The following is a 72,089-nucleotide window of genomic DNA, read 5'->3' as shown; positions in this document are numbered from 1 at the left end:
TCTCATTCTTCTGGTTGTACATGATGTAGAGTTATACGGGTCATGTAATCGTATATGCACATAGTGTAATAATGTCTGATCATATACGCATGTAATCATATATGCACATAGTGTAATAATGTAATAATGTCTACTATCATCTTACCTTTATACCCCCTCCAATCCCTTCCCTCCCCTCTACCTAATCTAAAGTAACTCTATTCTTTTTCAGGCTCACCTCTTGTTGTGAATTAACATCTGCATATCAGATAAAACATTTGACCTTTGGTTCTTTGGGATTGGCTTATTTCGCTTATGATATTCTCTAGTTCCATCCATTCACCGGCAAATGCTATAATTTCATTCTTCTTTAATGCTGAGTAATATTCCATTGTGTATATATACCAAATTTCTTTATCCATTCATTTTGTTGAAGGGCACCTAGAATGGTTCCATAGTTTAACTATTGTGAGTTGAGCTGCTATAAACATTAATGTGGCTGGGTCACTGTAGTATTCTGATGTTAGGTCCTTTCGGTATAAACCAAGGAGTGGGATAATGGGTCAAATGGTGGTTCCAGCTGGGCATGGTGGTGCATGGCTGCAATCCCAGTGGCTTGGGAGGCTGAGGCAGGAGGATCTCGAGTTCAAAGGCAACTTAAACAAAAGTGAGGTGCTAAATAAGCAACTCAGTGAGACCCTGCCTCTAAATAAAATACAAAATAGGGCTGGGGATGTGGCTCAGTGACCGAGTGTCCCTGTACCCACTCCCCAAAATATGGTGGTTCCATTCCAAGTTTCCTGAGGAATCTTCATACTGCTTTCCAAAGTGGTTGTACCAATTTATATTTCCCATCATGCATCTCCGAGTGTACCTTTTCTCCCTCATCCTCACCGACATTTCTTGTTGCTTAAATTCTTGATAATTGCCATTCTGACTGGAGTGAGATAGAATCTCAGTGTAGTTTTGATTGCATTTCTCTTTGCTAAAGATGTTGAACATTTTTCATGTATTTGTTGATAAATTGTGTTTCTTCTGTGAAGTGTCTGTTCAGTTCCTTAACCCATTTATTGATTTGGGTTATTTGATTTTTTGGTGTTGTTTTTTGAATTCTTTATATATCCTGGAAATTAATGCTCTGAGGTGCATGTGGTAAAGATTTTCTCCTATTCTGTAGGCTCTCTGTTCACATTACTGATTGTTTCCTTTTCTATGAAGAAGCTTTTTAGTTTGAATCCATCCTATTTATTGATTTTAAATTTTACTTCTTGCACTTTAGGAGCCTTGTTGAGGAATTGAGCTTCTAAGGTGACATGTTGGAGATTTGGGCCTAGGTTTTTTTCTATTAGGCACAGGGTCTCTGATCTAATGCCTAGGTTCTTGAACCACTTTGAGTTGATTTTTGTGCAGGGTGAGAGGGGTTTAATGGTTCTGCTTGGGAAATATGGGGCTTCTCTAGTGGGTGGCTATAGCTCAAGGACTCCTTGATGGTTTTGCTAAACCTTCCTTGAACTACATAGCCATCTAGAAACTTCCACTCAACCTTCCTTTCTTCTCTTCTTCCTTGGGATCAAGCTTGCATGGTAGTCTGATGACCATCCCAAACTTCTTGGTCTCTTTCATTTTTTCTCCCAAGAGTTTGCTCATAAAATCCTTGCACATTTAGTTCTGCCTTGCTGTATACTTCTCAGAGAAGCAGATGAACATGGTCCCTTAATCCTGTTATTCTATCACATGCATATGTAACAAATGCTACAACATGCCTTTGAGTTTCTTCTTCCCAGTGATAAAAACAATTTAGGTTGCCTATCACCTGAGTCTTGCCTGGATCCTGCTTATTGATAAAATGATTTAATCTGTATGGAGGCTCCTCAAAAGACTAGGCACCACCACACAACTATACTACTCCTTAGTATTTATCCTGAAGAATTAAAGTCAGCATACTATAGTGATACAAGCATACCCATGTTTATAGCAGCATAATTCACAATAGTAAAACTATAAAATCAGCCTAGGTGTCCATCAGTAAATGAATGGGCAAAAAAATGTGGTTTGTATATACAATGGAGTTTTATTTAGCTATAAAGAAAAGGGAAATTAGGTCATTTGCAGGAAAGTGGATGGTGATAGAGACCATCATGTTAAGTCAAATTCAGAAGATCAAGGGTTGTATGTTTCTTTCATATGCAGAAGTTATAGGTGAAAAAGGAAAAGAAAGTAGGGGTGGATGAGATGAAAATCAAAGGGAAAGGAAAGGGACCAAGGGGAATGAGGTGGGGGGGGAAGTGCTGGGAGTGGTATTGGTCCAAATATATCGCTAATTGTGTACATATACAAATATGTAACTACAAATCCCATCAGTATGTACAAATATAATGTACCAATAAAAAATGTGTGTGTCGGGGGAGAATCTCAAACGGGGGGGGGGAATGACTTGATTTAAAATGTACAGTGCTGGTCACAAGGAGATTAAACTTCTTTTATAATTACATTTTTATCATCACTTCTCCCTTGGCAAGGCTGACTGTATTTGGGGCATGCGATTGTAGTAGAGTTTCCTGGGAGAAGAAGAAACATCTGGGAAAACAAAGTGAGAAATCACTGAGAGGAAAGGTAACAGAAATAAGAAAAAGAGAAAAGTAAAGGGTAAAAGGAAGGGTGAGAGGAAACAAAGAAGCCTAAAGTGGCATTTCTTAAAGGCCCTGGACCTTTCTAAACCTTGAAGTGGGCAGTCCCAGGGCAAATGCCATTGATTGGCAGATTTTGACTAATTGTGTCTACTTGCTTGTTACTTTTTTTTTTTTTGGCTTCCAGTAAGTGTTTCAGGGTTTGCCCATTGCCCAAGTACAATAGAGTTACCAAGACCAGGTCCAAGTTCCTCCAATTCTTAATGCTCCACTTGGAGCTAAGGGAGTCCCTGGGCCCTCCAGAGCAATGATCACTGTTTAGAACCTTGACCATGGACGCATAGTCACCTAGAGTTCCCTTCCAGACTGACTTTCCCTGCCTTCAAAACATGCACAGAAAAGGGATAGATGAACTAGTAGGAGAATCGCTGCCTCCTCCAGGGGTCAGGAAGGTCTTACATCCTCTTACTTGACCCCACTGCAGAATTTTTCATTGACTACTCACCCTCCAGGTGCCTGTCAAATATGAGTTATAAATTTACTGGATTTTTAACAGTCTGCTGAGGCAGACTATTTTAGCTTCCTTTTAGTCCTTTACTCCTACCTCAGGACTGTTCTGTGAACTCAAAACACTTTTATCAGTGTCAAGTCCTTGGGGCCAAGGATAAAGAAGACACACAGTTCCTGCTGTTGATGGCTTTAGATTTTTCTTGGAGAGACAGAATTTATCATTATTATGCATAACTTTATTAAAGGACATAATAAGTAACCATAATATGAAGAACCAAGAGAACTGAGACTAGGAATTCTAAGATTCACTGCTGGAATTGAAACAGGTTTGGGAAGAAAGAAGTACCTTGAAGGAACTGACACAGATAAAGTCAAACATCAGCTTCAAAGGAACCCCTCCCACTCACTACCTCTTGCTCTTGAAGAAGAGGGAATGCCCACTTGTGTTATTTGCCTGAAGGAGTCTGAAGGGTAGATTGAGTCCTCCTCCACTTTTTGCTTCATCCCTTATATTGCCCCCACTCTTAGATTTGCTTTTTTCCCCCCTCCATGGTTCTGGGATGCTCTACCACTGAGCTACATCCCCAACCTTTTTCATTTTTATTTTAAGACAGAGTCTAACTAAATTGCCGAGGCTGACCTCCAACTTAACGATCTTCTTGCCTCAACCTCCCAAGTTGCTGGAATTACTGGTGTGCACCACCACCACTGGTCAATTTTTTTGACCTTCATTTTTATTGTGGTAAAATACACATAACTTAAAATTTACAACCTTAACCATTTTTAAATGTACAGAATGATATTAAATATATTCATTATCTTGTACAACCATCACTCTTATCTATCTCCAGAACTCTTTTTGTCTTATAAAACTAAAACTCTTATGACCATTGAACAATAATTCCTTATTACCTTATCCCCACAGCTCCTGGAAACTACCACTATTTCTCCAAATTTGTTTACTTTGACCACCTTATGTAATGGAATTGCATAGTATTTGTATTTTTGTAAGTGGCTTATTTCACTTAACGCAATGTACTCAAGGTTCATCCATGTTGTTGCATATGTCAGAATTTCCTTCCCTTTTAAGGTTGAATAATATTCCATTGTATGGGTGTATCATAATTTACTTATCCATTTATCCCTCCATAAGTTCTTGGGTTGCTTCCACAGTTAAGCTACTGTGAACAATGCTACTATAAATATGGATATACAAATATCTTTTTGAGATCCTGGAAAGGGTTCCTTCCTGTTTAGGTTTTTGGAAAAATTTGAGAAAAAGTGGAGTTAGTTATTTACATATTCAGCAGAAATCATCTGGAAAGCCATCAGGTCAAGGGATTTTCTTTACTGGGAGATTTTTGATAACTGATTCAGTCTTCTTACTTGTTATTAGTCAATTCATATTTTCTATATCTTCATGATTTAGTGTTGGTAGGTTTCATGTTTCTAGGAATTTGTCCACTTCATCTAGTGAATTTATTGGCATACTATTATTCATAGTACTTTGTATTTCTGTAGAATTGGTAGTAATGTTCCCATTTTCGTTCCTTTTCTTTTTTTTTTTAGCAATTTTAGTGTTTTCTTTTTCTTAGTCTATCTAGCGAAGGGTTTGTTAATTTTGTTGATCTTTTCAAAAAGCCAACTTTTGATTTAATTGATTTTCTCTATCATTTTTCTGTTTTTATTCTATTCATCTCAGTTCTAGTCTTTATTATTTCTTTCCTTCTGCTAGCTTCAGACTTAGCTTGTTATTTTTTCTAGGTCTTAAGTTGTAAAGTTAGGTTGTTGATTTCAGATCTTTCTTGTTTTTTTTTCCCCCATGATGAAGTCTTTAATTTTTAATGATTATCAGTACACCAATTAATAACATGTACCCAATTCTTGATTCTATCATTTAGTAATTTTTATTAAGAGAAATAAACTAAAGTCCAAACAACTATACTAGTATTCATTGTCTAAGCCTTAGTCACAATGAATTACTTTAAAGTTGGCTTCTACTTCACACTCTTCACAAATAACTACTTACTACTTTGAGTTAAGCTTATTGTATGTTTATGTTCATGTCTTTCATCATATTTGTGAAGATTTTTTTAGCCATTATGTCTTTAAATGTTTTCTCTCTTTTACTTCTGAAACCCCCATAATAAATATATTGACTTTCCTGATGGTATCCCACAAGTTTCTCAGGATTTGTTAACTTTTCTTCTGTCATTTTTCTTTCTGTCCCTCAAATTTGATAATTTCCATTGTCCTATTTTTCAAGGTCACTGATTCTTTTGTCTGCTCAAATCTGCCTTTGAATTTTTCTTTTCAGTTATTATACTTTTGAGCTCAGAATTTCTCTCTGGATTCATTTTAGGTTTTCTATCTTTTATTGATTTTCCCTTTTTGTCCATATATTGATGACTTTCTCTGCATCTTCCTTTGGTTTTGCTGAATATATTTAAGATAGTTGTTTTACTATTCTCGTCCAGTAGGTCTTCCATCAGGTCATTTTCAGGAACAGTTTCTGTTGATATTTTTTCTCCTTCGAATGATCCATACTTTACTGTTTCTTTGTATAACTTATTTTTGTTGAAAATTGGACATTTGAATCTAATAATTTGAATCTAATAATAACTCTAGAAGTCAGATTATATCTCCCTTCTCCAGGCTTTGTTGTTTTTTTATTATTGTTTTTGTTTATTACTTTTTTTTTTTGGTACTGGGGATTGAACTCAGGGATACTTAACCACTGAGCCACATCCCCAACCCTTTTGGTATATATTTTTTAAAATTTAGAGACAGGATCACACTGAGTTGCTTGGAAAGGCAAAAAGGAAAAAAAAATAAGGGGAGGGTAGTATTGGTCCTTTAAATCATGTGGCAGTCACTTTAGCTGGAGGAAGGTGTGTGCTTGCAACAAAGGGAAGTCCAACCATGGCCATTTGTCATTTCATCCACACCTTTATGATCAGAAACATCAATTGGTGACCAGAACACATATCCCTAATATTTGGACAGTGACCTTTCTGCTCGCCGTATTTCCCACAAACTATGCAAATTGCTCCTGGACCATATGCATAGCTTCTCATGGTGGGGTTGATAGGCGAGGGCTGGGTAGCTGGAATTGACCAAAATTAACCACGAATTATGGTCCAAGCCTTCCCCTGAGTTGCAGGCTTTTAGTAGATTCCAGAATTCCAAAATGGTCATATCAGACAGATTTGGCCAATGGAATTGTCTTCTTAAGGAGACAGATTCCTACACTTTGCCTTCTCATAATTCTACTCTTAGTTCAATTTTACTAAAATTGTTAAATGGGTACTTTGCAACAGAATACTCCTGTCTATACAATATGAAGTTATCTTTCCCACATCTTAATCCCCTTTTTGAGAATCTGGACCCAATGCTCATATACAGCCCAAAAGTTCATACTATTCCATTTGTCTCAAGGCAGGGAGGTTAATCTTCTTTCTTTTTTCTCTAGTAAAATACCTACTGGAACATTTGATAACTGCAACTTCAATTGCTTTTTTGATTACTCTAACAATACCTAAGTCTGGGTAATTTATAATGAACAGAAATTTTTTAAAGTGTAGTTCCTAAGGTTGGGAAGTACATTATCAAGGTACTGGCACCTGGTGAGGGCCTTCTTGATGTGTCACCACATAGTAGAATGTAAGAGGGCAAGAGAAGACAAGAAGGGTTAAACTTGTGCTTTTATAATAGTGTCAATCTCACCCATGAGGCTGGAATCCTTATGGTCTAATCACCTCCCAAAGGACCCACATCCTAATACTGTTGCAATGGCAATGGAGTTTCAACATGAGTTTTGGAGGGGACAAGTGTTCAATAAAAATAACATAATAAGTACAGAACTAGCACCTACCACTGAGTGAATACTTATTCTAAAGGTGATAGTTCCAAACACCTTTATGTCTTAAATCATTTCAGTTTTACAAGGATCCGATGAAGTAGGTATTTTTAAAATTACCCATGTATTGATGCAGTTAAGTGAGGTAAATTAGTATATTATCATTGAGAGTGGTGGTGTGCAAACACAAAAATTAACTTTGAACTTCATAGTCTCATAAACTCTGTGGTTTTTATGGCACAAGAGAGAGTGTTTATTCTTCTAGAATATCCTTGAGGTAGGAAGACCGATTTTATCTCTATTTTATAGATGAGAAAATTCAGATAAAAGAATTGCCCAAAACTGAGTTTGAGACTAAATTTCTGATAAAGACTTGGTTCCAGATCCAGTATTCTTCTGACACCTATGAGATCCCTCTGGATGGAGTGTCTAAAGAAGCCTGAGTTATACTCCTACTCTATAGCACTCTAAAATATCTGTATTTAATTGAACACTTTGGGTTCTAGGACTGAAGATTTTCACTCTTATACCACCTTGCTTATACATGCAGAAGATGATATATGGTAATATGATCTTGCATTTATGGAGCCCATAGTAGACATCTTGCACCCTCTTTGCCTAGCATTCAACTCCCTCCCCCATTCTGGAGGAGCACCCATCACAGTAGTCCTGGTGGAAGTCAGAGGGGCCAGGTGTGCTGTCTCCCTGCTCTGACAGTCATGATGCTGGCTTGTGACATGCAGTTGGTCAATTGGACACTCCCACTGAGGACTTGAATTCTCACTCCCTTAGTGTATCTGTCACTCACTCTAGAGTCATTTGTGATGGCAGGGGGAGTGTCTTATGAGTAGTCAGTCTGTACCTGCTAAAAAGAGGTATTATGCTTTCTACTTTTTGATTCTCCAGAGCTCTCCTAATTCCTGTCCACTTTTCCTGCCACCATTACTTGATGGTTCTGTGAATCCAGGAGTCATTTAATATCCCTTTTGTACTTAAGGTCAAAAAGCTGGTTTCTTGCTTGCAACCAAGAATATCAATTGATATAGAGTGCTTTGTATCTGTGAAACACCTCCATGTGTATTGGTAATTCTGGTCTAAAAAACAACTTGATCTTCTATGACACAGATGAGGAAACTCTAACCTGTAGGCTGATAGCAATTTTAGTTATTTGATAAGCAGATTAGTTCTGAGGAAAATAGCGCTTTGGGAGGCACTGGAGCTGCCTTTTAAAAGGTAGGCATAAAATACAATCATTATCTTCGGTACAACTGCCCATTTTCTCCTTGTTCTTATACTCTTTATCCTGGTACAGAGCAGAAGCCCATCCCTAACTTCCATACAGCTGTCATTGTAGCTCATCAGAAGCTGTCACAGTCCATTGCTGTGACAAAATAACTGAGCTAATCAACTTATAAGGAGGAAACATTTATTTTGGTCTATGGTTTCTTGGTGCTGGCTTTGGGCCTGGGATGGCACAGTACATCATGGCAACAGCACATAGTAAAAGAGGCCTGTTTACCTCATGACAGCCAGGAAGCAAAGGAAGCAGCCAGTGGGGTGAAAGGAAGGAGCTGGGGGTTTCGTATCTCTTTCAAGGACACAGCTCCAATGACCTAACTTCTTTCCCCTAGGCCCTACCTCCTAATGGTGCCACAGACTGTTGATCAAGCCTTTAGTGTGTGGACCTTTGGGGCACATTTAAGATCCAAACTACAGAGCTAGGCATGGTGGCGTATGCCAGTAATCCCAGTGACTCCAGAGGCTGAGGCAGGAGGACTGCAAATTTGAGGCTAGCCTCAGCAACTTAGCAAGGCCTTAGTAACTTAGTGGGACCCTGTCTCAAAATAAAACATAAAAAGGACTGGAGATGTGGCTTAGTGGTTAAGGCCCCTTAGGTTTAATCCCTAGTACAAAAAAAAAAAAATTTCAAACTATGACACTGTGTTGCCTTGGCTGGGTTTCTGTCCCAGATAGGGAGGGTTTGCTGGGGTCAGGGTATAAGCCGCTTATTTAGCTACTCACTCATCCAAGGAAGCATTTGCTGCAGGGAAGGGATAAGAGTGAGGCTTGCTGAATGTGCAGCAGACAGGTACTATTTAAAGCTACATGCTGGTAGAATCAGCCTCTTTGTAGGATCAGCCTCTCTGCCTTGCTCTTTCTTGCATGACTCCCCTTTCTTGTGATACTGAGGCTTCCTTTCTTGGTTCCATTTTTTATTCCTGCCTGTTCCGGTTGCCAGCCCTTTCTACCCTGAACCTGAATGTCTTCCCAGAGCCCTGTTGGTTTGCTTTTCCTTCTCCTGTATGTTCTTGAATTAGAATGTGTTCCTCTTGCTGGGAAAACTGGAAATCCACATGTAGTAGAATAAAATAGAACTTCTATCTCTCACCCTGCACAAAACTCAACTCAAAATGGATAAAGGACCTAGGTATTAGACCAGAGATCCTACACCTAATAGGAGAAAAGTAAGCTCAATTCTCCATCACGTCAGTTTAAGAACTGACTTCCTCAATAAGACTACTAAAGTTCAAGAAGTAAAATCAAGAATCAATAAATGGGATAGTATCAAACTAAAAAGTTTCTTCACAGCAAAGGAAATAATCAAGAATGTGAACAGAGAACCTACAGAATGGGAGAAAATTTTTACCTCCTGTAACTCAGATAGAGCATTGATCTCGAGGATATACAAAGAACTCAAAAAACTTAACATAAAAAAAAAATCACCCAATTGATAAATGGGCAAAGGAACTAAACAGGCACTTCACAGAAGAAGAAATATGAATGGTCAAAAAATATATGTAAATGTTCAACATCACTAGCAATTAGAGAAATGCAAATTAAAATTATGAGATTCCATCTCACTGTAGTCAGAATGGCAATTATCAAAAATATAAGTAAGAATAAATATTGGTAAGGATATGAGGAAAAAGGTACAATCATACATTGCTCGTGGGACTACAAATTGGTGTAACCATTATGGAAAATGGTATGGAGATTGTGTAGAAAACTTGGAATGGAACCACCATTTGACCCAGTTATCCTACCCTTGTTTTATACCCAAAGGACTTAAAATCAGTGTACTACAGTGACATAGCTATGTCAATGTTTATAGCAGCTCAATTTACAACAGCTAAGCTATGGAACCAACCTAGGTGCACTTCAACAGATGAATGGATAAAGAAAATGTGGTACACATACACAATGGAATGTTACTCAGTCATAAAGATGAATGAAATTATGGCATTTATCATAAATGGATAGAACTGGAGAATATCATGCTAAATGAAATAAGCTGGTCCCCAAAACCCAAAGGCTCAATGTTCTCTCTGATATGTGGATGCTAACCCACACAAGGGAGGGTGGGGAGGGGGAGAATAGAAGTGCATTGGATTAGACAAAGGAAAATGAAGGGAAGGAGTCGGGGAATGGGAGTAGGAAAGACAGTAGAATAAATTGGATATAACTTTCCTATCCTTATGTATGAATACACGACCAGTGTAACTTCACATTATGTACAAGAAGAATGGGATTCTAATGAGAAGAATTTATACTCCATGTATGTATAATATGCCAAAGTATACTCTACTGTCATATATATCTAAAAAGAATAAATAAAAAAAAAGAATGTGTTCCTCTTAGTGCTTCCCTCCTGTCATGTCCACTTCCTACCCTTTAATGGTGCTTCTATTAGTTTCCCACCTCCCTAAGGGCACTTTCACTACTCTGCAAACTTCACGTGGATAGGAATCAAGTCTGACTTTTTCAAGGGTATGTCCAGATAGCAGGCACAGGGCTTGCTTGATCCAGAGCAAGAAAGGACTCAGAAAATATCCATCAAATGAAAGAATGACTACCTGGTGAGTACATTCTCAATTTTCTTCCTCACTGTCTAATGAGCAAGTTACAGCCTCTGTTCTCTTTTGAAGTATTGTCTTTTGTAGAAGAAGGAGGTGCCTTGGGTAAGATGATAGAATGAATAAATGTGAAACCCCTACGTAGTGGGATCTGCTCCGGACACATTCTTAACTCTGCATTTGATTCCACAGTCAGATCTGAAATTACCCAGCAAGCATACATTTCCTGTGATTCCTTTCTACCTGCATCCTGCTGATTCCACCCAGAACTTCGTAACTCGGATGGGGAGGATGGTGGAGCTGGGAGGTAGGATAAAGCATTTTAGAAATATAAGAAGGGGCATTTTCATTTGGCAACAAATTGGGACACAATATATTGACATTTAGAGGATGGGAAGCAAGGAGATCAACTGTTTGTGCTATGTAGACAATGCCATACAAAAATGAACTGTTCTAAGTCCTGCACAATTTTTGGTGCCCCATCCCTTGCCCCAACATTCAAGTATGCAAAAAATGCTTTTGTTTGTAAAAACAAATTCAGTTTTAGTTCAAGTAAGTACAAACACTAAGTATTTGTGTGTGGTTTTAATATATTGACATTTCCAGGAATGGATTTCCTGGAAAACTCCAGAGCTCCTTTACCAGAGTGGCTCAGCATTGCATAAAGTCATGTCACCCAAGTGATACTTCCTGCAGGTGGACTTGTGTTGCTAGTAAGAGTCTACAGTCTACATTTGTAGCTGTGGTTGGTCATGGTGATTTTACCATGGATGCAATCGGTCCTTCTGACTGAAGATAGAAAATTGTTGATTGAAATAAAATGTTTAAAAATTATTAAAATTCACAAAACTAAATAAGTGTACAAGAAACGTAAGTAAAATTTCAAGAGATTTAATTTGGCATCTCTGAAGTTATTAAAATTTAAAATTGCAGTAAGACTTTTGGGAAACTCTATCATAAAAAGTGTTCATTGGATTTGATATAGTGGAGAACCACTCATCTACACTTTGCTTTCACCTAGAAAGAAAAGCTCATTGAAAATGTCCAGTCGAGCCAGCGTGGTGGTACACACCTGCAATCCCAGCGACTCTAGAGGTCGAGGCAGGAGGATTCCAAGTTGGAGAGGAGCTTTGGCAAAAAAATAAAAAGTGTTGGGGATGTAGCTCAGTGGTAGATCGCTCGTGGGTTCAAACCACATGAAACAACAATCACAAAACCGAAACAACAACAACAAAATAGAACAAAGCAAAATGAAAATGTCTAGTCAAGAAAATGGAACGGAACAGGATGCAGTGGCCAGTGGCTGGAAGCCAGATGACCCCGGCCTGCACCCTCAGACCAAAAGTCGCTGAGCTGGAAAAGCTGTCTCTCTGGGTTGTGGTGAGAACCAGGTGAGAAATCAGCGCACACTGAATGATCCCACGCAAACTGCCAAGGTCTCTATCCACAGTGCCCCGCCTCCACCTTTGTCAGTCGCAACTGGGTTGGCACCCAGGAGGGTCAGGTGGCCTTGGTATTCTCCGCTGCCAAACGCAGATGGGACTGCACTCCTGGGCACTCTGGGGGACAGGGGCGAGTCTGCCCTTGGGGCCGCCCAGCGGGCAGCGCCCGGGTGGACTAGATCCCCTGGTGGCTCTGTCCTCGGTTCTTGCTCAAAGCCCAGTTTGGTCTGCCCCAGTCGCGGTGACCCGGCTGCGGCTCCAGGCGTGGTCCGGGAGAGACCTTTCTTTTCCTGGGGGGAGGCTCCCTCTCCCCGCCCCCGGGCGGCCGGGCGGGGCCCCAGCTCAGCCCCAGCTCAGCCCCAGCTCAGCCCCAGCTCAGCCCCAGCTCAGCCCCAGCAGGGAGCGGCAGTTTTTGCTGCGCCAACGCTGTGGCCCCAGGCTTCGAGGCTTCGCTCACCCTTGGGTAAGAGGCATCCGGTGGCCTTCGGATCTCCCGCCCTCAGCCAGGGGAGGGGTGCGGGAGGGGACAGAAGTCACTCCTGGAGCTGGTGTTGGCCTTACTTTGCCCCATCAGCTGGGAGTTCGCAGAGCCGGTGCCCCGCACTCCGAACGGCTTCTCTTCCACTCCCCATCCCCCGACACTCGCTGCGTTTGTCTGGAACTTAGCTCCTGGGACTCTGGTTTCTTTCCTGCAGTGTCGGAATCTCCGGGTCGCGGGAGAGGCTGACCTGCGAGGAGTAGTTTAAAACCGAGGTGTAGCTCTTAGCTGAACCCGCACCCCCACACTCCGAGGTATCGGTGTTCTTGGTGCGTGGGAATTTCTGGTGCCTTCCACTTGTTGACTCAGCACCATCCCGGGTCGGGAGTTGGTGCTCAGCCTCAGATGGTCACGGATCCATCGATGTCCGCTGGTCTGACGCATTTGTCCACTGACACTGCCAGTGGGACAGAGGGCGCTCAAGGGGCGGCTGCCTGCGACCCGCCGAGGAGGGAATTTAGGTCACGAGCCGAACAGGAAATTGATGGAAAGGGGGCAAAGGGTCTTCTGGTAGAATTGGGGCTCCTTCTTTTCCTCTTCATTTTCTTTTAATCAGCAAAATTCTAACCTTCTTTCTTAAAGGCACAATGAGCAGAAAGCCTCTGGATATGCCAATTGCTATAATGCTGGGTTCTGATCCATTTTGTGTCACTATTCCTTGGATAGTTCTGGGAAGAATAAGGATCTTTTCTCAGAACAATACTTTTAAAGATATAAAATAAAGTCAGAGTATTATAAAAGAAACCAGTTGCAATACCCTTGTCAAACTATTAAAAGAATTTATGATAAAATATATGCTTTAAAATTAATGCATTATTAAATAATAAGGTAAGTTTTGGGTCTAATAGTTTGTAAAGAATGTGAACAATATTCCAAAATACAGGCAACACCTGTAATAAAAGAAAATATCAAATTTCTGTTGGTGACAAAGTTATAGATACCGCTATTACTGCTGTGGCTTGCCTTGCATACATAATTGAAAAAAATGTTAAATTTCAATTAGGTATTAGTGAAAATGCAGGCGTATTTTTTTTTCTATTCAGTTAATGGGTCCCAGGTTGAGATCCCCTGATAGTAGAAAGGACATTACCCCAAAAGTTAGGTAACTTGGCTTCTGGCCTTGATGCCTCCATTAACCAGCATCTTGATCTTAGTTTTGAACTTCTTTGAGCCTTAGCTCCTTCACTGTACAAAAGAAATTATAACACTGAGCACTACCTGTCACAGAGGTGTGAACTAAGTCTATTTATTAGAATCTGTCTGTCTCCTTCCCAACTTTGACCATCACCATTGTATCTCCAAACCTGGTACTTGGAAGATACTCAATAAATATTAAATGGGTTGCTTGTGACTACAGCTAAAAAGAAAATTCATCAAGGAGACAGCTGGTGGTTGGGGAATTGACCCTGTTTAAACTGCAAGATTCTGCTTCTTTAATTTGTTGAATAAATATTTACATAAACACACCTGGAACTGGAGTGCTTGAAATGTCAACCAGAGCCCATGGGTCTTTGTGTGGATCTGTGTGGCTGTTGTTCTGCCAGAGAAAATGAAATTGAGTGTTGACTGAAACCAGGATTCTTTTGCAGAAGTTTCTTCTCCATCTTGATTGCATCTAGGCTTGTTAATCTGATGTGTTGTAATACAGGAAATGTCTTACAAGAAATGGAAACAGACCCATGAAGAGATGTTTCTGGACCTAATTAATTCTTCTTTCCTCTGTTCTTTTTCACCTTTCTCTGCTCAATACCCACCACAAAATTCCTCTCTGATTCTGGAGTGTTGGTAAATAGGAACAGGTTAGGTACCTTGCTAAAAGCTGTCTAGGCTAGGCCTAAAACCAATTAGTTGTTCTTTTTTTTTTTTTTTTTTTTTTTTTAATTTTGGTTGTGGTTGTACTAGAATTTGAACCCAGGGGCACTCTACCACAGAGCTACATCCCCAAACTTTTGTACTTTTAATTTTGAGACAGGGTCTGGCTAAGTTGCTGAGGCTGGCCTTCAACATGTGATCCTCCTGCCTCAGCTATCCCAGGCAGTGGGATTACAGGTATGTGATACCACAACTGGCCCAACTAGTTGCTTCTTAATTCCTAACCTTTAAAGTGTATATAACCCAATAAATATAGATGGTATTAAAACTACAGAAAAGTGGACCCAGCCACATCTCTGTGATTTACTCTGTGAAAGTACTAAATTAGAGTAGAGGGTGGGGAGAAAACTTTGTGAAGAATAGGAAATTTAGAACACATTGGGGCTAGGTATGCCTATAACTTTGTGAAGGGCAAATGACGATGTTATGAACTGAATTGTGTCCCTCCTCCAAATTTATATGTTGATAATCCTAACCCCTAGTATTTAAGAATGTGACTGTATTTGGAGATAGGGCCTATAGAGAGGTAAGTAGGCTAAATGAGGTCATTAGGGTGGGGTCCTAATCCAATATGAATGGTGTTCATATAAGAAGAAGAGACATCAGGAGCATGTGTGTACTAATATAAAGGGGACACAGGAATGTGGCAAGTCAAGAAGAGGGGCCTCAGGAGAAACTTGTCCTGTAGGTACCTTGATCTTGAACTTTTGGTCTTTAGAACTCTGAGAGTTTGAACCACTCAGTCTGGGGTATTTTGTTATGGATCCCTAGCAAATGAATACAAGTCACTGGTCACCCTCTCTTCTGAGTTATGACCCTGACTCCTCTGTCACTTGTTCTAGGCTGCCTTACCTACTAACTCAGAAGAGTCTAGTACAACTGACTCTCTGTAGTTGCAGGTTCCACATCCATGCATCAACCAAACAAACATAGGTTGAAAATATTCAGAAGAAAAATTGTGTGTGTAATAAATACGTACAGACTTCTCCCCTTGCCATTATTCCTTCAACAGTACAGTATAATAACCATCTATAAACTTATATTAGTTATTGTAAGTAAATACAGAGATGATTGAATATATGGAAAGTATTGTGTAGATTTTATGTAAATTCCATGCCATTTTCTATAAAGGACTTGAACATTAACTGATTTTTATATCAGTGGGTGTTTCCTGGAACCAGTCCCAGGACACAAAGGGATGACTTTACTCTCGACAGACACTTTGTATGGTCCCTTAGATCCTGTCTGGTATCATGAAAGCCTTATTCATCTTCATGATTCTGTTAGGAAAAGAACTTGGCATCTTCAGTGAATGACTCAAGCTAGCTGTTGTGCTCTGTACATAATAGGTGCTTTATAAATGCATGGTGGGTTCTGGGGTGATGGTGTTAATGACCATTCTTAACTACCAGAAGGAAACTCCCTCCTACTCATAATGAATTTCCAAGCCTAGTTCAGCCCTCAGGGAGCTTTCATTTGTCTATCTGGGAACCAGCAGCCCCAGCTCTATCTACATCAATGGAGAGGAAATACCTGTGTCATCATCCTGGGAGCAACCCCTGCCCTCTGGAAGGGAGGCCTCCAACATGGGGCCTGTGGTGGTTACATTCTATGATACTTTCTAGTTTCCTTGACTCTTTGTTCCAAGGTGGCTCCTGGTGTCTCCATAGGAAAACAATGTGTCTTAATAACCACTATGTGTAGAGTTTGGATTCCAAGTGTGCCCCAAGGAAGCACTATGATCTTGTTTGTGCTTCTGTGAGTGCCTTCTGATGCTTCAGATGCACAAGAGGCCATCTCATTTTCTGGCCATCTGTTTTGTATGATAATCATGGGACTTTCAAGGTCTAGGTGATCAAATCTAAGCTTGTTTTGAATCACAGAGCAAGAAGGGCCTTTAAAATCAAGTAGACACATCTACTTATTTTATACTCAAGGAAATGAACTCAATGTGGTTAAGTGATTGCTTATGTTCTCACAACCTCCCTTTCCTCACTTATAAAATGGTGATAATAGCTGGGCGTGGTGGCACACACCTATAATCCCAGCACCTTGGAAGGCTGAGGCAGGAGGATTGTAAGTTCAAGGCCAGCCTGGCCAATTTAGGGAGACCATTTCAAAAAATAAAAACATATAAAGGGCTAAGGATGTAGCTTAGCCCTGGGTTCATGCCTAGTACCACCACCACCAAAAAAAAAAAAAAAAAAAAAAAAAAAAAAAAAAGGTTGTTGTGAGAAATTATGTTAAGTGCACAGTAAGATGCCAGTCATGTAGCAAACCTTCCACAGATGATTTTTCCTGTTGTTTTGATTATGCCTGGGATCAAACACCTATCTATAGCAGCTTCCCAGTGAATCATAGTGGATCATGGGGCAGGTGTGGAACTTGGGCAAAGAGACTAGGAGGTATGGTTCCCATTCTGATTATGTTGCAGGCTTCATAACCCCTGACATTCTTTGCCATAAAAATTCACAGCTCTAATGAATATAAGGAGTTACTAGAACAAATATATTTGTTACTAGTATTTGAATGCCTGCCTATGAACCTCCATTTCCCTTTTCTCCTCCTTGAGAGGCACACCAAGTTTTAGAGAAGGAGGGAACTTTCAAAGCCACCCAGCTCAACTCTTTCTCCCATTGATAAAGGTAGCATGGCCCAGAATGGCGAAGGATGAGCCCAGCCCGGAACTACCCGGAGTGTAACCTGGGTCTCCTGACTCCTGACACACCCTCAGACAAAGCTGCACCACAAACAGAAAACCGTGTCATCTAGTTGGACATAGGAAAGGTGTGAGTTGTTAGGGAACCTGACACACCTGTTGCCTGTGTACATCTCACTCTGTCCAAACCAGTAAAGGATTGAACTTAGCGTCTCTCCAACTATGTTCAAACAACAAATGTATAATTTGTAATTAAAGAGTCTTTTCTCGTTGTGGTAAGACCTCACACACTGCATTCTAGGGAATGATATGCTTGAGGAGTTGTCCTGTTCCTGTTTACAATGACTCCACCCTTCAAAGCGTCCTTACGTGTGAGACTCTGAGCGGGAATTCTAATGCTCCTCAGGCTGATGAATAATTTTACTGTGATCATTTAACATATTCAGAAAACCAAGGCATAAGCTGATCCTTGCGGTGTGACTGGGAGCAAATTAATTTCACAACAGGCCTCTCTGGCAAGTCTGCACATGGGCACACATAGGCTTTTACAGAGCTTGCAAAGAAACCGGAAATACACTTGCCTAGAATCCAGCTGTGCATGACAGAGCTGAAAGGGACCCAAGGTGTACTTATTCACACACTAGAACATGAGAAGTCAAGCTCCCACAGCAAACAGAAAACAGGCTTTCTTTATTTAATTCAGTCAAAACCCTTAACTTTCAAATAAAATAATCCAATTCACTAACTTATTTTTTCCTCTTTGGGAGTCTTGAATTTGAGCTTTCCTTATGAAAATATAATTTTTGTTTTCTGCTTGGCAGTTGTATCTTGGTTGGGTGAAATTGTCAGTCCTCCCATTATGATGCTTTATCTGATTATTAAATGGCATAAGTATAGTCTAAGGAAACTGGCAGGAAATTTCTCAGCAGCAAAGGGAGTCACTGCTTCATTGCAAAGTCCTCATTAGTAATTCTTAATCAGTAATTCTTTGAAGAAAATTCTTAGTTTGTCCCTAAAGAGTTAGGAAACTAAAGAAGCCCAATGTAGCTCCAAGCCTTTAATCATCAGAGAGCTGTGTACAATTGTTTCTCTTTCCTGGGTGATTTAGTCCTGGTCAACCACTCTTCACAGCTTAATATTTAAACAAATGTTTGGATTGGTAACAGCTCCAGAGGAAGAGCTCCATAGTGGCATTGAAGGACTAAGTGAAGATTGCTTCATTTTCTTTATTTGCTAACAATATAGTAATCCAGTTCCTGAACGCACAGGCAAGAACAGCACTGTTGTACTCAAGGGGAGGTGAGCCAACAGGAAGGGTGCAACTTGCATAATACTTTCAAGATTTTCAGGGTGGGTCCTTTCCTTCTCTCTCACCATACTTTGGACCTTTACTGCACTTTGAGTAATCCAATATTACTGCCTCCTATACTCATTGTATCCACCTGAATAGGTAGGTGTAGTGTCATAGTTCACATTCTTTTTTCTTTTTTCTTTTTTGCAGTACTGGAGTTTGAACCCGAGGCCTCAAGCATGCTGGGCAAACGTTCTACCTCTGAGCTACATCTCCAGCCCTTTTTAAAATTTTTTTTTTTTTTAAATTTTGAGACAGGGTCTTGCTGAATTGCCCAGTCTGGCCTCAAACTTGAGATCCTCATTCCTCAGCCTCCCAAGTAGCTGGGATTACAGGTGTGTGTCACTGCACTGGGCTTCCTTCCTTCTTCCTTATTCCCAATAACTTACAAATTTTCTTCAACATTTGTCTCATATTTATTTTCATTTCTGTTCCCATTGCCTAGACCCAGTCTTCACTGGTGCCTGCATTTCTGAAACAGCCACTTAACAGATCTTCATATTCCTGATTGTTTCTTTTAAACAGACTCTTCTTTATTTTTGGGGTGTCAGGGATTGAACCCTGGGGCACTTAACCACTGAGCTCTATCCAGCCCTTTAAAATTTTTTTAAATTTTGAGACAGGGTCTCACTAAGTTGCTTAGGGTATTGCTAAGTTGCTGAGGCTGGCTTTAATTTGTAATTCTCCTGCCTCAGCCTCCCGAGTTGCTGGGATTACAGGCATGTACCATTACATCTGGAAGATCTACTTTTCTTACCACTGACTCCACAGTGCCTAGCATAATGCCCGGCATATGATAAACATGCAAAATGCTGAACTCAATCAAATCGTTCCAAGTCATTCCTCAGTTTTTCCAAGGGTATCTTTCTAAATGAATTTCATTAAGAAATTACAAGAATTTTCACTGCCATTAGAGGTACCACAGGCTCAAATCCACACCAGGGCTGAGCAGGAAACTTCCATGAGTCATTTAGGTTGTGTGGGGCTGGTGTGAATGGGAACCTTGGGCAGGGTAAAGATGGCTAGTGACTACTTAGCTCCAGCCAAGTGTTTCCATGTGCAAATGTGGGACTATTGTTGTCAAAGAGGCCAAAAATGTGAAAATTTGGGAATAATAGCTCCCAATTTTTTAATCCTAGCAGCTAATTCAAGATTTAAGAAAACACTGTGGGCCAAACAAAACACAACTTGGTGTGCAGGTTTGGCCTGGAGGTTGCTGCTCTGTGAGCCCTATGTGGGAATATGATTGTGTAGTAGTGAGCTCTCAAGTCTAACTTTTTTTAAAAAATTATTTTTTTTTTTATTTTTTACAGACTGCATTTTGATTCATTGTACACAAATGGAGTACATCATTTCATTTCTATGGTTGTACACGATGTGGATTCATACCTTTTGTGTAACCATACATGTGCATAGGGTAATGATGTCTGTCTCATTCCACCACTTGTCATACCCCCCTCCCTCTCATTTCCTTCTAGTAACATGTGTCTATCGAAACTTACTTCTCCCTCTTCCCAGTATGCACCTGCCCTAGGATGTCCTCCTCCTCCTCGTTCACAGGCAATTTCCATGCCAATGGATTCTGCTTCCTAAATCTTTAAACCAGTGTTGTAAAACGGCCTAAGGCAGGCCCTTGCCTTAATGCCCCTATCTCTGCTCACATAATTCTCTTCTCTTCAGCTGCCTGTTTAACTCCCAGAGGCCCTTCCCACTTCTTACCAATCATTTTCCAAGCCTTTTTTATCTGCTCCTTCATCTGCATTTCTAATGCTGGCACACACTTATCACTCATGTTCACCACTGCAATAGACTCTTAACTGATTTACAGAACTAGTTAACTGGTTTTGTTTCTCCTCCTAAATAATTTTGCTCTGAGATCAGATTTGTCTTCTCTAAGCTGCCTTCTGTTCTATCACTTCTAAGAATTTTGTCTTTTCCATGTGAAGTCTCAGTTCCCTTGCACATCCCTTTATAATCTGGTTAAGATATTTCTCTCTTGTCTAGTCATCTCAGTGTCACTCAAATCTGGTTGGCCTGCCATTGCTCAAACACATTCTGGCCCTTCCCACTGTATCAGTCAAGGTCTCTGGGAAACAGCTGGCACACTCGGTATTTAATGAAATAACTATTTACGAAGGTACGAGCAGGCTCAAGGGAAACCACCAAGAGTGGTGAAGCAGTTATATTGGTTTGGGACCTGAAGATATAAGTAGAGGGAGCAGCTAAAAGTTAGAGCTGCAGCTGAGGAGAAGTCTGCCCTAGGGGAGCCCAGGCCTTCAGCTGAAGAATATATTCATTGCCCAAGCTTGGGGGAGGCTTGGCAGGGAGAGGCCTAGGAAATAAGTATCTTGACCTCACTCCTTTTCTATCCTCTAATCTTCTACTGGTGTTTTCCATTGGATGAACGCAATGGGAAGCCAGAAGATGAGGGAGACCAGTCAATGCATACCTTTCAGATCTGCCTTCAGTGCTCAGAGAGCAGACAGAAGAGGGTGGAGAGAGATCTGGAAGGCAGGTACTCTCTCCTTGATTCTTTTAGTTATGCTATTCCCTTCTCTTGTTGTACCCTCCCATAGCATTTCCACTTACTGAATGCTTCCAGTCTTTTCCTTTCTGCTCAGATTTTACCAGCTTTGTCAAGCTTTCATTGATTACTCTTTTTCTCATCATGAGCATTTGGCTCATATTGATTACATGGCACTTTGCTTCTGGCACTGGGTAGTTAGATGTGTGCACATTTTCTCTAACTTGAGTGGGGATGTGTCCTAGTGCTTGGTGTTTTCCTCTGCACTTAGTATTTTTTGGAATGAAGTTCCACCTTTATTCAGTGTGTAGACAGCTGATATATAAAAGTATTGAATAAATTAACCCATCATTTAATTTATCCCTTTTAGCAAACATGACTGAGCTCCTTCATTGTATCAGGTGCTGTGCTAGGTACAGGGAATAAAATAGCAAATGTGTCTCATCAGGTCCTCACATCACCAGAGCTTGCATCCTAGTGGAAAGAAGTACATGTTGGTTCCCCTCCCTCTACAGTTATACCCTCCAGAAATGTCCTTTGCTATTTCCTCATTTTAACCATGACCCAAATCCCAGCCTGGTTCCAGCTTTTCTAGTTCCCCCCAGCTCACATTGATGCTGTCAGGCTTATTAGCTATTTGTTCCTCTTGGGTCTCTCAGTTATTTGTTGACATTTTGATGCATCTACTTCCCCACAGAAATGGAAACATCATCATGGTTTCAGACTCTAGTTCTAGACACTCTGGTCTCTTCTATTACCACAGACACTTGTGGGGTATTTGGGCCCTTTTTGTCATTCCTGGGGTGGTCTGGACTGTTGGTGGTATAGGCAGAAAACCTCTGTAGTCTACCAAGAGTGTAACAAGAGCTTTTTGGTCACCTCTTCAGGAGCGGTTGCCCAAAATTTATGAACTTTATTAAAACTTACTTTAATAAATATTATTACAATTACATTGATTATTATTTTCGAACACCTACATAATCTTTAGTGAAAAGAGTATTAGGCTTGGCTTCCATAAATATAGATTTATATTCCAGCTCTTAGATTTAGCTAGCGTGCCATTTAACTCTCTGAATCTCATTCTCGATATCTTTTAATGGGAATAGCAGTACCTAACTCATAAAATCATTGTGAAAATTAAGATGATGTATATTTCCTATTGCTGTTTTAACAAATTACCACAAATCTTGTGGCTCAACAAAACTTTTTTTCTGTGTGTGTTTGGTGTTGGCGATTGAACCCAGGGCCTTGTGCCTGCTAAGCAAGCTCTCCACCACTGAACTATAGCCCCAGCTCCAACAATACAAATTACTATCTTATAGTACTATATCAGAAGTTCAGCACAGGTCTCACTAGGCTAAAATCAAGGTGCTGGTAGAGTCATGTACCTTCTGGAAGTTCTGTAGAGTTCTAAAGTTCTAAAGAATCTGTTTCATTGCTTCTAGAAGCCTTTCCATCTTCTAGAAGCTGCCTGCATCTTTGGTTTACTATCCTCTTCCTCCGTCTTCAAAGCCAGAAAGTCATCTTTCTGACTGTCATCCCATGGTCACATCTTCCTCTGCCTTCAGCTGGAAAAGCTTCTCCATTTTTAAGGATCCAGGTGATTAGATTGGGCTCACTTGGGTAATTCAGGATACTCTCTGCGTCTTAAGGCCCTTAACCACATCTATAAAGTTGCTTTTGCCATGTGAAGTAACATATTTACAGGTTTTGGGGATTAGGATATATTTGGGGGGGGATAATTATTTGACCTATAATAGTATATATACTGGTTCCCAAAGAGTCATATCCACTCCACATGCAAAATTTATTCACTCCAGTCCAAGTTCTTCCAAAGACTCAATTCATTGCAGCATTCAAATTATAATGTAAATCTCATTAGCTCAAAAGTCTCAATTTTACCATCTAAGTAATCTGAACTATGTATGGGTGAGGTTCTGGACATGGTCTCTTCTGGGATATAATTCCTGTCCCTCTGTGGACCTGTGAAACTAAGGAAACAGTTTATCTGCTTCCAGAGTACAATGGTAGGTTAGGTATAGGATAAAAGTTATAGATGTTCTGGTTAAGAAGGGGAGAAAATGGGAGGAAAAAGAAGTCACCTGTCCCAAGAAGTTTCAAAATCTAGGTGGACAAGTTCTATAAGGTTTCAAGGCCTGGGAATGATTAATTCTCTGTGGTTTTAAACTCTGCCCCCAGGACACCAGTCCTTTTTCATGAAATGTAGTATGTGTTTGCAATAGAGTAGTCCTTGTTCATTTTTGTTTAGCATTTATTCCCTCAGTTTATCTCTTTTTTCTCACATTTTCTAAAAGCAGCAGGAAGAAATCAAGCTGCATCTTCAATACTTAGATCATAAATCTCCTCAGCTAAATGTTCAATGACATGTTTTATAAATTCTACTTTTTACAGAACTGCAATTCTGTTAATCTTTCTGCCACTTATAACAAGGGTCCCTTTGCTCCAGTGTCCAATAGCATTTTATTATTTTATTCTGTGCCTTCATCAAAAAGTAATGTCCATCCTTATTTCTACTAGTAGTCTGTTCATGTTGATTTAGGTATTCTCCAAGGTGAATTTTGATTTGTCTACCTCTTTCTCAATCTTCACTAACATAGTCATTAACATTCATATTTTTACAGTATATTCAAGAAATTTATACCTTTTCAAAGTTGTACTTCTCAATGTTCCCTGGTCTATGAGGGTGTGGGCTGGATGTAGGATGAGTGGGAAATGGAGAATAGCAAAAAGTTAAAAATATGTTAAATATTCTAGTCATTGATCTTTTCCTTTCTGATTTATACCTTTAATGTTATGCTAAGAAAATTTTTATCTTACTCAGAGATGACATAAATGTCTACTTAAATTTTCTTCTAGCATTTTTATGGCCTATTTTTAACACTCCAAAATTTAAATTAGACCCTCTAACATTAAAAAAAGAAAACCTTTCCCTTGACATTTGGCTTATGTTATCAGCAGCTGGCAAGCTCTACTACTCTTCCCTTAGAACCTAAAGCCAAGAGATTGGGAGTGAGACCAGGACTGGGGTGAGGAAATTTCTCTCCATCAGCATAGGTCCTTAGTAGGTGTTCAATGAATACTTTGGAAATATAATTGTGACCATATATATTTCATGTATTTTATTCCTTTTTTTTTGTACTGGGGAGTAGACCCAGGGGTGTTTAACCACTGAGCCACATCCCCTTTTTATTTTTTATTTTGAGTCAGGGTCTCATCAAGTTGTTTAGGGCCTCACTAAGTTGCTGAGGCTGGCTTTGAACCTGTGATCCTCTTGAGTACCTGAGATTACAGCATATTCCACTGAGCCTGGCTTATTCTTTCATAAAGATACTCTTATACACTGGCATAGCTAAATGTTATTTAATTTGTACACTTTAGTTCAGGAAATAAATTCTTTAAGTAAAAATATAGTTTGTGTTTCCTGATTTTCAGTTCTGAAATTTTAGCCACTGCTTAAGTTCAGTATGTGTAAAAAAAGATCAATTTGCCCATATATGTATATTTGCAGAAAACTCATTCCTTAAACACCCTTCTGAGCACTTCTGCTGATGCCACTTCTTTATCAAGGTTAAGTGGATAAGAGAGATGTGAAGATTTTCATTGTTGGGGAAGATAGTTCAAGTTTCCATAGGGCAGATCTTAGGGTGTGACAAAGTCAAGGAAGGCCAGGTGCCACATTCTTCCAGAGTGATTACTGAATTAAAAAAAATCAAAGTGTAGCTATGTTATTTATTTGCAAAAACTTGGCCCGATCACCCACAAAATTACAACATTCTTCAGTAGCATGCAATTAAATTGCTTTCTAAATGCCACCTGACAGTTCAGCAGATATGTAAAGAGAAGGAGCAGAGCAGAAATTTGTTAAACATGTAAAATCTTCCATCTGACTGAACAGTTGGCACATGCATTTTAATGTAGGTGTATTAAAATGCACCCTGGATTTGTTTTAATCGGGTATGGCAAGGTCCACAGATCAGGAGATGACTGTCATGAAAGAACAAATAGAAGGCCCAACACGCCATGTAGGGCCATATGGGGAAGCACCTGAATAGGTCAGGAGGTAGGAAAAGTGAAGGAAAAGTGTGGGCTTTTGTCATGGCTTTTGTGATACAGGGGGAAAAGGCTGACCAGGTTTGGAATTGGCTGGTTGGAATAATTAGTAAACTCTTAAGTACAGAGGCTCCCCCTAATTGTTTGATGTCTGGCCCTGGGTTGATTAGGGTTGAGGAGGTATAAGAGGTATAAGAGGCAGGTAAAGGAGGTAGATCCCAGTATGGGCTCTGGATTGACTGGTTTACATATCAAAGGTGTGCTGCAGGCAAGTGTTTACTGTCTCCAGGAGTTAGCTAGGCCTGGGAAGGACGCTCTCTCTGGAATTATTAGCAAGGTCCCAAAATATCAAACCATCATAAATGCAGAAAAATATAAACCATACATCTGATTGTTAATACCAGAACTCAAAATATCTCCAGGAAAAGCACGTACCAGCTGTCTTCCTGGTTTCAATGCAGTACCCTTGACAAGTGCCATGAGCAGTTCTGCACAAGCTATCTGCAAGTGCATCAGATTGAGGTGAAATCATGTGAAGGAACTATAGCCTTCGTAGGATAATGTTTGACATTTTCTTGGCACTTGAAGTAATAATAAACCAGTGACAGTAACAATTTCCTTCTTGAGATTTTTCTGGATTTAGATCTGCCCTTCTATAAATAAGGGGGTGTGATTATGTGTCAATTCCAGTGGGCCATAGAGTGCTCAGGCATTTGATTTAACAGTGTCTGGGTTAGTCTATGAGGGTGTTTCTAGATGACATGAACATTTTAATTCGTAGACTGGATAAAGCAGATTGTCCTTCCTATTGTGAGTGGGGCTTGTCCAATCCATTGAACAAAGTAGAAGAAAAAGGTTAACCCTCCCATGAATGAGAGAGAATCCTTCCTGCCAGAGTGTCTTGAGCGAGAATATTGCTCTCCTGCCTTGGGACTCAGTTGGAACATTGACTTCTCCTGCCCTGAGCTGGCCTTTGGACTGGAACTATACCACAGGCTTTCCTGGACTCTGGCTTGTTGATTGTAGATCTTGTTGGCCTCTATAATCACGTGAGCCAATTCCCAGAAGTGTCCTCCATATATTAGTTAAGGTGATAATGTTTATTTTGGTTCCTCCCCTCATTCCTTTCAACCTTCTTCAATAGAATCTTGGTTTTAATTTCCATTGACTATGTGACCTGTAGGATATAACTGGTTTCCTTCAGCCTCACTTTTCCAGGTGTAAATTGGGAATAATATCTACTGTGAATTGCTTGCTAGCTGCTGCTAATATCTACACTGCTGCTGCAAAGGGCATTCAGAAAAATATGCTTTGTATGAAAAAATCTCATCCTAGCTCTGGCCCTGCTGCTGATATCGTGTGTCTTCAAAGATCATCTTGTGCTCTGAGCTTCAGTTTCTAAGTGTTTATCAAGAACTTCATTGTTGGTCAGGGGTGGGCCCTGTGCAATTTAAATCTCTCTGCATATACATAGGAAGGGTGATTTTTAAGTTGGGTTGCTATTCTTTGTGTTGCTATTCTTTGTGTTGCTCTTATCTTAAAATCACTTGAAGTATATCCAGAACATTTCAGTGACTAAAGAGCAAAGTTAATGTCCACTCTGCTATTAGGTTTCTTGTTTTTTGCTTTTTCATCATTCATTTTAGTTTTTTTGTGAAAACTTTGAAATATATACAAAAATTGACTACCACAAGGAACACCCATTTATCTCCACCAGTTGGTTTCAAATTATTATTAACTCATGACCCATTTTGTTTCATCTTCACCTCTACCAATTTCCAAATACTGTAATATTTTTGAGCAAACTTCAAATTATTTTGACCATAAGAATCTCAGTATTTATTTCTAAAAGGTAAGTACTCTTAAAAATTGTATCAATAGCTGGGCATGGTTCTCCATTATTCAAGTATTAGAAACTTAATCCCCAATGCAACAGTGTTGAAAGGTAAGACCTTTAAGAGGTGATTAGGTCATGAATGGATTCATGTCATTATCATTACATTCATGTCATGTCATTAGAGGTGCATGCCTGTAACCCCAGTGGCTCAGGAGGCTGAGGCAGGAGGATGGCTAGTTCAAAGCCAGCCTCAGCAATTCAGTGAGGCCCTAAGTAACTCAGTGAGACTCTGTCTCAAAATAAAATATGAAAAGGGCTGAGGATGTGGCTCAGTGGTTGAGCGCCCCTGGGTTCAATCCCTGGTACCAAAAAAAAAAAAAAAAAAAAAAAAAAAATATATATATATATATATATATATATATATATATATATATATATCTCAATACTATTTTTGCATTTCACACCATCCTCTTAAAAAACTTAATTTTCTTCATTTTGATTTATTTAGTAAGCTAAAATTTTAGACCATTTATTCCCCTTTCACCTCATTCCTTGGGGTACAAATAAGCTATTTTAAGTTTGAATGAAAATGAAATTCTACCAGTGGGCATTTTTCTGAATTGTTGAAGAGTCAGTTAGAATTAAACTCTGTCAATTAGTGATGTAATTGTCTTAGTTTGTATTGTACTGCTATAGCAGAATACCTAAGACTGGGTAATTTATAGAGAACAGAGATTAGGTATAAGGTCCTATGTCCGATGAGGGTCTTCTTACTGCATGACAACATAGTAGGAAGCATCACATGGCAAGAAAGAGTAAAATAAGGTCAAATTCACTTTAATAACAAATCTACTTCATGATAATGACATGAATCCATTCATGACCTAATCACCTCTTAAAGGTCTTACCTTCAACACTGTTGCATTGGGGATTAAGTTTCTAATACTTGAATAATGGAGAACATATTTATATCATAATGGTGACCTTAAGCAAGTTCTCTCATCCTACTCTGTCTCAGTTTTTCATCTATACAATGGGGATACCATTTATAGAGTTGTGAGTCTCTGAGGTAGTATAAATACACCTAATAAATAATCAGTGTGAGCTACTATTATTATTATGAGAGTTTTGCCCCACTTTTTCCTATCAAATCCTGTTTAGTGGAAAAACTTTGAGAGATATGACTAATGACAGCCTTAGGACTGACTAAATTAAATGGGCTGGAAGGCCCATATGGGAAGGACTAGTCCTGGAAGAGCAGTTTTCCAGAGTCTCTCTATCTGGGCAACTGGGCAAGATAAAGCTCGCTTGTGCCTAGACACTGGAGCCCATAGGGATCAGGACCATTGGAACTCAACTAGCAGCTCAGTGCCCAGGTCTGTGAGATGACAGGGTGAGTGGCGAGAGCTGGAGGCTATTTGTCATCTGTTTTACTCTTTGGTTTTGGAAGTGATCTACAAAAGTGATCTGTTAAAGGTTGGCCTTGAACCAGGTATGGTGGTGTATGCCTGTAGTTTCAGCTACTCAGGAGACTACAAGCACTCAAGTGATGATCACTTGAGTCTATCAGTTTGAGACCAGCCCATGCAACACAGTGAGACCCTGTTCCCCACTAAAACAAACAAACAAACAAACACCCAATCCAAACCAAAACAACACAACACAACTAAAGAGTTGGCCCTGTGGTTACTGAAACTAGAGTGGGGCCTAGACACTTGAGATAAAACAGTAGACTTGAGATAAAACAGATCTATATTGAACCACACACTCTCCTCAAAAGCAAAATAGCAAAAGAATTGGCTACAAGATTTCTGATTGGTGGATCTTTCATTAAGAAAGATGCTCTGAATAACCCTTGCTTAGATGCCCAGCTCTGTTGGAATTCAGCCTGCTGTCCTGGCTGCTCACAACCCAGTGAATGGTGTGTCACATGACACAAGATTAGGGCGCTTTTGACACAGGCTGTCCACATTGTTTATTCAGGAAGGGCCTACTGTGCACTGTACAGACCAGACCCTGGAGCCGGGCAATAAGTGATATAAATGGGAAGGACCCAGGCGACTGCCTAACCTTTCCATCGTAGGAGTCTTCCTTCACTTATGATGTAGATATAGCAAAGTATTTACTTTGCTTCTTTAAGGGAGGCACTAAAATGATTTAGGATTAATTGAAAGATTTTTATCTAACTTAAAAGCATTACATTATTTAATTTTAAAATATATTGCATGCGCCACTTGTTAAATGAAAGTTAAATTTGGCTTATGTAATAATGTTTTAAAGTGTGTGTTTCACATTTTAAAAATATAGGGATAAAGTGACTGAAACTTTCTATTCTTTATCTTATTTATTTATTTATATTTATTTTTTAATCTTTTTATTTATTTATTTATTTTACCCAGGCTAGTTTGAACTAGTGGGCTGAAGTGATCCTCCTGCCTCAGCCTCTGGAGTAGTTGCGACTACAGGCATGCAGCACCATGACTGGTCTTATTTCTTAAACAAGAATATAGGTTCCTGGGATGACTGAGAAGTCATATTAAATTCATACTTCTTCCTTGTTTTTGTTGACAGAGGGTTTCTATTTCTTCTCTGCTGATTTCTGGGTCAGATTTGGCCTTCCTCTTTCTTTTGGTTAAGATCCTGTGGCTGTCACTTCCATAAATGTCTGTTTTTTGGGTTGTTGCTGTAGACTTGCTTTAGGTTAATGTCAGAAATTCTTGTTGGTTCCTGAGTGATGCTTTCTGACACTACTTCTAACAGAAAATGTCCGTTTTGTTTCCCTAACACCTACCATATCCCCAGTACCAACAGTTCAATTCAATTTTGACATTAACTCCAGGAGTTAGTATAGATCCCATATGTTCAAAACTTAGTCCCACAAGACTGCTCCCTGCTTCAGGCACTTTCCACAAATGAGGCCCCAGGCAACCACACTTGGGTCTGATCAACACAAATTCAGGGTTTCCTATGATCCCCCTCAGGTTGATAATTAGCTAAATAACTCCCAGAACACAGGAAAACACTTACGTTTCCTGGTTTATGATAAAGGGCACAACTCAGGAACGGCCAAAAGGGAGGAATACAAGGGGCACAGAGCTTCTCTACCCTCCCTGAGCACCCTACACTCTTAGTATCTTCGTGTGTTCACCAACCTGGAAGCTCACAGAATCTCATTCGTTGTTCAAGAGTTTTAGTAGAACTGAGACCGCAGTGCCCCTTCCTGCTGAGGGTCAAGGGCAGGCTCAAACTTCCAACCTTCTAATCACAACCACAGGTTTGATTTTTCTGACCACCATCCCCATCCTAAAGTTATCTAGGGGTTCTACCCTGAGTCACCTAAATAGCATAAAGTTTCAAGGGTTTTAGGAGTTTCATATTATGAACGGTGAATGACTACCAAATTTGTTTTTATTATACTACAGTTCCAAAATGGGATATTAAAATATGATTACAGGCATTTTTGCCCTGGATTATTCTTTGTCTTTGATGTTGTATCATGCTTTGTCTTCTCCACAAATTTTACTAGATTATGGAACCTGGGTTTTCTGATCTGGATTTTTAGATAATGTTATGTTGTCAGTTGAGATTTAGGGGTGTTTTGAAACTTGAGGTGTTTATTCTAAAGCATTTGTGGTTTTGAGGTTGTTTATAGCGAAAAAGTGAAATCTGACCGCAAAGACTAGGGCCCTCTGCTTGATGGCTGATAATAATGAAGCTGATAAAATAGGTACCAAGTACTTTGTGTTTATACTGAAAGAATAGGCTGAAAGAACAAGCCTTCTTGACTTAGTGAGGGAAATGTTTGTGTAAATTTCAAGAGAAGACTGAGGTCAAATAACCTCAGCTGGAGTAGCTGGAAACCAGAAACTCAGCCAGGCCTCCTCCTACACTGACTTTTATTATTATATATTGTTATTATTTGAACAAAACAGAACAACAACAACAACAACAAAAACAAAAACAAAAAACTCCTTCCATAGGGCTAAGTAATGTCAGGATCATGGAAAAATGTTTTCCTTTTTCTGAGAAGTGAGGAGTTTTGCTGTGGTTCTGTCATTCTGTGAGTGTGCAGAGAGAAAGGCAGTAATTGCTGACTGTGTATTTACCATAAAATACCTTCTTTGTTCCCTACCAAACAGCAATATCCTATTTGGTGATTCCCTCCATTCTTCAATCTAAAAGAAAAAAAAAAACTATTTGAATAATTTTCAAAAGTTACAATGTGGGGTTCATTAAAGAAAACTTGAAAAGTACACACCAAGAAGAGGATACAGGTCCTTTGTACTTATACGAAACCATTGCTAACATTTCAGCATCAGTATCATGAAAACTGGTTACTCTTTTCTGGAAAGTTGTGGATAATATCTTCCCCCCACTTAATAGCATCACACAAGCATTGCTTTGTTGTTGTTTGTGTTAGTCCACTTTCCGTCATTATGAAAATACCTGAGATAATCAATTTGAAGGAGGCAAGATTTATTTTGACTCATGCTTTCAGTTCATGGTTGTTGACCTTTTTTCTTTGAGCCTATAGTGAGCAGCACATTACAGTGGGAGCAGGTAGAGAAGGTCTGTTCCCCTCATGGCAGCCAGGAAACAAAGGGAGCATGGAAGGCTGTGGGGTTCCACCATCCCCTTCAATATCCCCAATAACCTAATCCTTCCCTTAGGCCCCACTTCCTATATGTTTTACCACCTCCCAACAGTGCCACAGGCTGGGGACCAAGCCTTCAACACATGGGCCTTTGGGAGACATTTAAGATCCAGACGGTAACATTGTTGATGTATAATTGTCCTGGAGATCACAGAAGCAGTATAGCGTGTTGGTTTAAAGTAGAGCCTCGGATACCAAAGTGCCTGGACTTGACCTTGAGAGAGTTACTTAAGTGCTGCCTGCCTCAGTTTTACATCTGTGAAATGAGATGATAATGGCAACACACTCCCAGGTAAAAAGCTATGTAAAGGACTTACATGTTACTTATTATCATTGAAATAAATCTTTCATTATCATAAATATACTTACAAAGTTGAAAGTCTTATAACATACAGAAAAGTGGGAGAAATAAAAATCACTCATTATTATAAAATTCAGAGAGAAACACTGTTAAGGTTTTGGAGTTTGTTTTTTTATACAGCATTTCCTTTTAGAGAGTTGAGATAATATTGTATTTCCATTTGTATCCTGAGCGTAAGTGTTTTATATACTCTGTAAACATAATTTTAAAAGATTACATGCATCATCTCATGTAATCATACTTTACTTGAACTTTCCCCAGTATTTTGACATTTAGATGACTCTTTGTTCCCATGTTAAATTGACATAATCAGAGATAACCTCAGTTAAAACAGTCAGAGACCAGAGTGGAGCCTGCAACAGTTAGAGACCAGAGTGGAGCCTGCAGTTGTTGTTTTAGTTCCAAGATGTATCCAGGACTAATCCACAAACCAGTTAACAGAAGGGTGACCATATTATGAATAAGTGTGTGAGAAATATTTTTATAACAGTTTTTTTTTAATTCATTAGTATTAGAGGTTATTTCCTTAGACTAGATCCCCAGGATCAGAAATGCGGGGTCAAAGGATGATAAATGTTATTTTCTGGAAGGTTGTATTGATGTTAGATATAGAGCAACAGTGTCTAATCCTGCCCCACTCTCTGTGGACCTCCAAAGCTCCTCCCTTCACACCTTCCTGCCCCAGCTCTGGGTCACTTCTCAGATCTGAAATATTGAGGAATAGTTGGCATCAGGGGTGCCAAAACTCTGAACTTGAGTTAATTCTAATTTAAATTAGCACCCTTGACTCCTCCTCACCTCTCCCTGCTACTGAACCCTTTCTTCTCCCTTTCATTACTCTTTCCCCTCTCAGCTTCCTCTAATCCCCTTGTGCAGCCTTCCTTTTCTCCAATCATGGAGGATATGATGGAATTAAGTTGTCCCCATTAAGAAGTTAGTGACCTTAGTAGCTAGAATCCTTGTTCCTCAGTGGAGTATTTGCATTTTAATAAAGGGTTCAAGGAGTAGTGTTGAACTCAAATGACTGAACATAATGGTGACATCTGGGCACTATAGTACCCAGAGAGGGTGATGTCTTGGGTTATACAAATTGTACAAGTCTGTGGTATCCTAGATGTAAGGCCAGTGCCATGGATGGGGTGAAGCGAAGGCCAGTCTCTGAGAAGCCTCAATTTCCTCTTTGCCAAAGCACTAACTTCAGAATAGAAATACGTTTTCCTAAAGGTAAAATGGGTCTCTCGGAGGAACTATTAAGGAGAAATTGTTTACTGAATTGGAAATAATAAAAGACTGGTCAGCAGCATGTGCAGACTCTTTACATAAAATATAACTTTATGATACCAGGCAGGGCTCCTTTTATGGCTTTTTTTTTTTATCATCTGGTTGAAATTGCTAAAGGCGTGGAGGGCTTTTGCTTATGCATCTGTAGCCAGTGATTTGATTAAATTGCATGTCCCTGGGAAAGCAGAGCCAGGAGGTCTCTGCATGGGACTGAGGCCCTGATTAGCATGCTCAGACCTCAAAGTGGCAGAAGGTGGGTTACTTGATGGACTATTTCTCTTTCAGCAAGGTCACAGGTACCTTTTAAGGCAGGGAGTGCTCTAGGTCGCTATTTGTGGACTTGCACATTTGTTTTAATGGGTTGAAAAGTCAAAGAGTGTGCGAGAGGAGAATGGACACAATCAGATAAACTCCAGGTTTTACAGATGGACTGGGATGGGTAGAGACAAGTTCTTAGAAGATATTAAATGGTAGGTTATACTTCATGCAAACACAGCCCTAGTTGGCCTGAAAGTAGGAGGAAGGGAAAGTAGCGAATTGTTAGTTTTTAATTGTGTGAGCTCTGAAGGCTTCAGAACCCCAGTTAGAGGGGAGAGTGGTCTTGAGAGGAGATGGGGGGTACCTGCAGAGGCTGGCCAGACATCAGCCTTCCCTTGCTCTGTACCAGAGTGGTCTTTCTTTGACTCTCACTGCCTCGTCTCTTCCCTTCTAGCCTGATCCAGCCTGGTGATGGCCCCACTGGTCACAGTGGTGTCCAGCCCCCGTGCCCGGCTCTTTGCCTGCTTCCTCAGGCTGGGCGCTCAGCAGACTGGCTCTCTCCAGCTGCATGTGGGGGCCAACTGTGCAGCCAAGAACCACTATGAGGTGCTGGTCCTTGGTGGGGGCAGTGGTGGGATCACCATGGCCTCCCGCATGAAGAGGAAAGTGGGTGCAGAGAATGTGGCCATCGTTGAGCCCAGCGAGGTAAGTCTCTCCTTTTGAGTACACTGTGTGTGTCTGTGTGTGTGTGCACGTTAGGAGTACGGGTGAGACTTTCAGGCACAGGCCTGTGTGTCTTCATGTTACTGTTTCTTCTCCTGGTTATAAAACACAGCCTATCTGAAAGGACTGGGAGAAAGTGGAGGGAGGGAGAGAGTGAGGACAGATCTCTTGGCTTTTTGTGTTCTCTTCTGACGTAGTTCCTTAGGGCTGCCATAACAAATGACTACAAACCAGGTGACTCAGGCAGCAGATATGTATTCTCTCACAGCTCTCAGAAGTCCCAGACCAAACTATTGACAGGGTCACACTCCCTTTGAAGGTTGGGTGGGAAAGCTGGGCAGGGGAATTTATCCCACGCTCCCCTCCTAGCTTCTGGTGGTTGGTGGCAGTTCTTACCACTCTTGTGGCTTATAGATGCACCACTCCATTCTCTTGCTCACCTTCACACAAAGTTCTCTGTGTCCCTGTGTCTTCTCACAATAAGGAATCCAGTTATTGATTCAGGGTGCAGTCTATCCAAGTCTGGCTTTTATGTGATTACAGCTGTGAAAACTCTTTCCAAATAAGGTCATGTTCACTGGAACTGGGGTTAGGACTCTAACATACCTTTTTGGGAGACACGCTTCAACCCATGGTACCCTCCCACCCCAACCTCCTGTTCAGAGGAAAATCAATTGCCATTGTACTTTACTATCTCTGTTGCTGTCTGGAGAAGGGAGGGTGTGGAGGCCTCTGGAAAGCTGTCAATGAGTTTGAGAAATTTAAGTGTAAGTGGATTATAAACGGATTATAAGGGAGAGAAGGAAGTTGCTATTAGGAAGGAAGATCAAGTGAGGCAATGTTCCATGAAAAACATTTTAAGATTGTACAAAAGTTTCAGAAAAATATTTAGCATTTTGGCTGTTTGCACAACGTTTCCCAAGGAACTGGGTGTGCACCAGCTGGTATCTCTGTTCTTGGGAAAAAGCAGAATGGGTCCACGACCTGCTCTGAGGGGAAGGGTAGGATGGAAAGGCAGTTCTTCTTCAGATGTCTCCCCAACCAGGAATAAGGCTATCCAGACCCATGGTGGGAGAGAAGACTAGGGGATGCTCTCTGTTACTTTCATTTTTAAAGTCACTTCAGTTCAGGGACACCACTTTAAGTAACAGTAGTCTGGGAGCTGTATCAGGTGACTGTTCTCTGCTGCATGCTGTCTGGTAGCTAATCCCTGCCTGGTCTCCCAGTGCTTCTCTTTGTAATTAGACAGGCTCCCCTGGGGACTGGATACACTCAGCAGCCAGAATCATGCCTGTCTTGCCTCTCAAGGAAGTACAGTGCAGGAGCCCTTGAAGCTGCCAGTGGTTTAGGCTTTTAAGCATCCTCCCTTCTGTGTCTGGTTGAGTGATTGCTAGAACTGATGTTTGTGGTCTAAAAAAAAATCTGAGCTTGTATTTTTGTTACTCTTCTTGTTCATGATGGACTTGAAATTGAGGTGTTCTTACAATTGGATACCTCTGTCATCCTCCTCCTTGATCACACTCATTACTGGTTGTAGGGAGATTGTAATCATTTTGTGTCCTCTTCACCTCCCTGTGGGTGTTGGCTGCTCTGGCCAGCCAGTCTGAAGCATTTTAGCAATATTAAAAACTCTTTGTCACCTGGTCCACCCCATGAATATGAATCCTCAGAAGCCATTAAATCAATCTGCCCTTTGCCCCTGAATCTAGAACTTTCACAACTAACTTAGACCAAGATTGGACCCTCTGAAACAAGAGGATTCCAGAAAATAGTGAAAATTTGGGCTTGCGTTGCACTGTGGGACAGCATCTAGCACCTATTGACTTGGAGTGTAAAACCTCTGAGAAAGGAGAACAGGGGCTAATCTGAAGTGTCTGCAGTGCTCCATGGGCTTGGGGAACACAGTTTGAAGTTAGTGAAGTTTCAAGGCTCCCCAGAAGTGGCCCAGACTTGGCATTGTCTCCACATATTTTTCAGGAAGCATGTGTAGGCTTCTGGGCTTAATTTTTCTATATATTTGTGCACATAAATGTATCATAATGTGTGTCCATTTGTGTGTGTGCGTGTGTACATATTAAACACCAAGTCATACCTTAGCAATGAATAATACAGTGGTCATTAAAGATAGCTTATGCCTTTTTCATGATCTTGAATGAATTTTTGTGTTGGGTGACTATCCTTCATAGTTTAACATAATAGAATATAGAAACAGGGCAGAACTAACATTCTGGACTAAAAAACTAACTTTTTAAATACAGTGCTCTAAAGATCAGGAGGGAGTAATTGAGAGAGTCTTGCTCCAAAACCTTTAAACAAAGACCCTTTAGGTCAGGCTCATATTGAAATAACTGTCCAAATGCTTTATTTCTCAGAGACATTTCTACCAGCCAATTTGGACACTGGTGGGTGCTGGTGCCAAACAGTTGTCCTCCTCTGGTCGTCCCACAGCAAGTGTGATTCCATCTGGTGTAGAGTGGGTCAAAGCTAGAGTGGCTGAGCTAAACCCAGACAAGAACTGCATCCACACCGACAACGGCGAGGAGGTAACCTTCAGGGACCTTTGGATTTTGTTTTTGTTAATCTGAGGTCTTATATGAATGCACAACCATTTTCAAACTGGACAGTTTCCTGGTGAAAGAGTGGCATATGTGTACATGTGTCATGTATGTGTGGGTTCCGAACACTGCACAAGGTGGTAAGATGTGTGACAAATGAAGAAGAGATGGAGGGACTGAGTGATGTTAATTTAATAAATAAACTACTAAGACGAGTATTTGTTGAACATCTGCTGTGTAGCCTATTGATTAGTATAGTATCTTGCATCTGAGTGCTTATTGAACAAATGCTATTGCTATATGTTAAAAGAGCAGGCCCCTCCTTCCTTCTCTTTCTTTTGAAGTAGTTGACTTTTCTACTTGACACCTGGCCTGCCAGAGGAAAGGGATGTTGGGAAATACTCGTTCCGTGTCCACCAGGGGGCATGTTTCCAGGGGAGTCCTGTCTGTGACTCAGGTTTATGCCAGGACTGAGAATTGTTGCTGCCAGAACTTGAGGCTCACGATCACTATTTAGGAGTCTCCTCCTTCCCACACCACCCAAGAATCAAAACTTCTCAGCAACTGCTGCTCTGATTGAGGAGGGTGGTGAGACTATAGGCGACAAATCCATCTGCAACTTCGTGTCCGCCTTCTGCGGCTGAGCCCAGAACAGCTGCAGGCAGCCAGCCAGGATGCTCTGTTTCAGTCTCCTGTGGTCCTTGGGCTCCTAGGGTGTTATTGACCTTTATATCTGTACCTTCTCCCTTTAAATTGGGGCCTGGCATTTTCAGAGTTGTAGAATCTAAAAGCTGGTGAGAATCAAAGGTTTTGAATCCAACCCTTCCCTCTTAGCAAGGATTCGTTTGCTCCACGCATTCTTAAGCTTTCCTTGGGTCATGCATCAATCTTTAGGAGTACCTGGTAAAAGCCCTCGGTAGAAAAACACACGTGTAACCAATTTGCATTTAATTTCAACAAGTTCAGAGATTCTCTGGAGCCTTTCCCTGAACCTTGATTAGGAGGAGTAGCTGCCTTATGGCATTCATGATCCAAGGCTCTCTGGCTTCCATTAGTCATTCCACAAATATTTATTAAACATCTAGAACAAGCTAGGCACAGTTTTAAGCATTGGGAATACATGAGTGAACAAAAAGACAAAAATCCTGACTATCCTAAAATTTTTTATCTGAGTGTGAGGAGGACATAATAAATAAGTATAATGAATAATAGACAAAATAAATAAATTATATACTATGTTAGAATGTGTTGAGAATTATTGAAAAAAAATGGAGCTGAGTTATTGGATTGGAGCCCATGGGTGTGGGGGTTGAATTTAAAACAAATTTTAACCCTCTTCATGTTTTCAGACAGGTAGATTATGTGAAGTTCTTCTGCCTTTGCCAGGTCAACATCTACCTTCCTGTGATTTTTTTCCCTTGTTCTTTCTTGGACCCCTGGGGTATTATTGTCCTTAATATCTTGCTACCTTTATAATACCTTTCTTACTCCTTGGTCTGTAGTGTGTGAGAAAAAGCCTTCTTTCTTTTCTGTGCAGAAACCCTTCAACTCTGTGAGGATGGCTGTTATATTCTGTGTGAATTTTCTCTGCAGGTAGACTTCTCCCCTGTCCCCATGTCTCTTGGCTTTTCCTTACCTTTCATGGTTTCTGGTCCCCTCAGTCCCCTCTTTACCCTGCCAGGGACATCATCTGGCTTGTTAATGACCCTGTGAACCAGTAGCCTAGAAGAGAAGGAAACTCCACAGAAGAGCCCAGAATGGAGTGGGATTGTTCTCTCCCACAATCAGGTGCTGCCTAAGCTGCCTTTGCCCTTTCAGTGACAATGACCACAGTGCTGATTCATGCTGAGCTTGAGGCCAGTTCACATCTCTGGGTCCTTTCCACATGACCCACTGTGAAGTCAGGCCTCTCCCATCCTAGAAGAGCGCAGTTGTCATTGATTTTACCTAAAAGCAGGCAGGTACATATACACATATAAGTAAATATATATATGTGTATGTAGTTATTTTAGTTAAAAATTTAAATGTATAAAAAAGCTTTAAATGTATAAAAACTTTTTCATGTGTCAGTGGTTCAGGACTTCTTTATTTTCTTGTCTCCAGGAGGTCAGACGGAATTACCCAAGATTCTCAGTGCCAGTCTCCTGGTCACAGGAGGCTCTCTTGTGTAACTCATATCGCCCTTGGTTCAGCAGAGCCTGCCTCATTGAATAGACCCCTCTGCACCCTCTGTGGTTTGGCTCACGTTCCTCTTAGGACTGTGGATTTGTCTCTTGAGACTGAGAGCACATGTTAGTGTTCTCACAGCTGTGCCCTACTTGTTGCTCCCAAGGTTCAGACACCTAGTCAAGTTGTAAGGTCTTATTTTAAGGTGGGGGAAGAAGATGGTGCAATGTGGGGTAATTTTCTTCCAGGATTTTATTAAGCAAAACTATTTCATAGACAGACAGTCTCAGAAAAAGACAAAGACAAAGCATCTCCTGTGAGATATCATCTTCTTATTTGAGTTCATCCTGCCAACCTGTTGAGATCTTTTGGATTTATGATTCTGTCACCCAATTAGCAAATTTTCCTAGCTGTTACCCACAGATGGCTTTATTTGAAGTTTTAATTTGATAATATGTCCCTAGAGAACTTATTTTAGATTGCATAAATTAATCAACATTCTTTAGCAAATATTATTCAATTTACCAGTCATTCCATTCTTAGTTTACACTTTTCTTATCTTATCCACTAGGTGAAAGACTGAATTGAAAGAACCATGGAAACCCAGCCTCTGTGTCTCTGACTCTTCCCCAACCCAGTGATCTGTTTGGAACAGGTCTTACAGGCGCTGTGTGGACTTGCTCCTTCTCCGGACTCTACCTGGTTTTATTCTCTTCATTGTTCCTGCTGCATTGGCCTCTCATTTCCTTAATTGCCTCTGCCTCTTTCTTACCCCAGGACATTGAGCTTCCCCCTCTACCCCTAACTAACACCTACTCAGTTTTAGCTTAGAAATGACCTCTTGGACCTTCCTTGACCTATTAGAATAGATCAAGGTCTCCCTTATCATTTGATCATAGCATTCTGTGATTTAGTAATTATCTGATAATCTTCTCTTTCCCACTAGACTTCTTTTTCTCTGGAGAGCAGATACTGTGTCAGTCTTATTCATTCATCATTGTACACTCAGGACCTAGCACACTATTTGGCACATGGAAGGTGCTCAGTTAATATTTGTGAGCAAACAGTGTTTCTGTTTCTTCATTTGTAAAACGGAAATAGTAATATCTACCTTACTGGCTTATTTTCAGTCTTAAATGGATAGAAACATGGAAAGCACTTAGAACAGTACTGTGCACAGGGTGAATGCTCAAGGACTTTTATTACTTTAAAAAGAATGCAAGAAAACTGAAAGAGGAAATATTTCCTGAGTGTGTACTGTATGCCAGCACAGTCTTGATTGCTGACTGAAAGCAGGCGGATCATCTCTGAGCACTTGTTGGTATTCTTCTTTCTAAATTACCACGAGGCATCTATTTAGTAGACAAACTTGGAATTTTGCAAAGGATTAGCAGTTTATTTACTGAATTCTTGGTGTCAGGATTGACCTCCCCCAGCCTGAATGAGGTGAGGAAACTTGCCCATATTCAGCTTTCTAGTGAGGTCCAAACTGTTCTCTGTAATTGCTCCAAAGTTTTGACCACAAGCTTTTGCAATTCCTTAGGGTTTAGGTCATCTGGCCCAGAAACTTGAACTCATTCATAAGCCTTGAAGCTTTTTTTTTTTTTTTTTTTTTTTTTTTTTGTTATTGTTCTCTTACTGTCGAGGGCTTGTTCTCCCTTAATGATTCCATGTCTCCCCATTCCTCCATAATCTTAAGGTTGTCTGTTCCTAGTCCTTGGAAATAATCACTGTTACACTCTAATAAATTTATCAAGGTAAGCACAATTAACAGTGTTCCTATATTTCATCTCTAAATTATCACCCCCAGGTCCCAGGCCTCCTCTCCCTCACATGCCCTGCTGACTTCACAGTTCAGTCAGCCGTTCGATGGGCCTTCTTCAGTACTAAGGATTTCAAGGCACCAGTTGTCTATGGATAGGAAGAGCATATGGAGGAAGGTGCTCGTATCACCTGTCTGTTCTGATAAATTGTAATTTGTGCAAGTGACTTAAATCATCCATCCATCTATCCATCTAATAAACATTCCTGAGTTCCTCACTTTAATTTAGTGACTGCTAGATTCTAGCAATATATGGAATAGAAGTAAAGCTTTTCCTCTAGTAACGTTCTATGTAGTGGGAAGGATTGGACTCCTGTGTTTCATTATGAGTACTATAACATCATGCATGCTGCACTAAGGGAACCCCAGGAGGGGTCAGTGGCAAGGGTTACTAAGTCATAGGAAAGCTTGGTGACCTCAGAGCTGAATCTCCTGGATTCTAGGGCAGGATCTCTTCAGCCACTTTTTCCCTTTGGCTTCCCAGATGAACCTGAGTATTCTTGGGCCTTGGAGCCTCTTTCTTTATCCAGGCATTTGCTCAGCCTGCTGACTTTGCTTTTCCACTTGGTACAAGATCATGATAGTCACCACCTATTTCTCCTTGCCAGGCTTCCAAGCCCCATTGTAATCATCCTCCAACTCTAGTTTTTTAGGCATGTTCTTATGCTTTTCATCCTTCTTACATACTTTCTGGTCTCAACCTGTTTTCTCCCTGATCCTAAACCTGCATTTTCATCATAATGTTTATGTGTATTATTATCTTCCTAATGAATAATCACACACCTTTATTTGAAGAGGGGACTTTTTCATATATAGATCATTAAGTAAGAACAAGAACACTATATCACATCCTTTTCAATGATTCTCAAAATAGCAGTTTACCTTTTATGATATTGGTCCAATTCATATGACAGCTCAGATTCACACATTATCTTTAGATTTACATAAAGTCGATTGCCTTTTAAGATTAGGAAGTCATTCTCCCACCCCTAAATATAAAAAAGTATTAATATAAGCATTGCACAAATAAGTGTAACCTCTATTATTTTTCAGTTTTGTAAAACCTAGGTGGGATTTCTGGGGTTAGGCAGGTTACACGTATTTGTGAAGCAGTGAGGTTTGAGGCCACAGATGAGGGGCAGGATGGCCAGCCAGAGTGAGCATCCCTCCCTGCCAACCCTGAGCACCACCATCTGCCCCAAGACATTCACAGTGACAAATGGAAACACGGTGCTGACCACACACATCTGGGGCCAGAGTCATTCCTGGAGCTGCTGCCTTTTGAGGCCTGGTCTAAAACAACATCTTTTTTTTTGTGTTGCAGATATTCTACAAGTATCTTATTATTGCTCTCGGAATCCAGCTGGACTATGAGAAGGTACTGTTTGAAATTGTTGCTGTGTTACAGTGTCCTACTTATGCCAAGATCAAACACTGCATTGGGTTGCTTTGTATTCATTTTTAACAAGAAAGAAGTTCTAAGGAAGCCTCTCCTAGTTTTATTTCTCAGTGGTCCTTTTATGGTGTAAAAAGTCTTCTCTAAGATTTTGTCAATGATAACAATGTGCTTTTTGATTGCCCTGTTGCCAAATAGCAGCCATGTCCACACTTGTGGGACTGAGTTTGCTGTATTAAAGATTAAATTGTACATTGAAAGTAAGAGTTAGATTATGAATTCTTAAGCAGACTTTAAGGGCAAAACACCAGCAGTTAGTCTGTCAGCTGCTCGAAGGACATCTGGGTTTTGTTTCACAGAGGCTGGATTTTTTTATATGAAACTACAACATAGTATAAACACTACCCTAGAAGGTCCTTAGGTCTCTACTCTGTGAGCTTGGGAACCAGATGCCAAGAGTTGTGAGATTCAAATTTATTTTTCCAAGATGTTATGTAGTAAGTCAGCAATTGCTATGATTTCCAGAGATTGTTGGGGACTGTGGGTAAATAGTTGAAACACATAAGCATCGGTCACAAGGTGTGGGAATGAGATACCACAAGGGTCTCATCTGAGGTGGCTCATGAAGGGTCTCTGAAGTAAAAACCTGAATCATTCCATGTGCAGGATGGGGGTGGTAAAAATACCCTGGGGCATGTCATGCAAAGGTTTGGAGAAACCAATGGTGAGAATGTTGCAGGTCATGGTGCCATGGATCATGTGTCTCATATAATGACGGACAATCTATGGAGTAGACTGTGTGGAGAAAAGTGTCAATTACAACTACTTTTGGGAGGTCATGCCTCCCCCAAAGCCCTATAGTATTGACTTAGCAAAGGCTGCACATCTCTATGGTACTGGTTCCCTACTGGCTCCCAGTGCCTTGTGAGGAGAACTGAAGAGACTGGTGCTGAGAGTTCTTAGCTATTTTGAAGCAACCATTATTGCGGAATCTCTACAATGTGCCAGGAACCATGATAGAAATCTGATACTGACTCTTTACAACTTTGTGTGAAGGAGATATTATTATCTTTATGTAAAAGATGAGGAAGCTGAAGGTAAGAGAATGCAAGTAACTTAGCCATGCTGGCTTGCTACTTGGCACTCTTTGATGACAGTAGAAAAGTACTCAGGTTAGTGTAAGCCAGAAAGGAAGGGGGAGTTGTTTGATAAAAATATCGAGATGTCTATGGAACTCCAGGACAGGAATGTGGTGGGCCTCTGATCAGGGTTGAATCTTCAGTCTGGGTTCTCTTGGGCCTAGACAACCTCTCTCTGTGCATCGGTCTCTGCCTCTTTCTCATGCCAGCTTCACTGGGTGTCTGTGGCAGGAAGTCTTGCTTTCTGGTCTGCTCTGTGTGACAGGACAGTCCTCAGCTTCCCAGGGCACAGACTGTTCAGCCAGAGGGCAGTCCCATCTTATCTCTCTGCTGACTCTTACTCCTTCCCTCTCCTCCCTGCTTGGCATCTCTCTGCTTCAGAGTTTCCAGGAAGCAACTCTGATGGATGAGGGGTCATAAACAATCATTTATGACATGGTCTTCCTGAAAGGAATTTGGTTACAACTTTATAACATCTTTTCCCTTAATAACAGCTTCATACCAGAGAAAAATAATGAAGGTGATAAGAGTTTGGTTGTATAATTATCTTTTGGATAGTGGGTTTTGCTTTGGATTCAGGAGGTGTGGCAGTCTGGTGGGAAGACCCCTAGGTGGGTGGTCAGAGGTCTTGCTGTCTAGTTTCTAAGATTCTGGGTATGTCTCTCAGCCTTGCTCTGCTTCAGTTTTCTCATCTGTTCTATGGGATGTTTTCTACCTCCCTCAGAGGTATAGTGTTTGGTGAATATCCAATGTTAGCATAGATATGATACTTTGTAAGCATTAAAACATGAGATGATTTCATAATCATTATAGTTGTTACTATTATTGAGACTGCTAATGTTATTATCATCTAAACTGTAACAGGAATGATCAGTAACAAAGGAATAGTTACTCTTGACATTGAATGTGGATAAGTAAAGAATGCAGGCCGCGGATGAAGGATACTGTTTCCTTGAGATCCGAAGGTATATGGAGTGACCAGTCCATTTTGATGACTGTTTCTTGATGGTTGAGGTTGAACCTGCCCTTGCTGAGAATGGGTGTTTAAGTCTGTCTAACTCAATCTGTGACATCTTCATGGCAGTCTATGAACCCTGTAACATTCAGGATAAGTATCTAGTTAATCTTATTGGCAGTAATAAACTTAACATTTATGCACTGACCACGTGCGTGTCATTTTCCTAAGCCCTTTGGGAATGCATAGTCTCATATATTCTTACCAGCAACCCTTTGGAGCAGGTATTTTTATCCCCATTTTACAAATGTTAATTGTAAAAGCTTGTCAAACTTCATTGTGCCTCAGAATCACCTGGAAGGTCTAGGGTGGGGCCTGATAATCTGCATGTCTAGCAAGTTCCCAGGTGGTGCTGGTGCTGTTGGTCTTTGAGTCCGATTGGCTTAGAAATATTGGATAATTTATTCAGGGGAACAATACTAGTAATTGGAAATCTAGGATTCAGATCAGGTCTGTAGGATTCCAAAGTCCATGCTTTATAAGTCAGTTACCTGACTTTATTGCCTTTACCTTTACCAAGTATTTGATCTGATACAACCTGAGGGAGGGTAATTTAAGTTTGGGCTTATAGACAATATAAATGAATGGCTCTTGGTCCTGCCTGTCCTCCTTCTTCCCAGTAAGGTGATTGGTTCTTTTTAAAGGAAGTGTGACTGTTATCCTGCCTTTACTCTGAAGGTGGAAGAGTTGCATTCAAATCAAATCACTGTCCCAAGGCCAGGGAGGTAGAGGTTTCCTGCAGGCTGGACCCATTCTGCAGTTCAACAGGTGACTTTAGGTACCAAGATTCTGGTCTGAGAACTCTCATTTACCTGCCTGCTCCACCTGTGTGAGTCCTGGGGGTTAATAATAATAGAATATTTGAATATTTGTAGAAATGGCAGAGAACAAGGACTCGAAAGGTATTTGTACTTCTGTTTAAAAATATTTTTTTTCTATGTGATTGGTTGCAGATTAAAGGCCTACCTGAAGGTTTTGCTTACCCCAAAATAGGGTCCAATTATTCAGTTAAGACTGTAGAGAAGACATGGAAAGCTCTGCAGGACTTCACGGAGGGCAATGCCATCTTTACCTTCCCAAATACTCCAGTGAAGTGTGCTGGAGCCCCTCAGAAGATAATGTATTTATCAGAAGCCTACTTCAGAAAGGTAAGCTTCCTCTTCAGTACAGAGGGGAGGGGCAGACGGTGCAAATACAGTGACCACCACAAGTCTGTTTTTTGTCCCTATCATAGAACCTTTTTTATTTCTAAATTTTTATTACATATGTACAGAATTGTATAATTTTAAGTTTACAAAAAAAGGGAATAATCACTCATAATCCATTTGCTGTAATAAAGCTCCTGTCATCAGTTTGACATGTCCTTCCAGAGGTTTTTACAACAGGCTTTTAAAGAATATTATTACCATCATACGGTACCAACCAATTCATTTGTATCACATGCTATTAATTTTTATGACATAGTTTTTAATATGTGTATAAAAGTCCACGGAGGAACTATATTAGAGATTGTTTAAACACTTCCATATCTGTAATTAGACAATTAATTGTAAATTATTCATTTTTCTATATCATACTATCCTCAAATGCTTCCAAGTCAGGTTCAAGGTTTTGAATTTTTCTTGCTCTTGATATGCATTTTTGCAAATATAATAGGCAAATGTCAATTTTAAAGGCAAACAAATGTTCAAATGGAACTTTGAACCTTTGTGGATAGATTTTGGGTGGAGGAAGCTTTCTCAGCATTCTCCAGACACCCTTTGTGTAGGGTCAGGTGTCTGCAGCTCAAGTATGTCTGGCATGAGATTGTGAGGACAGCTGTTCTCACCCATGTGCCCATGTCTGAGACAGGACATTTGGGTCATCAAAATGTGGCCTGAACGAAGACACTGGTAGGACTCAAAGCAGCCTGTGGTTCTATAAAGGGACCCATGTGGAGAAGGGGTACGGAATCTGGGACTGAAGATTTGTTGAATATGCACTTGGGACTTGGCACTGGTCAGGACTCACCTGAGTTCTGTAAACTGCCAACAACCCTGTAGGGTGGGGAATTAAGAGATAGCTCCAGTTATCATTTTTGACTCTGAGAAAGTTTATTTTGGACCATAAGGGGTTGACACAATCTTTTGAGGTTCTTACCCATTTATCTTCTTCATATGGTGAGATCCAGGTAAGCAAGTTCTAAAAGGAGTGAAATAAATGAAAGGGCAGGAAACCAGCTATTTCTTCCATCCTGGGAGTTCCCTTTGTAAAACTCTTTTCTCCCAAGTCTTGGATGTCCTGAGAGGAAGGTTCTCTCTCAGGTGCCATGAGACCTTAGCGTTTGTGAGAATACTAGCCTCTTCAGAGCACCAAGGCCATAGGAACTGTTTTGGTCACTGTTATTCCCTCAGCAGCTATGGCAGTACCCGGCTAATTGTAGGACTTCAGTAAATACTTATTGAATGATGGGATATGTGAGTATATGAATAAACAGTTCAGCTCTAACCTTTCTTTTCCTGTACTTGACCTTCGCCTCTAACCTTTGCTAGAACAAACCTTTAACTCATGGATGTATTTAGTTGTTATGTCATGGACAGAAAATAAAAAGGAGGCATTGGATCAACCCTCACCTCACCCTACCAAAGAATAGTGATGTAAAGATGCAAAAAAGCTGACAAATTTTCTTCTGAGGGTTTTAATTCTTGTCTGGGTTAAAATATATATGGCTAAAATATGCTCTGGTATTGGTTGTTTTTCTTCTTTTATTTTTCTTAGACTGGAAAGCGATCCAAGGCCAATATAATTTTTAACACTTCTCTTGGAGCAATTTTTGGGGTTAAGAAGTATGCAGATGCCCTGCAGGAGATTATTCAGGAGAGGAACCTCACTGTTAACTACAAGCAAAACCTCATTGAAGTCCGAGCTGATAAACAAGAGGCTGTTTTTGAGAACCTGGATAAACCTGGAGAGACCCAAGTGCTTTCAGTGAGTGTCAAGGCCAAGCTGCTGCCTATCATCTTGTCTGCTGACCTAAGGGTGGATGCAGACTCCCATGTCCCTGTCTACCATCATCATGTGCCAGGGAAGGCTGGTTAAAATGAGCACTTGAGGGTATTGATTGGGTGAGAGTTGGGAAGAACAAGTTGGAAGAGGCTGTGTCAGTGGGAGGCAAAGAGGGTTTATCTACTGGTGGCAAGTGAACTTTTGTCCCATTTCTTTGACCCTACTTTTGGTACCACATCACTGGAAGCAGCCAAAAATATTGCAGCATTCCAGTTATTGACTAGAGAGTTGAGGGAGGGTTTCCTGAAATGCAGGACACGGTGATTGTCTCAGTTTGTGGCCTGTGAGAAGTAGCCCTTCTTGTGAGCAGGAAGCAACACTGTGGGTAGTTCAAGAATAATAGGGGTGTCTTTCCCCTGTGGAAGGGGATGTTTGTTAATGTCTTCCACTTGTGCATAAAAGTCAGCACTTAGTCATTCTTGAAGTATCTGGCAGAGCTATCACCTTTTCTGGAAAGATCTTGTTTTTGTTGTAAGGGTTTGGCCTTTATGTGTCTCAGTTTCTTCTGTGAAGCGTTGATAGTGCTTTATAGAGGCATTACAAGGATTAAGAACATGATGCAAGGGAACCTGGAAGAGAATATTTGTTTATACCATTCTGGCAAGAGCTGTTAGCAGTAAGGAAACATAACACAGTTTTATGTTATTCATTCAGTGTTTAAGGAATAAAGGGTTCCATAAAAAGGAATTTTGAGATGAACCAAAGATTAGTCTTCAGAACATGAAAACTTCAAATTTTAAGCATTTTAGCTGAAAATCTTTCTAAAATCAATTGCACACATCTTCCCTTTCTTAAATGAAGAGCACTCAATATCATTAAAAATGTTACTGATGATTCAGGGTCAAAACTTCAAAAATCTTATATTTGGAAATAATCTCAAATTTAGAGAAGTTTCAAAAAAATAAAAAGAAAATTGTATAAGTATTTACCTAGATTCATTTATAGTATTTTATACCATTTGCTTTAGTTATATCATTTGAGCTCTCTGTATCTATCTATACATCTCTATCAATTTCCCAAAGATAAGTTACATACATATATCAAATATTATTAGATCCCCCTTACCCCTAAATACTTTAGTATAAATTTCCTAAGTTAGGGGAATTTTCTTACATAAACACAGAAGTTACCAACTTGGTAAATTTGGCACAGATACTTATTTTTTTCTGTTTTTGGTACTGGGACTCAAACCTGTGGGCAGTCTTTTTTTTTTTTTTTTAATTTCAAGACAGGGTTTTGCTAAGTTGCCGAGGCTGGCCTAGAATTTGTAATTTATACTCTTCCTGCCTCAGTCTCTCAAGTCACTGGCATCACAGGTGCATACCACCACACCTTGCACAGATACAACTTTTAATCTACTATTTGTATGCATTTTTGTCAACTGATGCAATAACATTGACAGTATTTTTCTCTCCAGAACAGGACCTTAGTGACCTCTAATATATAGTCAAGTATTGCATTTAATTGTGAGGTCTCTTTAGCCTCTTTTAACCTAGAACATTTGTCTTCTATAGCATTGACCTTTTGGAAAAATACAGCCCTCCTTCTACCACTTTTTAAAAAAATACAGTCTTTCACATTTGGGGTTTGACTGTATTTTCTTGTGATTGGTTTTAGGTGATGCTTTCTATACTGGACCACTGCATAAGCAATGTTGTGTCCTTCTAGGGAACCTCATTTGCATGTGCACAATGTTCATTGGCCCTTTTCTGATGATGTTTATTTTGATCATTGGTCAAGATATAATCCAACTTTTCCACTATATAATTACTATTCTTTTTCTCCCCTGCTAATATGAAAATCTGTGGAGGAATACTATAAGACCATATAAACACCCTACTCATTAAATTCTCTCTGTAGACTTAGCATCCATTAATGACACTTGCCTAGTCTAGTCTTTACTATGGTGGTTAGAAAATCAGAATTCCATCTCCTCTACCAGTAGGTTCTCTGTCACTAAAAGCCTTTCCTTCTCTCTTAATCAATTACTGGTATGGACTCATGAATTGTTATTGACCCCTAATAGTTTATCATTCATTAACATCTCTAATTATGTTGGTGCCCCAGTTGTCCCAGATTTGGTCAGTAGGACCATTCCTACCATCTCCTGGGTCACCATGTTTTTCAGCACTTTTGTCACAGGATGTCCCTGGTCATCTGGTTCTACCAGTTCAGGGTTATCATTTTGGAGAACTCTCATATATGATGTTCACAGGGCCAACTGAAATGAGTAGGGCTAGTTACCATTTTATAAAAGGGGCTCTGTTTTTTGTGTTCATCTGTATCATTTTTTGTAGTTTTCCTGGCTGTCTAAAAATTGTGACTTTGAAAGATTAATTCCCCTGTCTTCAGCTCTTTTAAATATTATTGACTGGAAAGTGAGAGAGCCAAACTTGTTAAATTTTACATAAAGTAAAAGTGAATGGAATACAGAAAAAAGGATTATAATACCTGAATAGTTGCCTGGCATATAGTAGCAGATTGATAAATGTTGAATAAATACAACTTCCATTCATCCATCAAGGCTCAGCTGAAAGATTCCCCAAACTGGGATCAGTGTCTCTTTGGGTTCCCATAATACTCTCCTTACCTATTCTCTTGCAATACAATGTAATATGAGACAGTACAAGACAATACAGATTATCTTGTCTGTTTCTCCAGCTGGGTCCTGTCCTCAAGAAGGCAGGGGTGATGGGCCTTTTAATTATGTATCCTCATTACCCAGAGTAGTATCTGGCAATGAGTAGGTATTAGAGAAATGTTTCTTTAGTGTACAGGCAGATGAATGTGTGGAGAGATAAATAAAAGGAGTAAAGAATGGAAATAAAAAGTGAATGGACCATGAGTGAGGACCCAAAGCATAGTTCCATGAGCACAGTGTGTGTACTTGGGTGAAGGAACTAACCTTTTACTTTGGTTCACCTATGCTCTGGTTAGTTGGGATTGCAGGTAGGGACTTAGATAAGTGAATGGTTATTGTTCTTCTAGGAAATTTGTAAAGAATGAAGATATTTATGTCTCCTTTGATTATAGGATTTCAGGTCAGCTATTCTTTCATTTCCACTCTTAACATCTGAATTTTTAAAAAATCCACCAGAAGTCTCATAAGCAGTGGTTCTCAATGCTGGCTGCAAGGGAATCACCAGGGAAGCTTTTGAAATTTGCTGACACCTGTGTCTCCAGCAGAGATTTTGATTAATTGGTCTGGAGTGCAGACTGAGGCTGGGGAGTTCAAAAATTCCCTAATGATTCTAATGTTTAACCAGGATGGAGAACAAGCACATAAAAAATTAAATATATAGCCTAGTAATAGCCTAATAATCTTGGATCCTCAACAGAGAGCTTATGAACTGATCTAGGTTTTCTAAGGTTTTAAGCATATAAACCTACTTTATATCACAGAGTCCTAGAATTGGAAGGGACTTTGGAGATTATCTACTCTAATGAATTTCTTTATGGATAAGCAAACTAAAGACCTTATAGGCAAAGTGACTTATTCAAGTAACAGCATTCTATTTTTCATTGTAAATGAACCTGTTCCTTTGGACCAGAGCTACTAAGAATATGATTCACAGGTTTCATGTATCCACAGCACTAGTAAATTTTGTTAAAATTTCAGATTTCTGTGATTCATCCAGGCCTGCTGGATTGAGATCTTGGGCCTGGGCAACTGCCTTTCCCACAAGACTCCCAAATGCTGTTTTAACACTAAGGTTTGGAAACCATTGCTCTGAATGGATTATTTATGTTAATGAATGAGCACCAAGCTATTTGTCATGTACAGTTTATAGAAATAAACAATAGATAAAGAATAAGCTATAACTGATAGTGTTAATTTTTAATAAACCCATAAAGCAAACTCTAGTATTTCTTTTGTGTGGGGTTATTACAAATTAAACTCCATGTTTTTATGATGATTATCTGAAAAAAAAGTTTTGCTTCTAGGAAAGGTATACAGAATTCATGTGAACTTGTGAAATTCAAGCACATTAACTCCATCAAATAGAGATGACTCTGGTAAGGTTTAGACCTCAGTTCAAAACAGTAGTTCCAGCTGACTGCAGGCATGTAGACACGGCCCTAACAGTTTGGTGGATAATGGTTCTTGACCATTTCATCCATTACCCTGCAGACGTGTGTTCTGTCTCCATGTTCATTATCAGAGCTGGCTTCAGAGACTAACACCACCCAAACCACCCAAGATTATTCTTTAGAGGAGCACCAACTGTGTTCAATACTCTTTCCTTAAGGTTAATCAATCTTCGAAGTATCTGAAAGTTGGAATAAATACAAGTCAGCCTCCTAATTCCCATTGCCATTAGTGATTGCTGAGCCCTGCTGAAGGCATGGGCCTCCCTACCAGGGGCCACAGGGTTGGGATTGTTTTAAAATATTTATGTTTTTACCCTAATGAAATTTTATGTGAAGAGTTGCCTCAATGTTTCCTGGAGTGGACCTACTAGCACACTGAAGTTGCTAGGTAAAATTCATAAGAATCTAAATGAAAAGAAAAAAGCATGGACTACAAAAAAGTTGTAATATTACATAAACAAACAAAAACATTAAATGAGCCATCAGAAGCCTTGAGAATGGGTCAGTGCACTATGACAAGGGTAACCTTGATACAGGGATTTGGAAAAAAAAAATTCATTCATGCCCTCTGCACTGCTCAGTTAAACCTAGTACTTGATCAGATCCCTCCCTCTTCCACAGAACTGGATAATTTTCTTATCACCCCTTTTTATCTTAAATGGGTGATTTGACACTTTCCTCTATGTGTTTTACTAGTTGACCCAATTTCCCAGCTTCTAACATGGCCTTTGCCAGTTTCAGGGACTCTGAGTACCTCCTTCCAGAATAAAATTGAAGGGCCAGATGTTATAAGTTGACAGCTAAAGGTCAGGGAGAGAGGAACCAAAATCCACCACCACCTTGATTTTAGTAGTAATAGAAGCATCAATAGATTCTTTCAGAATATTAGTGAGTACTACTCTAATATCTTATATTCCCCCATGTCTTCTGCTGAAGGGAGCATGTGGGCTCAGTATGGAGAACTCATGTCAACCAAGAGCACAGCTCTTTAGTTTATCACCATCCTCCATGGAACACGTATGATCTTGGAGACTGTGTGGATTGGTTTAAGCACTCATTGCACAGTACTCCAGGCAGCCACGCTGCAGTGTAAGGAGTAAGGAAGATGTATGGAGGGACAGTTTGTAGGGCTCTAGAGTGATTGAAAAGATGCAAATTTGGATATTCTTCTTCTGTATAGTATGAAATGCTGCATGTCACACCGCCGATGAGCTCACCAGACGTCCTCAAGGCAAGTCCTGTGGCTGATGCTGCTGGCTGGGTGGATGTGGATAAAGAAACTCTGCAGCACAAGAAATATCCAAATGTGTTTGGGATTGGGGACTGCACCAACCTTCCCACGTCAAAGACTGCTGCAGCAGTAGGTAGGATAACCAGCTCTGTTTCTCCTCTCAAACTGATGTCTCTCCAGGTCTCCATTGTAACAAAAATAAGAGTTTGGCACAAACAACATTACACTAATAATGGAAGAAATTCTTGTGGCCTAAAAATGACTTTGATCTTCCTAAGGCAGTAAGAAGTTGTCAATGAACCCAGTGTTGTATGAAAAAGAAGCTTTTTAATGTTTTCCCTACCCCGTTTGTCTGCCTTTTCTTTGTCTTTTCTCTTTTTTAAAATTTTTATTTTTGCCTACAGGGGTGCTCTACCACTAAGCTTCATCCTTTGCCCTTTTTATATTATTCTGAGACAAGATCTCACTAAGTTGCTGAGGCTGGCCTTGAACTTGTGATCTTCCTGCCTCAGCCTCCGGAGTTGTTGGGGTTATAGGTATGCACCACAGTACCCTGCTTTATCTGCCTTTTCTAGGTCAGAGGGGTTGTTTTTAGGGAAAGAATCCTGAATTTTCCAGCTTTCTAGAATTCTGTTATTTCTCATACTGCCATACTCAAATCCTGGGCCTTCTGGGCCCCTGACACCAGATAGGTTGGCTATATTATTCTCTTGCCTGAAACACCATAAAGCTAGAGAAGCATTTGTTTCCCTAGAAAACACATGCAAGTCAATGAAAGCTTGCAGACCAGAAAATTGTTCTGTTAAGACAAACACAGTGGAGCATGCCCTGATTGGTACACGATTAAGGCCTTAGCCTGGAAAACTAAATTCTTCACCTCCATGTTCTGCTCTAGCAGTGATGGGGAGAATTGCCTTTTAGATTGTGTCCTCTACGGACAGGAACTGTCTTCTCTGGATGTTATAAAACATGGACCTCCCTGCTGATGTGTATGGTAGTGTTTGTGTGAATTACACACCTGTGGAACATACTGTGCTACTTTCACTACTTCAACATTAACCCATTTTGTCCCAATGTCCCAGATGTGGAACACCTATAAAAACTTAAATATCTTTTATAAAATGTATATATAAGCACACAATAATAATATAATTATAATATTATAATATTAATTGATATAATTATAGATAAGTGCCAGATTTCCAATCTACTTTAATGTACCTGTGTCAACTGCATTGAAATATTCACAGAATTTAAAACTTGGGATGTAATGGGTTAAGACAGACTTTCTAGGAAACTCACTGAGTGTCTTTTTCATCATTATAGGTAATTTGATGGTCTGAGATTTTTAATTTCAGAAATCTCAAACCAATGAAAAATTAGAAGGAAAGTACAATGAATACTCACATGCCTTTTAAGTATTAACCAGTTACTAATGTTTTGTGACATTCTTTGTCACCCTTGGTACTTTTTTGCTGAATCATTTGAAAGCAAGTTTGACATGGTGATATTTTACTTTAAATACTTTCATTCTTCATCTCCTAGGAGAAAGGACATTTTCCTCCACATTTATATAAGATCATCATCATGTCCAAGAAATTTAATATTACTTAATGAAGTCATCTTACACATAATCTACTTTGAATTTTTCCAGTTTCCCTAAAAATGTCCTTTGTAACCCTCCCATCCCCTTTAAATCCTGTCAAGGACCACATACTGCTCTGGTTGTCACAGTCTCTCTGGTTTCCTTTCATCTAAAACAGGCCTTCTGACATTTGTATTTTTGCTTTTATGACATGGGCAATTTTGAAGGGTCTACACATCTAGACTGGTCATCTTGTAGAATATCCTAAATTTAGAAATTGTCTAGTTTTTTTTTTTTTTTTAATTTGGCCCTGCTAAGCAGTTGCTCTTACCACTGACTCACATCCTAGCACTGTCTAGCTGTTTTCTTATGGTTATATCCAGGTCAAATGTTTTGGTAGGAATCTATACGTGAAGTTTTTTATCTCCTACTGTGGCACTTTAGGAGCCATTTTGTTAATTTTGTCTTGTTTTTGGTGAAGCTTGATTTCATTACTGGGTTAATTAAAGAACATCCATTTTTTTCCTCCATTGCCAAAACACCTTTTTTTCTTTGTAATTTATATGTAGTCTGAGGGGCAATACTTTGAATTACATTCATTTAATGCAAGCCTGCAGCATTTATATGGTACAAATACTGTGATGGGAGGCCCAGACTATGTAACTTTTGACTTATATCTTACTTAAGCATTTAATTCAATATTTCAAATAGATAATATTAAATTCAATCAAACAAAAAGTAACATGCAGAGCCTTGCTCCCAGTCCTGCCTTCCATTGGCTCAGCTTCTATATTCCTCCAGACACGAAGAGAGCGTCCCTGTTGTTTTTATGTCTGTTTTCTGTGAGTCTATATTCCATTATATGTTTTCCAGAACTATTGTACAGATCCACCCTTGATTTATATTTGTGTTCTTTTCAACCCATTTCATATCAAACAGTACTGCAGTGAATGCTCTTCTTTGTCATTGCACATCTGTGACTGTCTGCTTGCTTGTGTCTTTAATGTCTAAATAACAATAGTCCCAGCTTTCTCCAAGTAGGTCTGGATTTCTCATTAGGTTCCCCTCTGCCAGTCCTTTGAGTGTCCCGAGGCAATGCTCACACTCGCTCTGCAGTCACTCCTTTGCTCTGTTTGCCTCCCAGACTCTCCAGACCATTATGCTATTGTGAGCAAAACCTTGTCTTGCTGTGTTGAATATGGCTTTCTTGGGGCTCCTGCCTCCCTCTGCTTCTCTCTGCCCTAGGAATCTCCCTTAATTACCCACAGCTCAGCACAGTCAAGACCCAGATGTGGCATTTAACAAAGATTAACTGAAGGCTTCAGTGTAACAGAAGGAGGTGGTAATACAGGGAAGAGCACAACTCAAGTTTGCCTGTGCACTTGACCACTGAAGTGTGGCTGTTTGCTGGGACCTAACCTCTCTGCAGTGGCAGCAATTGGCTGGCTTCTCTCCTTTTCCACTGGCCTTGTTGCCCTGCAGCAGGGGCCTCCTCAGGTCTTCTCAGTGCAGATTCCAGACTCCTTATGGACTTAAAGACAAAGTTTTCCAAAAGGGAAGTATTATCTTTAGAAATAAAGATAATACTTTATTTATTTACTTATTTATTTATTTATTTATTTATTTATTTATTTAAAGCTTTGCCCACACCGAATAGTGGGCAATTTAATAGCTTTAAGCAGAGTTGTTTCCTCCTCTTTTTTCTTTTTTTAACCTCTTTATTCTAGGGAAAAAGAAAATCCTTATTGCTTTTTTAAATTTGAGCATAAGCAAACTACACTTTGCAGACTAAACACAGCCGGCTGCCTATTTTTGTACAGCTGGCTAAGAATAGTTTCTATGAGGGAACATTTATAATCAATTTAGTGATAGGGAACAATAACTTTCTTTACTTATTCTAAACAAAATTCCATTATTATACTAATTAGAATTAGTAGACCTAGATTATAAAGTTTTATTATTTTTTGAATTTCATTAACAAGACTTTTTGTGGAAGGTTGTTTTTCTTTTTGTTATCTAAATCTTTGCTTTTGGTGTCTTGACCCACAATATTTAAATATTTTCTCTACAGAAAATAATTTCTGATCCCTGATTTCCCAATTACACTTTAATGAAGCACTTTACGATATAAAAGCAATGTATCTTTTTGTGAAAGCAAACCGAGTGTTTTACCTCTAGACATAAAAGTAAACCCAAAGTTTTATTTCCGAATTCTGCTCATTTCTTTGGAAGCGTAGTCCTAATTATTCAAAATTCAATTCTCAATGGGGGTTATATAATATTAAGTAATTATTGCTCATGTTTTTGGATATAAGAATGCTATTGTTTTTGAATTAAAGTCACCCACCTATCAGAGATACACAGAAATATTTAGTGAGTAGGTATGATGTCTGTCTGCTCTAAAAATATTACTTGTGTCACACACACACATCACACACACACACGCACACACACAGAGCATGTGTGAGGGGATAGATGAAATAAGAATGGCAGAGTTTGAACATTTTAATAATTAAAAAGTCAGTTTCTCCACTGTTGCCATTGTAAAACAAAGACACACATATGTAGGTATGCTGAAAGAGAGAGGTCATTGTAGATAGATGCATGTAGACAGATCTACATCCACGTCCCTCTGGTCTGGCCTCACCCAGGCAGTCCTGCAGAGTGGAAGGCATGATATTTTTCGAGTTGGATATCCCTGGGACTGCCAATATAGGCTTTCTGTGAATAGGGACATAGGGGTGTCCTGGATGGCCATGGGACACAGCACACAGACCAAGCTGACAGTCATCAGCCCCCAGGAGGAGGGGGAGCAGGGTTGGAGTAGGACCATCATTAAAATCCTGTTGAGGAGAGATGGCTCTTTAATTTCTAAACAATAGAGACTTCTCTGTGGGCTTCTGATGACTGAAGGAGCCCCCTACTCTGGTAATAGAACTTCAAATCCTAAGGTGGGTCTTGTTCCACTCATAGGGTGATGGAAAATGGAATCTTAACTTGTCTACATTAAAGTTGTTTGCAAATTAGTTTTCATGGAAAACCTAGATACTTATATTTTTTCTGACTTTTCCTTTTTTGTTATAGCTGCCCAGTCAGGAATACTTGATAGAACAATTTCTCTGATTATGAAGAATCAAACACCAATAAAGAAGGTTTGTATGCCTTGTGATAATCAGTTTTAATTATCACCTTCTGTTCTGTGTGAAGGTGGTGATTTCCCACAATCTCGCCACTTTATTAATTAGTTTCTTCAATTCAGGCACTTTAGTTTTTGCCTTCAGTACTATTTTTTGGTGACACAACATATTTTTCATTAGACAAAAAATTAGAATGTACAAAAAAAGAAAAGAAAAACATTGTAACCACTCGGAGCAAATAATAAATTCTATAGTTTGTATACAGTCCCATAAGGAAGCTACTTCCCAGTTGAGTCTCATTTTACAATTTTAGTATGATGGCTACACATCCTGTCCTCTGGTGACTGGCTACAGTCGTGTGATTCTTGCGGAGTTTGACTACAAAGCTGAGCCACTGGAAACCTTCCCCTTTGATCAGAGCAAAGAGCGACTTTCGATGTATCTCATGAAAGCGGACCTGATGCCTTTCCTGTATTGGAATGCCATGCTAAGGTAGGTGCATCATCTGCTCCTGGTGTGGAGAGCACCCCTTTTAGCAACAGCACCACCTTGCGAAGTGTCATGAGTTCAAAGGGGCATTGCAGCTTCCACTTAAAATGGGACTTGCTAGTGGAATGCCCTTCCCTCCACCTCCAGGCTGTGACATTTCTTATCAGTGATGGCAGCATTTTGAAGGATTCAGAGCCTCAGCCCCACTAGGGAGGGCCCTCACCCCTTGGGTGAAGAAAAGGGGTTGACTCTATCACCACAGGGAATGCTGCCTCTTTTCTTCATTATGGCAGTGGCTAAGTCTTCTGTCTTCCATGTTTTGGCCCTCTTTTGCTGCTGGATGAATAAATAATAACAGTAAATCATTTTCACATATCACATACTTTCTCATCTGCTACCCCACTTTTGTTTTTGTTATGTTTGGGGAAAAATAAAAATGATTAGGGGGGCTGGGGAGATAGCTCAGTCGGTAGAGTGCTTGCCTTGTAAGCACAAGGCCCTGGGTTCAATCCCCAGCACCCAAAAAAAAAAAAAAAAAAAAAAAAAAAAAAAAAAAAAAATGATTAGGAGCACACACTTTGGAGCCCTGCCTGGGTTTGAATCATGCATTTGCCATTTACTAATTTTATGTCCTGGGTAAGTTGCTTAAACTCTGTATTTAAGTTCCTTATCTGCAAAAAAATTGCCTATCATAAGATGGAGATTAATGTGACAATATAAGAAAGAGCCAGGTAAAAGTAGTCATGCGATAGTGGAGTAACGCAAATTAATAATTCCTCTCTTTGTTCCAAAACTCGATGATCTCATTTGACTTTTCCAAACTCAGATGAGATTGGTAAGTCAGGATATCTATATTAGTGGTCTTCAACCAAGAATAATTTTGCCTTCCAAGGGACTTGTGGCAATTATCTGGAGACATTGTTGGTTGCTAACAACTGGAGGGATACTAATAGCATATAGGGGGCAAAGGCCAGGATACTAGTAAGCATCCTAAAATGCATAGGATAACCCCTGTAATAAGTAATTATCTGGTCAAAATTTCAATATGGCTAAGGTTGAGAAATCCTGACCATTTAATTCATGAGCAAGTGAAAGCAGAGAAGATAGAAGTTTGCATGTAACAGAGGCTTCATACAGGTTTGCTGAATTGAATTGGCATGTTCAGGCTCATGCTACAAGTCAATGTCAAAGCTAGGACTTGAAGTAGATTGTCTTCTTCTAGTCATGGAATCTTTCTCCCTTGGTAGACAAATCTTACTTTGTGTGCTGATAAGCATGCTCTGTGAGCATCCTGGCCTCTACTTTCAACATCCTGCTGGCTGAGGTCACCCTTTCTCTTTTGCCTCAATTAATTTCTGTGTTTTTTTTGTTTTTTTTTTTTTTTTTAGGGGTTACTGGGGAGGACCAGCCTTTCTTCGGAAGTTGTTTCGTCTGGGTATGAGTTAAGGATGGCTCAACCTTGCTCTCCTTGGATGGCTTCTATACCACAACTGCAGTTACTGATTGACCCAGAATGGCATGAAGGACTAACCCTGTAAAGAGTTTCTTCAGTACCTCAGAATAGCCACCAAGTGGGCTGCCCAGGGTGGGCTTGGTTGTTTGGAAATATTCAAATGAAAGAATAATAGACTTCTATTTTCTAAATAAAAGTTTGTAATTGATTGAGTTTTCTGAGATATTTCTCTCTTGACTACTAGGAATGAAAAATTATTGCATTTGGAAGAGAAAACTGGTGTTAGTGGAATAATTTACTGGATATCTACCATGAATATTCAACTTATGCTATTCAGAGTCACAGAAAAGTCATTTTTAGGGGACAACATTGACCCCTTGACTCTTTCTGCTTTAGGACTCGGCAGGTGAACCTCTAGCCCAGCTGCTGCCCTTCTGGGTCCTTTGTGCTGTTGGTGCTTTCTCCAGCCAGTGACTGAACACCATGTGTTGGCATGAAGACCAACCCATTCCTTGGGATATGGGACTCCTAACTGGGAGGTTTATGCTCTAGGAGTCCCCATCAGCTTGACTGAGACTTTCTTAGAACTAAGCTGAATCTGAGGTTTCCTGCTCAGTTCTCCTTCCTTCCCGCTCTCCTTTATCAGGGTTTCAATCTGCATCATGGTCTGAAAGCACATCCCATCTTCTCCCATTCTTTCTCTTTTCTCCTCTACAGCCATTTCTCCCACAAATCTTTGGCAACTCTGATTCTCCCATGGCACCCGTTTCTCAGAGATGTCCACACAGTGAGGGTGGGTTAGAGGAATCCCGATGTGTGTGGCAAGCCTTTGCTCAATTCAGCTCCAAATTTGGTGAAAAAAGTTTCAAATGAGTTTGCCCTGGAAATATTGGAGGAAATATTCCAGTTTATTTGAAGTGCAGTAGTAGCTTCAAAATAATTTGCTCCCAATTCATTTATTGTAGAAGTTTAGTTTTAGTTCAATATGGCTTTTCGAAGCCATATGCATTTCATAGTTATAAATGCTCCTAAGAGGAAAAGGCAAAAGAGTCTCTACAATGCCCTAGGTTCTTAAAACACTGGTTTTTGCAGTTTCAGAGAATGGGACTGCGATTCCTGGGAATGACTGAAGCTCTGGGTGAAGTAACTTTGAAATTCTTACAGAGTTAACTCAAGCCTCCTGGGTCTGTTTGTGACAAAAGTATAAAACTTTCAAGCATCAGGGAATTGCTTCAGGATGCACATTATGCCACACAGAATTGATTGCTAAAGCTGGAGGGAGCAGTGATCACTGTTGGCCAGCACATTGGTCTCCAGCTCTCACTTCTCTGAGCTAGGAAAGATAGAAATTGTGCTGAATTCCAGAAAAAACTTGATCTTTGAAATCTTATTACCTTATCCACAGATGTGGGCCTGGCCGAGGGAGAGGTCTTTCCCTGAGACTGCCTCTAAAATTGGGAGCAGGTAGCAGGAAGAAGGGTGGGAATAGGGTTGGGTTAAGGGTAGGGGTTTCTATGAGGGTTGTGCCTCAGAGTAGGGGTGAGATTGAAGCTGTCATTGTCAGACAGATGTCTTCAGAGACCAGAGTGACGTATTGACTCAAGTGCTGACTCAAGGAATTCCCTTTAAATTCTCACCACTATCTCCTTTGTCACTCATTCTTTTTGAAAAAATTTTATTAATGCATTAAAGTTATACATAATAGCAGGTTTCATTGTGACATAATCATACATATATGGAATATAATTGTCTTCATTTCAGTGCCCGGTTCTTCCTCTTTCCCTCCCCTCATTTCTCCACTTGTTTCCCTTCTTCTACTCTGTTAGTCTTTCTTTTATTTATTTATTTATTTTAAATTGGTGCTTCATAGATAGATATACATAAGAGTGGAATTCACTGTGGTATATTCATATGCGTACATAGTATAATTTTGTTAGTTTCCTTCTCCCTTTTCCTGTCCCTCCTCTCTCCCCCTCAATTTCCTTCCTTCACTCCACTGATCTGCCCTTTGTCTTTGTGGGAACCACCCTTTCTCCCCCTTTGCTTTATTCTTAATTCCTGCTTTGATGTCAGCCCTGGGTGAGTTGTGGTGTAATAACAGACCTGAGGTTGAAATTCAGGAACTGCCAGAGTATGGGAAAGGAAGCTAGACTTCAGTCCCCTGGGAGAACACAGGGTTTAAGATGTAGAACTTTTTTGGAATTAACATTTGAAATGTTATTTTTCTCATGTCTAAATTTTGTAGGAAATTTAAAGAACAGAGATAAACAAAAGGAATAAAAATGCCTCCCAAATCTACCATCTTGTTATGACAACTAATAACATGTGGGCATCTTTTTCTTTTTCAGTATAATATTGTTGCATATAAAGTTTTTTGAAAAAAATTGGATCATATTGCAAGTATTGCTTTGTGATCCATATTTTACACTAATAAACACTAGAAACTAGTGATTGGTTGTAGAGAGGAGGTGATCAGTGTACAAATACTCGAGGAGCACAGGGCATGTGTGCCAGCTGAGAATGCCGAATTAATGAACCCAAGAAATGTAGGTACCTAGTAGGGTACTGATACACAGCTGGCACTAGGTAATTTTCACATGTAATTCTTGTAACAACCCTGTGAGTGAAATTATTAAAGACGTGGAATATTATTCTTTTTTGAGGAAGATTAATTTTGTAATACAGAGCTTAAAAGTAGCTCAGTTGATTAAAAAATTGCATTGGATAACTCTGGTCTGATTCTAAAAGAAATTCCCCCCCTTCATGCTATAAGACCACAGAGCTTTTCATTCAGGACAAAAGTATTTTGATCATCTTAGGGAGGGGAGAAACAAAAATAAAATTCTTTGGGTAAATGAGTCCTTCTGAACAAATTAATAAAAACTAGGTCTGTCGAGTTCTTTAAACTGCTAAGTAGCTAAGGAAATTGTATGCTGGAAGAAGTCAAGTTTAATACTTGGCAATAGATATGCAGAAAGGTCCCAAGATGCAGTTGAGAAAAAGATGGATAGTGAAACAATTTTCTACCCCAATATTGAGTTTTAAAAAGTAACTACCCTGGTGTATAATATGCCACAGATGACCTTAAATTAGTATAACTTTCCATATTTGCATGTAGTAGGACTCATAAGATTACATCCCTCAGGTACAATTTGGACCACCTCCAGACCTGCAGTGGGACAGAGGTTGAAGAAGGGCAGGGGCTCTGGTGGTGTGCTAGGCATGAGCTGGGTTCAGGTCTTCTTGAGGGCCAACCAAGGAACAGAATTTGGAGCTACAGAGCTGGATTTGGATCATGGCTTTCCACTGACTAGAGCCTGATGGTGTCCAACTCAAGTGTATGAATCACCATTTCCTCACCTGAAGGGAGGGTCGTGATATCCTCTTTACAGAGTGGGTAAGAGGAATGAATAAATGGAGGTAAAGCTCTTAGCAGTTTGGCACAGTCAGTAGCAACTCCGTTGTTGACTCTAGGAGTGTTATGAGGCTTCCTCCCAGACTAGAAATTCCTCTCCGTGTGGCAGAAATGGAACCATGATAGGGCTCTCCGGCATTTTTATGCTAAATGAAGTGTGGGTGGAGTTTCTTTTTTGCCACTACCTCACCTCTGCATTATTTCAACAGATTTTCAGACTTGAAAAATCACCAGTGTCACAGAGTAATTAGTAGGTGTTGGGGAGTGGCTGAGTGCAGTCCTGGATCTAGCCTTTCTGGGTCTGAATCACAGTTCTGCCTCTTACTAACTGTATGACCTGGAGAAAGTCATTTAAGCTCTCTGGGCCCCTGTTTTACTGGGTTATTGTGAAGATTAAATACAACAAACTCTTCTTATGTATAAGAAATGCCAAGTACTCAACAAATACCAAGGACTATTCCAGGTATAATCTGTAATTAATTGCCTTAAGTCAATCAAAAGATGAGCTATTACCATAGAAATGATGGGCTCCTTTTCTGGAGGAGTCCTGGGCAGCTGGTCTGGTGTCTGGACTCCTTGCAGATTAGCTTACAGAAGGTCCTTTGTATTCAGTCTCTCTTGATTTCAAATCACTCCATCTGTCTAGGGCATATAACTACATACCATAGAAATATACTGGATATAGAGGAACAATGAGCAGAAAAATTCCTTATTAATTATTCCCATAAACATTTCACTTATTGAGTATCTAATATGTTTAAGAAGCTGGGGATTCATAGATGAAAGCCTTACCTTTAGTGAATTGTTTGATTATTTATGTGTCTGTCATCAGAATTGCCAAGATAGATGTCTCATCAGTGGGCTCTCATTGTATTCAGAGTATACCCCCGACATATACCAGGTATTCAGGGGAAATGCCCAGAAGTATTAGTTATATGCTGAATTAGTCAGGACTCATTTGGTTGCAAGAGACAGAAATTCAACCCAAATAATTTTAAACAAAAAGGGAACTTACTGGCCCATCTAATACAAGGGTCGGCTTAAGGCTTGGTTAGATCCAGGATTCAAATAATATAGTCCGGTGCTCTCTCTTTTTATCTCTTAGTTCTTTTTTCCTCGGAGTCACTCTTCTACTATAGATAGGTATTCTCTTTGTGGCCAGGGAAGAGTGCTATGTACATGTCCCTTCACCTTCACCTCCTTTGCTTTCTAAATGTTCCTAGACTAATTCCAGGGGAGGATTATAGTTATCAATGAATGGATAAACAAATAAAGGCGTTTTCCCTATCAGAGTGCAGGGATTTGTCTTCTTGTGTCTAGTTCTGTATTAGTAGGACCTAGAATAGTATGTAAGGCACAGAGTAAGTACTCAGTCAATATTTATTGAATAACCGATCTAACCAGCTAAATTTTGGTCATTGCTCACTCCATGGGTAGGGGAATAGGGCTTGCAACACAAAGAAGAAAATTGGTAGAAAAATGTTCTGAGCATTTGCAAACCATTATTATCTCTCTGGTCCTGAACAAGACTTAGGCAGAAGAGTGGAAGGTATTTTTCAAAATTGTATTTGACAAAAGTACCAGTCTGAGAAGAATTAGATTAAAAAATACAAGTAAAATGAAAATCAAAGTCCAAGGCCTGTTTCTTCAGCACAGCTCACTGGAGAAGCCCTGCTCTACAGGACTCTTTGGGTTTTGGTAACTACTCTCTGTCTTATGATAGGCGTAGCATGGAAACAGCTCCACAGTACAAGCCCCAAGCGACTGCGTGTTCCTGTGGTTCCCCTGAACCTGGACCCCACATTCATAAATAGGCCCATCTTGAGGTATCCTAATTTGACTGGATCATCTACTTCCTGTTGGAACCCCAACTGACCCAAAATAACCTAAAAATGATGTAATACCTTTGAGGGAGTTCACAGAGCAATGAGCAGAGACTGAGAAGCGGGAGTAAAGTATGGGTGGGGGAGGAAACTCCAGATGGAGGTTCAGGGGCAGGGTCAACTAACTTCAAAATGAGAAAGTCTTGAACTAAGGCAGTGGCACGAAGGGAAGAGAGAAATTCATCCATAGTTAGGGTATTATATCAGTCAGGAAAACAGAAACCATTATATATTTTATTCAGAAATTAAATATTACAAATTTTGGTAAATTATGACTTCTAAGACAAATGCAACCCACTTGCCTGTTTATATAAATAAAGTTGTATTGGAAAAGTCTTAGTCTTGCCTAATTGTTTATGTGATATTAAGGCAGAGTTGAACAGTTGGGAGGGAGACCAGTGTGGCCTGCTGAGCCTAAAATATTTGCTATCTGGCCCTTTTCAGGAAAAGTTTTCTCACTTCTGGAATATTAGGAAGTAAGTGCTTACAAGACTCTAGAAATAAGACTCATGGAAAATTATCAGTTTTCAGGAGACCAGGGAGCTGCTGAAATTGCAGGATTGCTTGGTCTGCAGATATTGCAGGATCTTGGCTGTCAGTCACACCAAAGTAGGTGACTGCAGGAGATAACTTAGAAGTTTACCCAAGCTTCATGCCTTCTTATCTGGCAAGAATGCCCCTTATTTGCTGATTCTAAAAGTGGTTATATTTTTTCAGTTATTTTTGTTGATATGGAGGTGAATGCAGAAAGAACAGAGATAGGTAAGCCTAGAACTTTGGGGTGACTACCGAGGATAGGGATTTAGAGGCTGAGATGACTCCCAGGCATGGGTGACTGTGATGAATTGTGGTGCTGCTCATGGAGAGGAAGAAGAGTAGAAAAGAAGGTTCTGGATAAGAACAAAGGCTCTGTCAGCAGGTTAGATTTCCCAATCCCTGCCAATTGTGGAGTGGAGTCATGGCCATCTGCCCCATTGGGGTTTTACTCAGATTTATTCACAGAGTAAAACTATAAAGTAGTTTTGACATACAAAGAAATTGGTATTCCAAGCCTGGGATTAACGGATCTTGCTGTGGCTGATGAATATCCGACTTGCAGGCTAAAGCAGCTGTAAATCTTCCTCTGGGCAGGTTTAAAGGAGTTCTTCCAGAAATTGGAAAACATTGGCAAACTCTTTGGCTTGGGGTCCCTGTTTGCAGGTACAGGCTCGTGGATGCCAGAGAGGGGCCAGAAGCAAAGCAATGAACTGAAAAGAATAGGCTGGAGGGGAGGTGGTAAGAGGCAGAGGATGGAAAGGAGTGAGAAAGGGGTAGCCCTGGGGATGGGCCTCATTAAAAAGGTGAGAAATGAATTAATCCCTGTGTGGGACCACACCTGCTGACTGCTTTAGGCCTCTGTCCCCATGTTGCTTACTGTCAGTCAGGGCTCCCCCTCCTTTCCAGGGTAGCCTCCCTACTGTTGACTGGCTACAGTATTGTGACAGAAACGCTATACTGCCCCATAACCCTAGCTGAGCAGAGATGCAAATACCTCAATTATAATCTTTTTCACTCTAGCAAAAATGATTTTATTGGCTTTACTTCCCCCATTTGGTAATAACTAACTCATACATCCACCTTTACATTCTACTATGACACTTAATAGCCTACTAATTAGTCATTGTCTTTAAATGAGGAATGCCTTCTATGGTTTTTATGTTAATATAATTTTGCAAGTGCTTAAACATCAATGACTATAAAAACAACATAGCAATCACTAGGAACTGAATGTGTCCCCCCAAATTCACAAGTTTAAGCCCCAATGTGGGCATATTTAGAGAGAAGGCCATTACAAGGAATTATGGTTAAATGAGGTACAAGGGTAGGACCTTGGTCCAATGTCCTTATTACAAAAGACACCAGAGAGCACTCTCTCTCCACCATGAGGACAGAGAAGGCAGTAGCCTGCAAACCAGAGAGTCCTTACTTGGATCTGACAAAGCTGGGACCCTAACTTCAGACTTTGAACTACAAGAACTATGAGAAAATCAATTTCTGTTGTTTAAGAATATTAGTTTTCCATCACTGTGACAAAATATTGGAGCTAATCAACTTATATGGAGGAAAGGTTTATTTGGCTCATGGTTTCACAGGTTTCAGAACATGATTGATTGGCCCCATTACTTTGGGCCTTTGGTGAGGCAGAACATCATGGAAGAAGCATGTGGTGGAACAAGCTGCTCAGGTCATGGTGGCCAGGAAATGAAAAGAGAAAGAAAGGGACTGAGGTCCCAATATACCCTTAATGAACATGTTCCCAGCGACCTAACTTCCTTGTACTAGGACCTACCCCTAAAGGTTCTACCACCTTGCAATAGCACCAGGAGCTGGGATCAAGCTTCATCAATGGGATTTTGGGGGGACATTTCTACCCCATAGCCTTAAATCATCCAGACTATATCATTTGGTTATAGTAGTGAGAATTGACTAAAACAGAAATGGAATGGTGTGCTTAAGATGAAACTTTTTTTTGGAAGAAATTTATAAATCTAGAAAAGGGCAATAGTCATTTATGAGTACAAACAATATATTCATTTCCAAAAGGCCTGAAGCATTTTCAGGTGAACATGGAAGATGAGGAACAGAACTGAGGTTTGAACTTTGGTCTGTCCTCACAGTGTCTTGGGAAAATTGCCCATGTCAGGATTGCTTTAGTTTTCTTCCATTTCAGCACTGTCCTGTTTCAGCTGAAAGTTTACAGAAAAGGGAAGACTGTATTTTTCTAAACTCCCTGTATTAGTTAGCTTTCTGTTACTGTAAAAAGTACCTGAGATGAATCCACTTAAAAAGAGGAAAAGTTTATTTTGGCTCATAGTTTTGGAGGTTTCAGTCCATGACTGATTGACCCCATTGCTTTGAGCCTGTGGTATATAGTACATCATGGTGGGGGTGTGTGGTGGCAGAAACCTGTTTACCTCATGGCTGAGAACTGAAAGAAGGAGAAAGGACTAGGGTTCCATAATCTGCCCTCAATGACTCAAGAACTCTCACTAGGCCTCACCTCTCAAAGGTTCCATCACTTCCCAATAGTGCTATGGGCTGGGGACAAAGCTTTTAACATATGGCCTTTAGTGGACACTCCAGATCCAAACTATAGCATGCTCTTACTTGCCAAGTAGCAAAAAAGTAATTTATTGGCTTAAGTATTTAAGAAGTCTTGGAAGATCAGGCATGGCTGTATTAAGAAGCTCAATTTCTTACTTTCTTGATCTCTCAGTTCTTTATGTTGGTTCCTTTCTCAGATAGATTCACTTCGCAGGTTGACAAAAATGGGCCCTGGCAGGGTTAGACTTCCATGGTTGCAGAGGCTGTGTCTTCTGTTTCAGACTATCTAGTGAGAGCTTTGATGATCCAAGCTGTTGGTGGCCTTTCCTAGATCAATCACAGATCCGTCTGTGGGAGGGAGGATTGGTGTCTTAGTCCTGTGTGAACCTCATGGACTGAGACTTGGGGTAGTAGATCATCTCCAAGGAGACATCGGGGTTAAAAACTCATGCTCACAAGGATAAAAAGGTGGACACATCCTGTCTGCTCCATTATCAGTGCCATTCATTCATTTCTCAATTACAGATTGTATGGGGCCTGGCTGGCTGCTGGGAGTCCTCAGCTAAATAAGATGGGTTTCATCCTTAGAGGAGCTTGTAAACTAAAGTAAGTCAATTTCTTAAGGAGGGATCTCTCAGACCTCAACACAGCACCCTCCCAAGCAGGCAGGGGAACGATAGCTCCTCTAGGGAGGGTGGGCTCTGGCCTACTGACACCATGGCTCATGCCAGCACTGGTTTACAATAGCCCTTTCAGGGCCTCTCTGAGGACTTTGTGACATAACCAAAGAAGTAATTTTATGCAAAGAAGGAGTGACAAAGGGTACAACCCTCCTGGCTTATTCCTGGAGCCTGGGCTATGAGTGCCAGTTCTAGAAAACTGGAGCACCTGCCTGCCATGGAACCTGGTGGGTCCCTATCCTTCATTCCTGACCTTATTTTGTAAACTGTGCCTAAAGATGCTTGGTTTGACCAATGAGAAGTCACGCCATGTCATGAGTGTTTACCTGTTCTACCTGGTTAACTGGCAGCACAGTGAACTCTGAGTAAAGGAACCAAACTCCCAGTCACAGGGAGCCCCTGGCTGTGTCTCCAGGCACCTTCTTCACAGCCTACAATGAACAAGGACGTAGAGGCTCCGGATGTGTCTGTCTTTCTTTCACCTTTGCACAACTTCCCCAGCGTTGGAATGCCCCTGCTTTTCAGTGCAGAGAACTTATTCATTCGTCAAGACTCTTTCCAGCACTAACTACAGGCAAGAAAGATTTGCTCTTCTGCATCCTCAGGGCATTGTCTTTAAAGTCCAGCTCAATCTGCTGAGCTGATGTATCTCACTGGGTCCCAGCCTCAGAGAGCAGAGGCTTTGCTTCCCCCTTATCCCTGAAGGTGCTCATTAAATACTTCTTATATGAAGGAATGTATCAGTGAGACAATGGAAGGGGTAGTTCTTACTGCTTTACAAATGCAGGATTTTATTATTTTACTTCAATTTCATATTAAATTATAATATGATAAATATTATAAATTTGCATTTATAGGCAAAGTAGTCACAAGCTGACCCATTTAGTCCCGTTTTCAATTCTGTGATTATTTCAATGAAATTGAGACAGGTGCATTGAAAAGGGTGGGAGTTCAAAAATCTGGAGTTTATATATATATTATATTAATATTATACTATAATTATGTTATCATTATGTTCTTATTATATAGTTATATTATATATTATATACTATGTTTAAGTTTTTATGTGTTCCACATCTGGGACATTGGGACAAAATGGGTTAACATGGATTTCTAATTTCTCTTCTAGTGTGAGACATGATGCTTGGGAGACAAGTCAGTATTTTAAATAAGACATGGGCTTATGTTTTCAGTAGGTGAAATTTAGTGTACTTTAAGGACAATAGTAGAGAACAAAACTAACTTGAGGTTAAATATGGTCATTTTGGTTAAATTCTGTGGGTGCTAGGAGGAGGGTAATGCCATTTCCCTCTGCTGGGTCAAAATCATTATCACAATTAGAATCAAAATGATATTGGTAGCTAAAACTAATTAAACACTTTAAGGCATACACTGGGTCAGGAGCTTTGTATTCGGTTTCTTATTTAATCCTCAGGACCTCCTTGAGGGAGGGCATCACCTCAAGTCTCACAGAGAACTGAGGCTTAAAGAGAAGTAACTTGTTGGGGTTGTGCTAGGAAGCCACAGGCCAGACCAGAGCCACAGAAGGGCAGCCTCCCTTTTCTCTATTGTCCTGTGGACCTTACTTTTCCTCTGGGTCAACTTGGACAAATAAAGTGTAAAACTTGTGTAAACATTTGTTTTTCTCTTGCTCTCATGCTCTCTCCCCTGTCCCCACTCCGTTTCCTGCTTTCCTGGCTTCATTGTTTATTTCAGGAGATGGGCAGCATTGGAAATATGGGTTGTAGGTAGGATAAGAACATTTCTAGAACTGGAATTTAGGCTACATCTGGTTTACTGTGAAGTAAAACTTCTGAATTTCAGAGTCTTATAAAATCTGAAGTGTTGGTCATCAATATTACACAGGAATGAAACTATAAAGCAATGAGAGGTTTTTGCGAGCTCTATTTGGAGAACCACGCCGTGTGTTCACACACAAGCTTGCCTGCTTACCCGGTGCTTTCCTTGGGCTACTCCTGGGTTCTCCTTTTCCCTGATTACACTTGGGCCTGAAGCCTCGTTCACCTCTGAGTATGTTCTCCGGCAATCCCTGGTGTTAACATCCCTAGCACTCTACATATTTAAGTTCTCCTTATTCTTTGAAAAAGAGTCTTGACCTTTTCTGACGATCTCATCTGTGAGTAACCACTCTAGTTTCTGTTTATCAATTGATTAAAAGTGATAGCTTTCAAACCAGGCATTTTTGTATCCATTGATTCACCAGATTTTAGGCTTCTGAAGGGTGAAGACCCTGTTTACTGCATGCATTGAAGCCTTACTCTGTATCTGTACTGGGTCTGAATACTGGGTAACTAACTACATGTCTGTGGTTTCCAAACATCCCAATCAACTTGTTTCAAAATATATTTTCCCAGACTTTTACGTGGATATTCTGTCTAGCTTGGTTTGGGTTGAAGCCTGTGTGTTATGTACAGGTGGCTCCCATCACTGTGTCATCTATCTCTGCTGCAGTGATGCCTCTCTCAACTCTATCATGGCTTCATGGGGGTGGGGTATGGGGTTCCACACAACACTTGGAGAAAAGCTTGGATCTGTTGGTAGTTGCTTAAAATGGACTGCAGCCACACCACACACCTCAGTGGCCTGAAGTAGTTTAGCTGGACTCCCAGGAAGTGGTGAATGATTTGGCTGGGAGTTGGAAAGAGCTGGAGTGGAAGATATGAGACCAGGAGTCTGGGGACATGGATGAAGCTTCAGGAGTGGGTATAAAGCATACAGATCCTGTGTTGATCATCTACACTCAGCAGAGGGTAAGAACAGTGGAGGAGTAACCAGGTAGACAAGATGCCTCATCTGGTAGATGGCTGTCAGCCTCTGTCATTGGTCACCCAGTGCTCACTCAAGGTGTCCATGGAAGGAGGAGATAAATAAAGGTATGGAGGCTCTGCATGGGCCAGGTGTAGCAGAAGCTTGGACTGGGAGGGCATATGCATGCGTCACTAGACATCTAGGGTGGAGGTAATGTGGGAGCATGAAGGGACAGAAGGAGGTGGCAAACAACTCCCCCAAACCCAGAAACTCAAGGGCCACTCTCTCCTCTGGCGGTTCTCACCAATGAGGAAGGACTTTGGAACCTGCATTTCTAAAAGCCCTTGAGGTAAGGCAGGGCTCTCTCAGTCTTGGGAATTACCTTGGGGCTTGAAAGGGAGTGTAACACGAACAGGGATGAGCCAGGTATGAGTTCCTGCATCACCACCTCCCCAAGGTGACCTTCCTCCTACACCAGCTGGGGCAAGGCTCAGTTCCTGACTTATTTATTTATACAATTTTCTCAGTTATAAAACTGGGTTCAAGGTATCAAATGGATAATAGTGTGTGAATCATTATAAAATGAATTAATATATGTAAGGCATGTAAATTAGTATCTGAATTGCACAAGAGCATCATGAAAGTATCAGCTATTTTTATGCAAATGGTTGTTATTGTTAACAAAGTTTGGGGCATAAAAATGGAATTGATGAAGTTCAAAGATACATCTGAA

General features: G+C 40.2%; 1 protein-coding gene across 2 annotated transcripts; it reads left to right on the top strand.

The window, feature by feature from the left end:
• Nucleotides 1–12,386: 12,386 nt before the first annotated feature.
• On the top strand, nucleotides 12,387–59,746 carry Sqor (sulfide quinone oxidoreductase). 2 transcript variants are annotated; one of them, XM_047540339.1, is made up of 10 exons: nucleotides 12,387–12,734; nucleotides 34,132–34,382; nucleotides 36,773–36,943; nucleotides 42,268–42,321; nucleotides 45,447–45,641; nucleotides 47,251–47,460; nucleotides 52,811–52,994; nucleotides 57,531–57,598; nucleotides 57,897–58,075; nucleotides 59,461–59,746. In XM_047540339.1, the coding sequence occupies exons 2-10, from the start codon at nucleotides 34,149–34,151 to the stop codon at nucleotides 59,516–59,518; spliced, it is 1,353 nt and encodes a 450-aa protein (XP_047396295.1). In that variant the 5' UTR covers nucleotides 12,387–12,734; nucleotides 34,132–34,148; the 3' UTR covers nucleotides 59,519–59,746. The 2 variants fall into 2 exon arrangements, with proteins under 2 accessions (XP_047396295.1, XP_047396296.1); XM_047540340.1 differs by lacking the exon at nucleotides 12,387–12,734 and adding an exon at nucleotides 18,951–19,026.
• Nucleotides 59,747–72,089: the final 12,343 nt, after the last annotated feature.

Source organism: Sciurus carolinensis, chromosome 2 (assembly GCF_902686445.1).
Source record: "Sciurus carolinensis chromosome 2, mSciCar1.2, whole genome shotgun sequence".
Classification (NCBI taxonomy): domain Eukaryota; kingdom Metazoa; phylum Chordata; class Mammalia; order Rodentia; family Sciuridae; genus Sciurus; species Sciurus carolinensis.
This window is presented reverse-complemented; position numbering and strand designations above follow the sequence as displayed.

Bases quoted from the DNA above. Each gene is read 5' to 3' on its own strand.
- Sqor (XM_047540339.1), top strand. From the start codon at position 34,149: ATGGCCCCACTGGTCACAGTGGTGTCCAGCCCCCGTGCCCGGCTCTTT. The intron at 42,322-45,446 runs GTACTGTTTGAA...GATTGGTTGCAG, and splicing joins TCCAGCTGGACTATGAGAAG to ATTAAAGGCCTACCTGAAGG. The intron at 58,076-59,460 runs GTAGGTGCATCA...TTTTTTTTTTAG, and splicing joins TATTGGAATGCCATGCTAAG to GGGTTACTGGGGAGGACCAG.